Source organism: Malania oleifera, chromosome 2 (assembly GCF_029873635.1).
Source record: "Malania oleifera isolate guangnan ecotype guangnan chromosome 2, ASM2987363v1, whole genome shotgun sequence".
In the NCBI taxonomy this organism is placed as follows: Eukaryota; Viridiplantae; Streptophyta; class Magnoliopsida; order Santalales; family Ximeniaceae; genus Malania; species Malania oleifera.
Window position 1 is genome coordinate 145,531,040 of NC_080418.1, and position 72,089 is coordinate 145,603,128.

A 72,089-nucleotide genomic window follows, 5' to 3' on the forward strand; every position below is an offset into this window, starting at 1 on the left:
ATCGAGGAGAAAAGATTAATTGAAGAAAGTAGCACTAGAATGAACTTAAGGAAACATTGAACTTAAAGAAGGCATATTCAATAGCATTTAGGAGAATTTAAAAGGAGTAAAAAAATGAAATACTTCCTAAAATTTGTTTAAATATGAATAATGAAGATCTTGATTAAATTAATATTATGGCCAAAATCCATTTCTCACGCTAATAAAATGTGTATCATGCACACCAATAAAATGTGCAATCATGCGAGAGGAAAGCCCTAAATACATTCGATATGCCTCTATAAATAAATAAATAAATGCAACCTAATCGGAGCAGCTTTCACGCTAATTAGCTTCTTCACATTGGACCAATTAGTCAACCAATATGCTTTGCGCTCAACAAAATTAATTTCTTAACTTGTTGGAAAGTGCTTGACTACAACAACATGAGAAAGCTACCTTATACCTAAGTATGTTTGAAAGACTCCAAACTACACTTACTCTCATTTCATCTCTTTTTATTAGAGACCATTTATAAAGCATAATATATAGCTTATTAAGGCTTGTGCTTAAATCACTAGTTTGAGTTATTTGAAAAAAAAAAAAAAAAATTGTATCAGCAAAAATAAGCCAAACACTACTTATATAAGAAAACGTAAAGTCTAGTGTAAACATCTTGCATAGAATTAAACATTGGCACTAATTCCACAATTTTAATTTTTATTAATTCTTAGCACATAGCATGAAACAACGCTCAAATAGAAAATTAAAAACTCAAAACACCGACTGCAAGCTTGCCAAAACAGAAACGAAGACAACGACATTACACAAAGCAACAATAAGTAACCATAGACGATGATGAGCTAATACATGCATGAATTAGCTACAAACGAAGCGGTGGCACTGCATCTTCCCCAGCTATCCAAATTGGACACAGTGACGGGGAAAGACCAATATCATGAACTTCATTAAACCAACGTTGCAGTGGAAGCCATCTCCGACACCGCATGCAAACATGTGAGTCATCCACGGCCATTGTAGCTGAAACTCAAACCCACTCCCTTGTCCTTGAGTCTCATTCGCAAGCAACACAGCATTGCTAACGCTGCAATTGAAATAGTCCCAAAAGCCATATGCAAACGACTTCACAGTGTGGCCGTGAGGAGCTGTTGGGGTATTGGGAAGCTCATATTGGAAAACTGCATTAATTGACCACATATTCACCATTAAAAGTATTATATTTTAGTATAAAATTATATTAAATATATTAATATTAACTTCAAATTAAGGAGTTCTATATGTAATTTTTACTTTATATTATTTATTAACGTGCCTTCATATTAAGAGTAAAGACATTTGGAAGGGAAGAGCAAAGGGAAGGGCTTATCTATGGGTACAATAAATAAAATATATCTAATATGGAGAAATCGAGTTCCACATCAGCACGAGTAATGAATGAAGAAAGAATAAACGTGTCATGTGTCACTAAAAAGGCTTTATTTTCTTTCACATCAAAATTCTATGATATCTCAATATAATCTTATACATTTTGCTCGCCTTATTCTCCTCCCTTAGTTTCTTTCAAGTATATAAGCACCACTAATATATGAGTACATGTGTGTGTGTGTAGGGAAGCCCTAGATTATAGGGATTGGCTATTTCCTATCTCACATCCTTTCTTCATGTTGTGATCCAAACTACAGATCTCTAAAATAGATATTTTATGCTCTAAAAATTTAAATACAAAACCATAAGAGTATTGCCTTTAATATTATCATGCATACATTTTAGTCATTCATCTGATATGTGTTATATACATGTGGTCATGGTGTGTGCATGTGTGTGTGTGTGTGAGAGAGAGAGAGAGAGAGAGAGAGAGAGTCACCTAGAGTATCATTTTGACAAAAGGGGCCATTGGTAAGTGCCCAATTAGTATAATTGAAGCCAAAACTCCATTTCTTCTCAAGTCCACCCACGGTGATCCTTCTAGGAGCACCGACACAAGGGGTAGAATTACTACCAAATCCCCAACCCCCCCAAGGGGATGCAGTGCGCACAACCCCCATAGTTTTTAGGGCCCAATCGGGAAGGAACTCAGGATTGGGCATGCTTGAGGCAAAAAACGTGGCAACAATTACCACTGAGATAAGTCCTAACCGTAGAGCATAAGGAAGACCCATACTATTTTTTCCCCTAAATTAAGTGGAGAGAGAGAGAGAGAGAGAGAGAGAGAGAACAAATTGAGGCAATGGAAGGATAAGTTCATGGGGGCTTTATAGGAGCAAGTATAGAGACTTCCATGCATGAATGCATAGACCCAAGGAAAAAAAAAAGGAGCAAATTGTCTTGAAATAATGGGAAATTCACATAGACTAGGTAGGGTAGGCTATCTTTTAATGGTAGACTTATAAATAACAAATTTTCTTCTAAGGAAAAAGGAAAATAAATGACCCTTTCCTTCATATATGACATGCAAGACTTATTACATAAAATAATCAAAATTTCTCTATTTAGGAATTTTATATATATATATATATATGGATATTATCAATATTACATTACACTCAATATTTCTTTATGAAAATATAAAAATACAATAAAACTTTATAATACTCTATCATTTCTTTGTTTAGCCTAAACTTGGAGTCTTTTCATGCACATTGATCGCACATAAAAAATCTGTCCTTTTTTTTTTCCCTTTCCCTTTGTCCTCTTCTTATGTTATTTAGATCTATTCTTTTCATATTTGCAAAATAAAACGTGGATACTTTACTTTATGGCATAAATACCTAAGCAAAGGGTTATAGGACAGTAAGACAACATCAGTCAAAAAATTCCCCTTAAAGACTCAATTTTCAAAGAACTAAAGTACTAATTGTGCCCTAAGGAAAAAACCTTGAACGTGGATGTCTCAAATTTTTATAATCAAAATATTGGACGAATCTCGAGATTAATTTTCATTATTTTACAATTATTTCTTATTTTTCTCCTAAAAAACTAGTAATTAATTCCACAAGGAACTATATCACTATTAGTTACTTAATTTTTCCATGATTTTATATTAATTATTCCACCCGAAACTAATGGGGATCACACATTCAATCCCTATACAAATTTTATAAAAAGATGTAAAAAGAAATGGAATTGAAACAAAATGCATTTTCCCACATGCCAAGTATAAGGTGTAAACCTTCTCTTAGTCTTCATTCTCTAGAGAAGTCAACCAAAATGCAAATTATCCAAAAGCCTTTTGCTCTCTTTCCCCGACAATTAGACATCCACTTTTTATACTTTTGATTAGAAAATAACACTTAAACGAAGAGATGAAAGAAAATAACATAAAACTAACAAGGCCAATAAACTTGATTGCAAATTCTTTTTTGGAAAAATTGCACGAATGCTTGTATAGTTTGACTCCAAAATAAGAAGGTGTATGATATTTTCATTACAGTCACTAAGCTTCTTATACTTTCTAAAATTCTATTAAATCACAATTTCATTAATTTTTATTAATAAAACATGCTAAAAGGATAAAAATATCCAGACAATGAATTAATCAAATTAGGATATTAATTAATTTGATTAATATTCTTACAAAGTCCGATGCTTATTCTCTCCTTACTAGTATCAATACGTCGAGTCAATGCTTGATAAGTGTATCTACATGTCAGCTTATCAGTAATAGTATTGTCAATAGAGGCGGGTGACTCCATAAAGAATGTGAGGATAATGAATGACTTGTTAATAAAATGATGAGAAATTAAATATTGCTAAGGTCCAATCTATGGTGATAACAATGCGCTTGAAGTTGAAGGTGAATAATTATATAATTAAGCCTTTAAATTTGTATAGATATTAATCCAATTAAATATTATCTTAATTTAATTAATTAATTTTGAAATATTTTGGCTTTTGGCTATTGTTTAGTTTATAGTTGGAATCAAAATTGGAATTCGAAGTGAAACGAAATGTCAAATTTCTCATTAATGTTTGGTTTAACACTGCATTAGAATCGAAATTATATTATATAAGGCGTTTGGTGTATATAGACATAGCAATGAGAAATAAGTTTAATTTTTCAATGTTACATTATATAATAAAAAATTCATGCAAATAATTTTAATGAAATAATAATATAAATATATAATTAGTATATAATATTATTATATTAAATTACATAATAATTCATTTTTATAATAAAATACCATTTTCATAATCATGTGCTTGATTATGCTTTTCATATTACATTTCACCATATTTTTTGTTATTAATATATCGTTTTAACTATATTATTAATATTACATTTTACCTTATATTTATAATCATTATATTTTTAATATGTAACTTATTAAATTTAAATACAAATATCATAGATTATAATATTATAGTATACTTTATTATCTAATATATAATAATATAACAAAACAATAACCATAACATTATACTTTATTACACATATTATATTATTTTTTAAATTATATGATTATTAAATGGTACTATTATATATTTGTAAAGAATGATACAACAACAACAACAAATTAGTAAAGAATGATATTAATAATTAATATTTCATATTATTTATTATTATAAGTAATAATAATATGATAAATTAGTATTCATACCACAATTATATTATAATAATTTATTATTTAACAATATTGTATTATTTTTTATGTTATAATATAATTATATATAATATAAATATTGAAAATAATTTTTATAATATCATATATTAAAAAATGTTATTGTATACATTTAATGATGTGATAATATTAATTTTAAAATTTATGCAATATATATATTATATTATATAAAATGTCCTATTGTAATATGAAGGCATGTGGGTACGCATGTATGTATATGCATTATAATGAGTAGGGGAAATTCCATTGGAGTATGAGTTGGAATGAGGTTGTCCTAAACAAATGTTAGGAATTGGAATCAATCATTATTCAGATTTTGATTCCTTAAATTGATTCACAATTACCAAACACTACTTGGTCTTTTCATCACCTATTAATCATAGAAATAATAGAATTGATATTTACATATTTTTTAAAAGCACGACTAAGTTTAGTGGTCAAGATTGACACTACATGCACCTGCTTGTTTTATAGGCAAACCATAGAGGTGTATTTGTAAACCCCCCCCCCCCCCTTTTTGGGTCCAATAGGGCAACTACAAACACCTAAATTCTACAGCAAGATATAAAGAGCTCGTTTCTATCAAGCTTTTTTTTTTAGAGAAAATGATTATGGGTGGAGGGGACTCACTCAATCACTGATTGTGATTGAAATTCAGTGAGGATTGCACAAAAATACAAAACAATTAATTTCAATCTGAAAAAAAAAATACAAAGATGAATTCAAGATACAAATTTCTCTCTTCTCACTGGTTATTCACCCTCACTACACCACACTACATTACACACACACACACACACACATCTATTTATAGCAAATTATAGAACATAATAATCAACAATGGTGGGCTGGTTGGTGAGGTTGGTGGTTGACTCCTACCCAAATTCAACAGAGGTGGGCTGCTGGCCATGTTTTGCTGCCACCGTCCCACCGTCAAGTTTACTCTTCAACATCCCCCCTTAAACTTGACTCTTCTAACTTTTTCATTCCGAGCATTGTCTTTAGTATTGCAAAAATATCATGCCTAAGTGGCTTCGTGAAAATGTCAGCAATTTGATCATACGTTCGGCAAGATATCAACTCCATTTCTTTCTTCTTGATATGCTCCCTGATAAAATGATATCGAGTATCAATATGTTTGCTTCTTTCATGGTAAACTGGATTTTTCGCAAGTGCTATCGTTGATTGGTTGTCGATGTAGACTTTTGTGAGATTATCTTGAAGAAATCCCAGACACTTCAGTACATTCCTAATCCATATACTATGACAAACAGCTGGGCTGGTAACAACATACTAAGTTTCACATGATGATAGCGTTACGATAGGTTGCTTCTTTGATGACCATGTATGTAACGACCTGCTTAACTTATTCTATAATAAAACATAATAAATAAAATAGTCAACCCGAAGCTGAGTGCAACGACCTACTATTTATTTTCCAATCCTTTTTTTTTTTAATACTGTAAAATTTATAACGCTCGAATACCTACTAGATTAAACCAAACCATCAACCTAAACAGCGAGAAGCGGAATTCATATAAACACAATCAAAAAAATATACAATACTAGAGTGCTAAAATGTTCCCCAAAATATACATATATGACTGTTTCCAAAAATACCCTCAACTAGGCTAGGGCTATACATAAATATTTCCAAAAATACTCATTCTACTGACAGGACAATACTGAAGCCCCTCTATCTGCGAGCCTGGTCTACTCGCCTACCTGGATCACCTGAAAAATGTTAAAGTGATGGGATGAGTCAATGTTCAGTAAGACGAAATATGCTATTGTTAGTGTGTGGCAAATGAGTTACAATGACATGAAGATCTGTTTCTATATAATCATGTATAACTGAATCAATAAATACAGTACAAATTATATAAACCACCACCCTTTTCCATGTTGCTTAACATATCTGTATTTTAGGTTTCTATACATAATACTTTTAATTAATATATATACATATATTCCCTGTTTCTGTAAAACTGTATATACATAATAATAACTGAAAATTTCCCTAGATGGATAACTGTATGTCATGATTTAACCCCTCATAATAAGGTTGTGCAGCCCGTAGGTGGGATCTACCCTGACTGGTCGACCAGGATAAACCACTATACTCCATTAGTCTGATCAGCCCTCCTCAACCCATATCTGATGGGGAGCCTGTCCACTCGTGGGCAATTTATCGACCTACTTACCACGTATTATCTAAATAGGTGGTTGCACTCTATACTGTATGTAGCAACGGTACCGTGCTCTGTAAACTGTATCTATATGGTCCATCTGGGTCTGATACTATATAATACATTTCTATATACAATTATATGTTTTACCATGATTCTGTAATAACTGTATTAACCATGACGTTGTGATAAACTGTATCTGTATTAATTGTATTTTTGCAATGAACTGTAAAACTGTATGTCATGGTACTGTAAACTGTATAATCATGGTATTCTATAATTACTATAAAACATGTCCACTGTCTGTATATTCTGTAAAACATAACTCTGAAAAATACTATAAAGCATGTTTCTGTACTATATCTATATTCTTAAGCCACACAGTAATGTAAAACATATTATTCTTAATTGTTAAACTGTATAAATTTCTACTGTGAATAAAAACCTGGTAAAAATGTACATTTCATAGTGAAAATCATTCTAAAACTGCCTAGCATAGCATATTTCGCTTACCTGATTCCTACTAAAATTCCCTTATTGTGACGGGTTCTACACCCACAGGGTTCTCCACTAAACACCCTGAAAATCATATATCCCAAAATAATTGCTGGAAAGTCAAATTTTAACAAAAAGGTCTTACCCTGAATCTGGGATGAAATCCAACTTCATCCCACCGACGATCCGCTCCGGCAGACTTGGAGAGAACTTCCCCAGGAGCATTGTGGTGGCCTCAAATCGTCGATCTGACGACTCACAGGGTTGAAATTGAAGAGAGAAGAGGGAAGGACCATAGAGAGAGAAAAGAGAGGGGGGGTTTCGGTGAGTTTCCTGTGCAAGAAAATGAGTTTAGCACTATTTATACTGTGGCTTTCGTCGACGAGTCTTGTAGACAGTTCGTCGACGAACCTGCACCCTCGTCGACGAATTTCAAACTTCCAAAAATCCTCTCTCAGTATCTTCTTGTCGACGAATCCCCTGTATTCGTCGACGAGGACTTGATAAATTCTCTTGGGTCATTACATCCCAAAGTGTAACGTCATCGATGAAGTTTGCTGCCTCATTCTATTTCTGTTTCTGTTTCTATTTCTCTCCTTCTTTATTATTTAAATACCATTATTCTTCAGGTTGTTACATTCTCCCCTCCTTATAAAATTTTGTCCTTGAAATTTACTGTTCATATGACTCATCATCCTTTAAAGGTAAAATAGTCTACTTATTTTATTACCTGCCTTCACTTATGGCGGAGGAATACCGCGGTTACATGGGTAGTTTTGAGAGATTACAACTATAAAAGAAAATTCCCTCAAAACCAATATACTACCTATTCTATACTCTACATTACAATTACATTTTACTAAATAAAACAAAATTACCACTACTTTAATTTACACATCACTGCTATAACCCACTAAACAGGTGGGGATATTTTCATCTAATCTCATCTTCAAGCTCCCACGAGGCTTCTTTTACCGTGTGATTCCTCCACAGGATTTTTACTAGTGGTATCTTTTTATTATGCAGTTCTTGTTCTTTTCTATCTAAGATCTGTACTAGAGCTTCCTTATATGCGAGATCACTACTGAGTTCCAATTCTGTATAGCTGATGATATGGGAAGGATCTAGGACGTATTTCCTTAACATAGAAACATGAAGCACGTCATGAATCCTAAATAGATACGGCGGTAAAGCCAACCGATAGGCAACTGACCCAATCTTCTTGAGTATCTAAAATGGGCCAATGAACCTAGGGCTCAACTTACCCTTCTTCCCAAACCTCATAATTCCCTTCAGGGGTGCTATTTTCATAAATACATAATCACCCACTTCAAATTCCAGTTCCCCGCGGCGAGTATTTGCATAGCTTTTCTACTGACTTTGTGTTGCACTGATTCTATTTCGAATGAGTCGAACTTTATCGTACGCCTGCTGTACTATCTCTGGCCCCAAAACTCGCCTCTCACCCAGCTCACTCCAGTATAAAGGGGAACGACACTTCTTACCATAAAGTGCTTCATAAGGAGCCATGCTTATGCTAGCTTGATAACTTTTGTTGTAGGCAAACTCCACCAATGACATATACTGAGTCCAGCTACCCCCAAAATCCAATACACACGCTCGCAACATATCCTCAAGTACCTAAATAGTTCTCTCTGTCTAACCATTTGTTTGAGGATGGAAAATGGTGTTGAATGCTAATTGAGTCCCCAGTGCCTCCTGTAAACTCCTCAAGAACCACAATGTGAAACGTGGATCACGGTCCGAGATCATGGATACCAGCACTCCATGGGGTCGAACAATCTCCAATATGTAAATCTCTGCTAACCTGTTCATAGGGTAGCTAACCTTAATGGGTAGAAAGTGAGTTGTCTTCGTTAATCTATCAACAATTACCTAGATAGCATTCTGAACATGTGGCGCTGGCGGTAACTCAGTAACAAAATCCATGGATACATGGTCCCACTTCCATTCAGGAATGAAATGTGGCTGCAACTGACCTGCCGGCCTCTGGTGCTCAACCTTAATCTGCTGGCACGTCAAGCACTTCTGTACAAATTATGTTATTTTCCTTTTGATGCCACTCCACCAGAAATACTCCTGCAGATCCCTATACATTTTCGTACTGCCAGGATGAACAGTATATAGAGATCTTCAGTGCATGTACAATAGCAGCAAATTCCAGATCGTGAGTAGGGTAGTTCATTTCATATTCTTTCAACTTCCTGGACGCATACGCCACCACCCTACCATGCTGCATCAGTATACAACCGAGCCCTTTCAAAACGCATCACTGTAAATCACAAACCCATCACCTCTTGATGGAATTGTCAGTACTGGTGCAGTGATGAGCCCCTGCTTTAATTCCTAGAAACTCTACTCGCATTCTTCATCCCACACAAACTTGGCATTTTTCCTAGTCAAACGTGCGAGAGGCCTTGAGAAAGCTAAAAACCCTCAACAAACTGACGGTAATAACTTGCCAGTCCCAAGAAACTTCTGACTTCCTGCACATTCTTTGGCCTAACCCAATTCACTACCTCATCAATCTTGCTGGGATCCACTGAAATACTGTCTCTTGAGATCACGTCACCTAAAAATGCAACTTTCTCAAGCCAGAACTCACACTTGCTAAACTTGGCATAGAGTTTCTCTTCCCTGAGTGTCGACAAAACCTATCTCAAATGCACCTCATGATCCTCAAACTCCTCGAGTACCCCAGTATATCATCAATAAAAACTACTACAAAATGATCTAGATACTAGTGAAAAACTCTATTCATCAAGTCCATGAACACAGCTGGGGCATTCGTCAGACCAAAAGGCATAACGAGAAATATACAGTGCCCATACTTGGTCCTGAAGGTTGTCTTTGCAACATCCTCTGCCTTTATTCTCACCTGATGATAACCTGATCTGAGCTCGATCTTGGAATACACCCGTGTACCCTGGAGCTGATCAAACAGATTGTCTATACGAGGTAGAGGATATTTATTCTTAATAGTAACCTTGTTTATTTCCCTGTAATCAATACACATCCTCAAAGACCCGTCTTTCTTATTTACAAACAACACTAAAGCTCCCCATAGCGATACACTGGGTCGTATAAATCCCTTATTCAGCAAGTCTTGCAACTGATTCTTCAATTCTCCTAATTCATCTGGAGCCATACAATAAAGAACCTTGTAGATTGGTGTCGTCCCTAGAGGTAAATTTATGGGAAAATCCACCTTATGTTCGGGAGGCAACCCTAGCAGCTCCTCTAGAAATACATCTGGAAATTCCCGCACGACTGGGGTACTGTCGAGCTTCGATTCATTTTCTAACGCTTCCTTTATAAAAGCCACAAATCCCTGACTTCGTCTCGAAGTAATCTGCTTTCTTGTACAGCGGATACCAACTGCGACGGTGCACGTACATGTGAACCAGTAAACCTAATTTTTTTCTCACCAGGGGGTCTTAAAATTACTTCCTTCTGAGAACAATCAATATTGGCGTGATTAACAGCCAACCAATCCATACCCAATATTACATTAAACCCACACATCTCAAACATAATCAGGTCTACTGGTAGCATTTTCCCTAAATTTCTATAGGATAACCTCTGAGCACTCTCTAACACTGTATCACTAACCTTGACGATGTAGCTACTGACAATTCCATATCTAATAATTAGGTCTCACTTCCAGATAATTTAACGTAGGATGTAGAGACAAATGAATGAGTAGCACCTGAATCAAATAAAACAATAACGGGATGTGATAAAATAGTAAAAGTACCTATCACCACATCCGCGGCAGCCTCAGCATCACCTGGCGTCAACGCGTAAACCCTCGCTGGGGCCACATTCCTCTACTGACCTCCATGAGGTGCCTAATATCTTCCTCGGTAGGGCTTGGGAGATGGGACCTAGTCTAGTGGGCCTATACATGCACGTGCCATGTGGTCGGGTCTCCCACAGCGATAGCATACATCTCTCCCTATCCGGCACTCCCCTAAATGACGTCTCCCGCACGTCTGACAACCCAGGAAAGTCGACGCACCCTGATTTTCACGAGGTCCTGCCATCTGCCTCTGATATCCCTTATCACAACCTCCTCTCCATGGACCCCTACTGGAGCCAGCCTGAAAGCCCTAAGGTACAGGCCTCTTCCTATGACTCTGATTCACTATACCCCTCTGTATACCACTCTCAATGATCGCAACTCTATCTACAACCTCCATAAATATCTAAGATCTAAATTCAATCACCTGCTCAAACAAGTTCTGCCTCAATCCCTCTTCAAACTTTCTAGCCTTTTTCTCTTCATCAAGTGCTAGATGTAGAGCAAAACGCGACAACTTGATAAACTGAGTCGCGTACTAGGATACAGTCATCTTCCCCTATACCAGATGCATAAACTCTGCTGCCTTCGTGCTCCAAACGATAATAGGGAAATACCACTCAAAAAATAGCTCCTTAAATTGGCCCCATGTCAGTGGTACTGGAACCGGCCTCTACTCCTCTATCAATCACGCTGATCTCCACCAGCGCTTCGCCTCCCCTGTCAGCTTGAATGCTGCAAACACTACCTTCTGCTCATCCGAACAAGGAAGCACTGCAAATTTCTCTTCGATGTCCTGGACCCAATTCTCAGCTACAATCGGATCATCTCCTCTAGCAAAGGATAGGGGCTTCATCCGCGTAAACTGCTCGATCGAACAGCCACGCTCCCCAGAGCTCCTAGCTATCTCAGCCATCACATGCTGGGTGACGCTGCGTAGTATTGCATCTGTATTTCCTCCACCTATGCTGGAAGGTCTTGACCTATCCTCCCCAGCATTCGTACCACTGCTTCCCAGGTCTATCGTGAAACAAGAAATACACTTAAGCACCTTATCTCTCACACAGACCTATCCTATACCAATTCAAAATTAACTACCTTCCCTGAATTTAACTCAATACTCAGTTCTGCAACTTGGACACACGATTCGACAATAGTTTACTATGGTTTTCCTAAAATCGTCACCCCAGGAAAAACATAGAAACCACCACAGTAATCCTGTACTCAGACTACAAAACAACCTTAAATCCTTTCCTATACTCTGGTATTGCTTCCGCTGCACTCTAAAGCCTACAGAACCTAGCAACCTAGGCTCTGATACCAAACTGTAACGACCTGCTATTTATTTTCCAGTTCTTTTTTTTATATATACAGTAAAATTTATAATGCCCTGATACTTACTAGATTAAACCAACGATCAACCTAAACAGCGAGAAGCAGAATTCATATAAATACAATCAAGAAAATATATAATACCTAAGTGCTAAAATATTCCCCAAAATATACATATATGATTGTTTCCTAAAAAACCCTCAACTGGGCTAGGGCTATACATAAATAATCCCAAAAATACTCACTCTACTGACAGAGCAATACTGAAGCCCCTCCATCTGCAGCCTGGTCTACTCGTCTACCTGGATCACCTGAAAAATGTTAAAGTAATGGGATGAGCCAATGCTCAGTAAGACAAATATGCTATTGCTAGTGTGTGGCAAATGAGTTACAATGACATGAAGATCTGTTTCTATATAATCATGTATAACTGAATCTATAAATACAGTACAAATTATATAAACCACCACCCTTTTCCATGTTGCTTAAAATATCTATATTTTAGGTTTCTATACATAATACTTTTAATATATATACATATATTCCCTGTTTCTGTAAAACTGTATGTACATAATAATAACTGAAAACTTCCTTAGATGGATAACTGTATGTCATGATTTAACCCCTCATGATAAGGTTGTGCAGCCCGTAGGTGGGATCTACCTTGACTGGCCGACCAGGATAAACCACTATACTCCATCAGTCTGATCAGCCCTCCTCAACCCATATCTGATGGGGAGCCTGTCCACTCGTGGGCATTTGATCGACCTACTTACTATGTATTATCTAAATAGGTGGTGCACTCTATACTGTATGTAGCAACGGTACCGTGCTTTGCAAACTGTATCTATATGGTCTATCTGAGTCTGATACTATATAATACATTTCTATATACAACTATATGTTTTACCATGATTCTGTAATAACTGTATTAACCATGACGATGTAATAAACTGTATCTGTATCAACTATATTTCTGAAATGAACTGTAAAACTGTATGTCATGGTACTGTAAACTGTATAATCATGGTATTCAGTAATTACTATAAAACATATCCACTGTCTGTATATTCTGTAAAACATAACTCTGAAAAATACTATAAAGTATGATTCTGTACTATATCTATATTCTCAAGCCACACAGTAATGTAAAACATATTATTCATAATTGTTAAACTGTATAAAGTTCTGTTGTGAATAATAACCTGGTAAAAATGTACATTTCATACTGAAAATCATTCTAAAACTGCCTAGCATAGCATATTTTGCTTACCTGATTGTTGCTAAAATCCCCCTATTATAACGGGTCCTACACCTATAGGTTTCTCCACTCAACACCCTAAAAATCATATATTTCAGAACAAATTATCACTATTTCTACATCTACAGCATTTCCTACAATTGCTGGAAAGTCAAATTTCAACGAAAATGTCTTACCCTGAATCTGGGATGAAATCCAACTTCATCCCACCGACGATTCGCTCTGGCAGACTTGGAGAGAACTTCCGCAAGAGTGTCGTGGTGGCCTCAGATCTTTGATCTGGTGACTAAAGAGGCTAAAATCAAAGAGAAAAGAGGGAAGGACCGTAAAGAGAGAAAAGGGTTTCGGTGAGTTTCCTGCGCAAGAAAATGAGTTTAGCACTATTTATACTGAGGCCTTTGTCGACGAGTCCTATAGAAAGTTCGTTGACGAACTTGCACTTTCGTCAATGAATTTCAGACTTCCAGAAATCCTGTCTTGGTATCTTCTCGTTGACGAAACTTGTCTTCGTCGATGAGACCCTCTTATACCCTCGTCGACGAATCCCCTGTGTTCGTCGACGAGGACCTGATAAATTCTCTTGGATAATTACATCACAAAGTGCAACGTCGTCAATGAATGCGCAGTGTTTGTTGACGAAGTTTGTTGCCTCCTTATGTTTCTGTTTCTATTTTCCTCCCTCTTTATTATTTAAATAGCATTATTCTTCGGGTCGTTACACCGGGGGTAACAGGGACACTTGTCAAATACAGCAGAAACCTAAGCAATAGTAAATGTAAATCATCGTTCTCATAACCACAAAATATATAATACCAAAGTTAATTGTATTCCAAAACACTTTATTTATATACAAATCTCCCAAAAATACAAAAATATTACTAGGATCCCACACTATAATCTCTTGATCCTAGTTCAAACTTACCTCCCTAACGGGGTAGCACAACAAACTCAATGGCGGCCACAACCCGCCGGTCCTTCTGGGTTTCCTAAAAATTATTTAAGTTTGGGGGTGAGACACTTCTCAGTAAGGGAAAATAAATTAAATACAGTTGTGTGGTAACATGAATATTTGATGCAATTACATATATATACAGTGCATTTCATATACGTGAAAACATTCATCATAACATACTGAATAACCATATACTTTCGTATTTTCTAATAAATCATACAGTTCATAAAATATCTGATATAGCTGATAATACTGAAAATTTACCCAGGATGTATAGTTAGCTGATGTCATGTATTACTCGCCATGATGGGTTGTGCAGCCCAAAGGCGGGACCCGACAATGGCTGGCCGACGACTGCCGAGTCAACAATATCTGTAAGTACGATGGGTCCACCACACCCTAGTCCGGATTGCCAGGTAGATGTCTATAACTCTACACTAAAAGCCACATCGACTATCCATCTCCTACCCCGTCGTGGGGCGGTTAGCATAAATTTGAACATAGTAATTTGATCTGTATAGTTACGGTACTATGCTTTTGTAATTGAACTGAACTATCATCCAGGTTCTGATAATACATAATATATGATACTATAAAGTTTAACGTAAATAGATTGATAGAATTTTCTGTAGTAACGTAAATACATACGGCCTTGCGCCGTTTACTTTCATATCTGTGGCCTCGCGCCAAAATCATACATATACACGACCACACGCCGGCTATCAATCACGACCTTGCGCCAAACATTCCATACATATCTTTCTGAATAAATAATCTATTTATCATGTATTTTGAAACTATAATGTACTGCAATATTTCATAACTTCTGAAAATCATACTTCATTCATAAAATTACCATAACACAATAATTATCATGTAAAATAATATTCATGCCACACAATGTTGAATAAAATCATACATTTAATTCTAAAATCGTATATCCTGTATAACAACAGTATTTTCCCAAACATGCATTTTCTCAATAATATACAAATATAATACATGTTTTCCTGAAAATTAATTTGCTGATAAATAATGATAATTTGCATGGAAAATAACTACTTTAGTTTATTCTCTTACTTGACACTGAAAAGAAGCCCTCCCTAAAATGCGCTCGTCCTGCACCCGTAGGGTTCCTCGCTCAACACCCTGAATTCAACAACTCTCAAAACTAAACTTCAGTATTTTTCTATAAATATCATTTCCTATAACTACGATAAGACCAAATTTGGCATAAAAAGTCTTACTTTAACCTAGTGATGATTTCCAAATCTGCCCCACCAACGATTCGCTCTAATAGATTTGGAGAGAACTTCCCTAGGAGTGTTGTGGTGGCCTTAGATTGTCGATCCGGCGAATGACGGAGCTGAAATCGAAGAGATAGGAGAGAGAAACCGTAGGGAGGAGAGAGAGAGAGAGAGAGAGAGAGAGAGAGAGAGAGAGAGAGATATTTTCTGCCAATTTTCTGCGTAAAATTTGAGGTTTACACTATTTATACCATAGGCTTCGTCGACGAGGTCAAGAGGCAATTCGTTGATGAACTTTTTCTATTTCCCATTTCCCTTTCTATTTATTATTTAAATATCATTATTCTTCAGGTCATTACAATGTAAACGTTGTATCTCCCATGAAAATTGTGAATCTAGACGTGCTTTTTCTTTCATCAAGATCTCTTCTCCAATCGCTATCTGAATAACTGATAAGTTTGCAATCACCTCTTGATGAATAAAACATACCATCGGTGATGGTACCCTTGACATAGCGGAGTATCCTCTTTGCTGCGTTCAAGTGGGACTGGTTAGGAGTCTCCATGTACCTACTGACTAGTCTAACTCCATAGAGTATCTCTAGTTTAGTGCATATCAAATACCTTAAGCTTCCAACCAGACTCATGAAATATTTGAGGTCAACATCTCCTTGCTCATTCTTTCTCAATTCCAATCCCATTTCAACTGGAGTTGTTACAGGGTTGCATTTGTCCATCCCAAACTTTTTCAATACTTCTTTTGCATAGTGGCTCTAGGAGATGAAGATTCTCTTCTTGCTTTGCACAACTTCTATGCCAAATGAGTCATCTGGCCAATATCCGTCATTTCGAATTCTTTGACCATGCTCATTTTGAAAGTGGCAAACATCTATGGATTATTATCGGTGAAGATCAAATCATCAACATATAGGTAGGCTATCAGCATGCTTTCATCCGTCTCCATCTTTATGTATAGTGCATGCTCGTAGGGACACTTCTCAAATCCATTTTTCTAGAAGTAGTCATCAATCCTTATGTTATACACACGACGTGCTTGCTTCAAACCATAGAGTGCTTTCTTCAGCTTGTACACTCTATCTTCTATTCCCTTCTTCACATATCCAGGTGGTTGATCTATATAGATTTCTTCTTCCAGAAAACCATTTAGAAATGCTGATTTCACGTCCAGCTGGTAAATCTTCCATACATTAGGTGTTGATAGTGAAATTAGTAATTTGATAGTTTCAATCCTGGCAACTAGGGCAAAAATTTCACCATAATCAATCCCTTTTTTCTACTTGTAGCCCTTGGCAACAAGTCTTGCTTTGTATCTTTGAACTTCTCCTTGAGCGTTCTTCTTGGTCTTGTAAACCCATTTCACACCAATAGTTTTGCGACCCTTCAGGAGATTTGTCAACTCCCAAGTCTTATTCTTCTCGATGGATTGAATCTCCTTATCCATTTCTTTTCTCCATTTTTCTTCTTCGTTAGCCTCATCAAAACTAACCATGTCGCTGGTCAACAATAGACAATATAGTGTAACATACTCCTCTATTGGTTTGGTAATTTCCTATAGATCAGTTAGATTACGAGATCCTCTAGGCCTCATGTCTGAGATTTCACGCTCAATTGGTGATGGAGATTCATTCCTTTGTGGTGAACCGTGTGGAGGTGTCTGCAGCTCGGGAACTTGTGACTCGATAGCCACTTCTTTTGTCTGTGTAAGTTCTTCTCCTTCGAGCGTCAATTCCGCATCTTTGGAAGATTCAGCCTGGTCCCACTTCCAGGATTCATTTTCTTCAAAAATGACATCCCTACTGTGAATAACTTTCTTGTTGATAGGATTGTATAGTTGATATCCCATGGTGCTGTCGTCGTATCCAACAAGGATATACTTATCTCCTTTATTTTCCAACTTTGTCCTTCTTGCCTCTAGGATCTTGGCATAGGCTATGGAGCCAAACACTCTAAGATGACTCACACTAGGCTTGTGAGTACTCCAGGCTTCATGTGGCATCTTTGTATCAAGACTCTTTGTAGGACACCTATTAAGTAGATAAATTGCACATGAAACTGCTTCTTCCCAAAAACTCTTAGGCACATTCTTATCCTTTAACATACTCCTGGGCATGTTAAGGATCGTGCGGTTCTTCCTCTCAGCTACACCGTTCAACTAGGGAGTGTAGGTCGGTGTGAACTATTTTTGAATCCCTTGTTGCCTAAGGAATTCCAAGAAAGCTTTGTCCTTATACTCTCCTCCTTGGTCTGATCGGAATGACTTGATGCGATAGCTACTCTATTTCTCCACAAGAGTTTTGAACTCTTTGAACTTGTCGAACACCTCTGACTTCCTTTTCAGGAAGTAGACCCAAGTCTTCTTACTGTAATCATCAATGAAGGTGAGGAAGTATCGGTTCTGTCCAATTGAAAATGACCTCAATGGACCACACACGTCTGTGTGAACTAACTGGAGCTGCATGGTAGATCTTCAGTCGACTTGATTTCCAAAGTTGTTTTTGTGTTGCTTGCTCAGAACACAGCTTTCACATATCACATTTGGGTGGTGGATGTTGGGTAAGCCTTTCACTATCTTCTTGCTTCCCAGTTGTCTCAAACTTTCAAAGTTAAGATGTTCGTACCTGAGATGCCATAGCCAACCTTTGTCTTTGATGATAGCACTCGAACACCTTAGTGTATCATGTTGAATGACGAGCAGAAACATTCGATTCTTTGCCATTTATACTCAAGTAACGAGCTTAACTCGAGCATCTGTTATCACCATCTACTTATCTCTAAGGCTAATTCAGTAGCCTTTCTCCACAAGTTGTCCGAGACTAAGTATATTATTCTTCATGGCTGGCACATAATACATGTTGGAGATAAAAACATGGTCGCCATCCTTCCTCTTGATTAGGGCATTTCCCCTTCCTCAAGTTGGGACTTTAGAGAGATCACCAAATGATATCTCTCCCTGAACTTTCTCATCAAGTTCATTAAACAGGTTCTTTTATCTAGTCATGTGATTGTTGGCTCTAGAGTCAAGGTACCAAACATTTTGATCCTAGTGAGTTGAATTATGTGCCATCAGCATCAACAATTCTCCTTCGACTTTCTCCCTTTTTGCAAAGTTAGCATTTTCATTTACTTTGTGATTTTGGGGATTACCTCTGCACTCATTGTTGTAGTGTCCGTACTTGTGGCAATTGTAGTACTGAACGTTTCTTGTCTATGTTTGGACGATTATTGTATCCCCCTCTTCTTCCTTGTCCTCTGCCTCATAGGACATAGTTTTGTTGATTGCATCCATCTCTAGTGAGACCTCTTCCGCCTCTGCCACCTTCTCTAGATTCAAAATTTCCATAATTTCTTCCACGAGATCCTCGGCCTCGTCCTTTTCCTCACTATGACGTCCCCCCTTTGTCGTATCTATCTGTAGTGAGGGACAACTTCGTTTGGAGAGCTTGCTCTAGTGCTTTATCATCACTCCTTCTATTGACTTTCTGCTTATGGGCTTTGAGTGAGTTCACAAGTTCTTCTATGGACATGGTTTCCAAATCTTTTGTTTTTTCCATGGTCATAGCTATATAATCAAACTTTGGATCCAAAGATCACAAATTTTTTTTTTCCAAATTCTCTCGTCGTTGAGAGTCTCTCCATTTCTTCTTAATTAATTTGATACCACCATAACTCGTGTATAGTAATCAACAATAGATTCAATAGAATTCATTTTTAAAAATTTGAAATCACCTCGCAATGTTTGAAGACAAATCTTCTTCACTTTGTCTGCACCTTTGTGTGTTCGATGGAGAGAGTTCCAAACTTCTATGGAAGTCTTGGCGGAGGCGATGATTTCAAACGTGGCCTCATCAAGGCATTGGTAGATTATGGACTTCACCTTGCAATCCTTCTTTCAATTGGCTCACAAGATCGTTCTTTGAGCATCAGACATAGTTGCTTCGGCTTCTTTTTTATGGGCTTTCTCTGTACCCATCTGCAACAATGACCATGACATCCTGAGCACCTAGAATGGGCTCTCATTTAAATAGATCAGTTGTCATAATTCTCCCGTGTCAACTTTGGAATAACCGCTTGGGTAGCATCGTTCACCATCAGGTTTAATATATCAAAAAAAAGAATGATAGAGACTAATTTTGGAAAATATGACACCACCAATGTGTTCAAAAGGATGAAAAACCTTAGGAACCGGTTTTGGGTTACAAAGAACCGATTTAAAAATCATTGAACTAGCCAAACAAATTCTGAACCGATTTTTTTAAAAAATGGTTTGACTTAACAGAGAATAACGACGTTAGTTATTACCGTTAAGACACGTGGCGACTTCTGCATGTGCCGCATGTCAGCAACCAGACGCAGGTCGAGTCGTGTTCGTGGGCCAGTTCTGGGTTGCTAGTTACTAGGCCGGGTCACGAATTGGGTTTTGGGTTGAATCTCACTAGCCAGGCAAAGAATACGTGTGCAAGGTGCGTGTAGTGTGTGAACTCGCCAGCTAACACTCTCGCTGGCACGTGTAGCGCGTCTGGATGACGCTGTGTCGTCTGTCGGTGCGCGAGAGCGTGTGTGAGGTCTTCTAGACTCCATTTGAAGCACGATTTTCACCATTGGAATCGTCTCAACACGAATTTCACAATGGTATGCTCAATTTTGGATTTTGACCAACTTTAAATTTAGGAAAAAAATCGAATTTCTCTCCGTTCGCCTCTTTTGACGAATTTCAACGAACCTGGACACTTTGAAACCACTGATGGGTGGAGGGGATGCACTCAATCACTGGTTGGGATTGAAACTCAGCGAGGATTGCACAAAAATACAAAACAATTAATTTCATCAGAAAAAAAAATACAGAAACGAATTCAAGATACAAATTTCTCTCTTCTCATTGGTTATTCACCCTCACTACATCACATGCACACACATCTATTTATAGCAAATTCTAGAACAGAATAATCAACAATGGTGGGCTAGTTGGTGAGGTTGGTGGCCGACTCTTGCCCAAATTCAACAGAGGTGAGCTGCCGGCCATGTTTTGCTACCACCATCTCACCATCAAATTTACTCTTCAACAAGTGAAAGGAAAGCTAAGGAATGGAAAAGGAAAATAAGAAGGAATTATTTTTTTTTAAATTGTATTTTTTCTATATATCAAAAAATTATAAAAACAAAATTTTATTTTAACGTGATTAAAATAAATAAAAACAAATGCAAATGATGTATCGATTTGATATAATTTCTTTCTTTGATAACCACGTATGAAAAGGCAGTTTATGGCCTAAATTCTAAGGGAAATCAATATAAAACAGCAAAATCGCAAATCTAAAGTAACAACTAAAATATTGGGCCACAATATCAATCTAGCAACTAATTAATATGAAAGCATAGGATCTCATCATGACTTGTTATTTTTTTCTACTTAATTCCGCCCTCCATGCACCAAATCAGGTCCGCAATTATATCAACTAGGTATCGATAACTCCACCTAAAATAAAACAAAACATGTTTACTTTCGCAAGCACAAATCTCTATTGGGACCACAACAATTGGCTAAAATTTTATCCTTTCTACTCCTAGCCTGTCATAGAAGAGAATTTAGGATTCTACTAATTAACCTAAGTATAGACAATGGTGAAAATGATTTTTAACCTTTAACGGAGAGGAATTAAAATCATATGCATAGTAAGACATTGAATGTAGCCTTCTAAGTAAAAGATGAGAAATTTTCTCCACTTTTTATGACACTCAAGTGAAATTTTTTGTCCATTTCAACTATAAATACTTCCCCTATATACCCTAACATTTTGTATTGTCAAAACTTCATCAATTAGTATTATTGCATATCATCTTAGGACTTTAGTATTCCATATAACAAATTAGTTTAATCTCTTCTAGCATATGTTGCATCTACATCTATTTTATTCATAATCTTAAAAGAAAACTCTAGAGGCTTTCTATATTGAGTTGGTCCATTTTTTATTATTTCATATTGGTAGCTTAGGGGTCGTTTGGTATCATTGTTATAAATTAGAGAAATAAAAATCAATAATCAGAAAAAAAATACTAATATAAATTAAAAACTTAATTAAAAATTATTCATTTTCATATTTAAATCAAATAATATTATTAAAATATGATTAAAATAATAAAATTACAAATAATACACACTAAAAAATTACTATAATAAAAATAAAATTTAGCATAATTATTTTATTTAATTATTCTACTTTCAAATTTTGCTTTACAATAAAAATTTTGTTAGACATGACAATTGAAAAATAGTGAAGTATTTTGTAATTAATTTTATTAATATTTTTTTGAATTATATTTTATTAAATTTTTTTAAAAAAATTAAAAGTGTATAAAATGAATAATTTAACCTAAAAAAATTATTTAGATAGCAAATTTTCTAGCAATATGTTGTTAAAACAATTAAAAACCATAAAATCTAATTTTTAGTTTTTTGACAAATAACTGAAAACTAACAATAGAAATAGAAAATTGATAACATAAACAAATGCATTTTTATAATTTATTTATTCACTATGAAGAAATAGAAATAAGAAACATAAAACAATAATATTGATACCAAGCAGACCCTTAGCTTCTGAATTTGTCTTCTTTTTTTTTTTTTTTTTTAATTCATTCGAGTCATAACTTCATTTCAAAACGAGAGAGATTTGAAAAATAGCATACTAATCATACAAAGAATGCTATATAATATGCTCTGACTCTTAGAAATTGTGCAACAAGCACATTTTGCAATGTGTACTTTAAACACATTCCCCCCCCCCCCTCTCACATCATTTGAAGATGGCAAACCACTTGTGTCATACTTGGTTTGTGAAATAAAAGGGATTAGAAAACGAATTCAATAAAATTTGACTAGAGAGGGTTAAGTGCTAAATTTGATTCTATCCCCTTCAATACTTTTGTGTTTCTACATACCAACTATGTTGCAAGGTGAATTTAGACTCTCCTTTTAAGAAGTTCTCTTTTTATAAAGTAAAAATTGAGCACAATATGTTTGCTAAATAATTTTAATTTTTAAAAGATTTGCTTTTGCTTTTTTGGACAACTTTTAAAAGATAAAATTTTGAAATTTTTAGAAGTCAAAAGTTAGTATTTTTGTGACAACCCGAAAATTCTACTACTCCGATACCAATAAATATACAGAGGAAGATCTCCATAACAATTGCCACAGTACTAAAAACCATCCTTAATTTATTACAATAAAACTCTCAATATCATAGTAAAGTTCTGAACTCATCAAAAACATAAATAAAATAATAACAATTCTACCAAATACCTTTTATCCCACCCATACTCCCACTGCACACTTTGATTACTGTTATACTTCTCATGACATCTAAAAAATATTGAATAATGATGGGGTGAGACACTTTTTAGTAAGATGGAATAGATTAATATTAGTGTGTAACAAATGAGTTTCTGTGTAAACAAACATATCCATTAATATAACTTTAAATGAAACTACATTTTATAACTATAACTCACACTCATAATTGAAAATGCATGCTTCCCTACATTTGCAAATGTGAGTAAAAGAACCCCCCTGCATAGATAACCGACATATATAACCCGCATGATGGGTTGTGGGGTCCGAAAGCTGAACTTAACTTAGTACACAAACGTTAAGTCAAAGTAACTCATCTGTTAGTCCGATTTGATTACCGAACCTGGTTTGTATACCAGGAACGTACTCAACCCCTCTCGCTGGCCAAGCCGACTTTCCATACCAACACTATTTTGAATAGTGTGGCTGCATTGATACTGATCTGATCCATCAGGATTCTTAAACCATATAATGTATTGTTTTCGACATTTCTCAAAAACCAGTTTATTGCTATAACATAATTCCCATAGATATATAATAAAATATCACTTCATAAAATCTTACTATAACTAGTACCATACCGTGAAAATCCCAACATGTTTAATAAAAAGAGTTACACTCATGCCACATAATTTGAGTGATAATCCATAATGTAATAACTGTATTGGAAAAATATATTTTTGCTGGAAATAAGGGTAGGATTAATTTCACCTATTTAATTTAATTCAAAAATATTCCAAAATTTTTTTATATAATCAATTCCCTACAGTTTAACTTAATTCTAAAATATTCCCAAAAATCTAATTTAATCAAATCCCTGCAGTTTAACTTAATTCCAAAATATTCCCAAAAATCTAATTTAATCAAATCATTGTAGTTTAACTAAATTCCAAAATATTCCAAAAAATCTAATATAATCAAATACTACAATTTAATAATCAAATACTACAATTTAATCGGTTAATTTTTATGAAAATAACTGACATAATCTATTCCTTTTATTTTGGAGCTGGAGTTAGAGGTGAGCAAACGGTCGGTTTGGCCAAATTTGGTTAATTAACCGAATTAACCGAAAATTTCGATTAAAGAATACTATTAACCGAACCAACCGAACCGTTGGGCCTCATCGAACCGAACCTAACCGAATTTTTTTTCCTAGGTAATTCGGTTAACCGAATTTAACTGTGAAACGAGGGAAGGGGGGAAGCCAGGTAGGTGTATCCAGACTAAAACGGGGAAGGGGGGAAGCTGAGAAGGTGTCTCTAGACTGATGCAGAGAAGAGGTGGTTAGGGAGACGATTAGGCTCGGGCGAGCTTGATGCTAGTGAGGAGGAGTCAGGGGTGGTTTCTCGGTGAACTGGTCTGTGCACGAGAGAAGAAAAATGAGAATGAGAGGGAGCTTGTGTGCCGGTGACAATGGCTGGCGACGATGATGGCGATGGGCGCAAGCAATGGCATCGCGTGAAAATGGTGGTGCGGAGGACTGAGCTCAGGTGAGCGAGAGAGAGGCAGCGAGGGCCTTCTGACTTCTGAGAGCAGTGAGATTAAGAGGGAATAACCGGATTTTTATTTACTAATTTATATTTAAAATTTAATTAATTATTAAATCGATCAATCGGTTAATCGAATTAATATTTTTTATTTACTGAACCGAAACTGATTCACCGAAATATTAGAAAACATAACCGAATCGACCAAATCGAATTTTTAACCGAACCAAATAGACCAATTTTAATCGATTAATTTAGTTAATTCAGTTTTACCTAGAGTAGTACTTATGATGTCCAAACAATAAAATCACCGGCAGGAGCAGAAATCCATAGGGCTCTCAATTCCCTTAGAATCCGAAAAATAAAAAATAAAAAGGAGAGAGAGTGAGAGGGCTCTAGAGAGAGCGCAGTGTTGCGCACCGGAGTTTCTCCTGAAGACTTGGAGTGGCGCTCTGTCTTCTCCGGGTACTCCAAAAGCCCACAGGGCTCTCAATTCCCTCTGGAATCCGAAAAATTTCGCTTCTCTTGATTTTTTTTTTTCTCTCTACAGGTTTTATCATTCAGTTCTTTGCTGTTTTATTTGAATGCCTCTCTCTCTCTCTCTCTCTCTCTCTCTCTCTCTCTGTGCCATCCATAGGTTATCAAATTGGAATTTGGATATTTTCTGTATGAATACAGAATGAGGCATAATTAGAAAAAGGTTCTCAATTTGAACTAGTGTGCATTTTAGGTCGACTGGTTTTTAAACATTGTTGCTACGGCGATAACAAGGGCCGGTTGTGAGTGACCATTGAATACTCGGAGTCGAAACCAAATCCGTCGCCTGATGATCTTTTTGAAAAATATCTTCCTGGAATTGGGATTGGCCGGTGTTGGTTGAGGAGACAAATGTCACATGGTTGAGAAGTTGTAGATCTTGAAAGCTGCAGAAGGATGAGGCTCGGACAACTTGGTTTTGCGCTGCAAAGTTCATCAGTTCCCGCAGAGTTAAGTGTCAACTAGAAATGGAGCAGCTAGTTCGCAGCACTTGCGTACATGCTCTCACCGTCTCTCCAAACGTGCAAGCACTAGCTTCCGCACGGTCCCTCATCATCAACCTTTCAAGCTCCGACTCCACCCTCTCCTCTCTCCTCGAAACCCTAGCTCGCTTTCTGGAACTCCATGGTCACCACCACCCTCACCTCCTCCACCACGCCCTCACACTCCTCGCCGACCTCGTCCACCGTCATTCCATTTTCTCACCCCTCGTATTCGACCTAGTCCGCAAGCATTCACTTCTCGATGGTAATTCCACTCGTCTTGTTGGTCAGTCACTTTCTTTGCTAGCCACAGTCGCCAATCTCGACCGAAGCTTGGTGCCAGCCATGGATGAGATTGGCGAAGGTCTCTTTCTTTCAATGTGTTTCCGCCCCTCCGTGTCCGTACGGTTGTGTATGCTTTTCAATGCGGAGAGGTTTCGCGTGCGGCCGTCTGTGTTGCTTACCGTGTTTTTAGGGTTTACAAAGGATCCTTATCCTTATGTGAGAAGACTTGCTCTAGATGGATTAGTTGGTTTGTGCAAATCTATGGTTCTGGAGAATCGAGGTTTTATAGAGGGGTGCTATTCTCGTGCCGTCGAGCTTCTATATGACGTGGAGGACTGCATTAGGTCAGCTGCTATCCGCGCGGTAAGAAGTCAATTACTAGATTATTCACTTAGGGTTTTTTGTTTTTATTTGTTTGTTTGAAATGTGCATCTTGGATATCGTCTTAATAGGTTTGAGCTTACACTAGTGTGGAGTTAGTTTGTAACATCCAGTAGTGTGAAGATATCACCTCCATTACAGGAGTGCTAGAGGGGATTGTTCTTTAGTTGTCATAAGAGGGGGAAAAGCTTCATTTAGATACTAGTTGATGTGTCATATATGATAGTAGTTCATTTTCCAAGTGGCATTCAAGCATCCATTTAATAAGTATTATTCTGTTTGCTCCTTGCTTTATGTTGTTCTTCACACAATTGTTCCCAAATGTTAATGTTGCCTTCAAATGTATATTTAATTGTACCATTCAGTGCTTGTGTGTTGATGAATGCTCATATCTTTTGAATTTTCTAATGGTATGACCATTATTAGTTATCACGTGACATTCTTTTGGTTTAATGGTGGTTGCAATTGTGCATTCAGTATGGTTAGTAAAATAATGACAGTGATTAGTGTTGTTATAATTTATTTATTTATTTATTTTCTTGGTTAGTTATGATGGCCATTTCATTGAGGTAATTTCTTAGTGGGTTGGATGGTATGGTTGATTTCATCCTATTGTGGATGCGATTTGGGGCTGGAATACCAACGACAACTGATTGGCTTTATCCCTTATCCCCATTGTGAATCTAGGTCATTGAGTGGGGACTGAAATTCGTAGAGTTGCATGCAGAGGCAAGTAGAGGAGACTGGTCAGATGTGGTTTTTATCCAGGTATTTTTGAAAGAATACATGGTTGTCCGTTATTACTGCCATAAACATGCGCTATCATTTTTTCCTATCAATATTTAAAATTTGAATTGATTTTGCTTCTGCCTGATTTTGCCATAGGAATTTAGAGAGTAGGCAGTGTATACTTGATTTAATCCTTATTTTTTTGGTTGTGTTTCTAGGTTAATTGTTAACCACCACCTCATATGCCCTGCGTGACTATTAATTTTTGAAGTATAATTATGTGAAATGATGAGGGAAAGAAGGTTGAATGAGGAGTTAACATGGAATCTTGCAATGCGTGCTATGCAAAGTGAATAATGAGGAATACGAAAGATTAGAACAGAAAATTCCCGAGACAAATGGGGTGAGAGCTTTACCTTTGCTCTATAAGCATAGTTGTTTGTATTTAATACTGATTAGAATTTTTTTAGCACTGTAACTTGGAAAGGGGGTGGGGTGGGGGAATTTATAATTTCCTTTCGAGACATTCATATATAAGCTTGTCTTTGTAGACGCTCACTTTAGTGAACATTTAGAGTTATATATGTGCGTGTCTGTGTGAGTGAGTGAAAGAGAGAGAGAGAGGAGAGTTGAGAGATGAGATGAGATAGTCAAGAGAGACAAAAGAGTTGGGAAATGTGTGTTACTGGATCTGCTAGGGAATATTTTTTTTTTATATATATTTTTTGGGACACATGGCTAGGGCTGAAAGGAACCAAGCCACTTATGAGTGGCTCTGATGCTTAGCTCAGTAAAAGCTCGTTTGGGCTCATTTATTATCTAGATGTGCGATTCTTGAGTCCAATTTTTAGGCTTGTTTAATAAACGTGCCGAGTTTGAATGCATACGAGCTTAATTTGTTTCAACTCATGAATAGGCTCAACTAGACTTGGTAATGGGCTCGATTTAAGTTTTGATACTGAGAGAATATTTTATTTATTTAAGTTGTTAATTTAGCTATTATTTTCCTTCACTAATCAACAAAGTGGTAGACCAATAGATGAATAATAAGGGTCAATTAAACACATGAGGGGAAGAGAAATTGGCTTATACATAAATAAGGGAGACCCAGAGGGCGTCCATTATTCGATGTAGGATCTAGAAAATGGAAATCGAGAGTTAAAGTGGGGGAGAGAGGCTAGAGAGTTGCATTTATGGGAGCTAATACTTGTCTCACAATTGAAAAGCAATAGAGGGTCAGCCCCTCTATTGCTTATAAAGCTAGGTGTCACGGACCCCCAAAATGGGACTCAAGTAAGGGCCGTGTGGCACTTGTTGAGAGCTCTCCCTCGACAAGTCAGCCAAATCTTACACGTTCAAGCCTGCAAGCACGAGCACCAGGTGAGTCTCAATACTCAAGAAAAACAAGGAACAATATGATATCATACGAGCAATGTATTCAAGTACATGAAATAACGCTATAACAATCAGGGATATCACAATCCAATGCAACAAAACACCATAATGAAAAGGACTACTTGTATTATTAAAATCCAAGAGAATAACCATACAAATGTTAACACATATAATCATATATTTATTCTAAATCCTTGGAGAATACAATTATAGCAGTATCTCTCTCCCCCTTTTCCCCATTACATTGTCACTCCCTAACATCCTCCCCCACTCATTTTATCGACGTCCTCGTTGATGTGTTGTAGAAGGCCTTCTCACTCTACTGATGTTGAAGCTGATGTCGTTGTTTTCAAATTTCTGAAATCTTCAATCTTTTGTATGGCATGGTGAAGGTTTTCTGCCTTTTCCCAACTATTCTCTTCTTCCCCTAGCCCCCATCCACTGAACCAGATATTGTTGTTGTTGACGACCTTCGGCATTGACGACTTTGTCTGCAATGATCTCTTGAACATCTTTGTTTATAGGCTGCCTTCTGGAAATTGCTGATCTCCTTATCTTTTGTCGGTGCGGATTTGCTTTATCTGTGTGGAATGACTTTAAATTGTTTACATGAAACATGGGATGGACTGGTCGTCTGTGGCTTTTCATCCACTCTGGCTGTTCAAGCCCATGAGATGCATGTCCCACCGTCTCGATCACTCTGATTGGACCTTCCTAACGGTGTAAAAGCCTTTTATTCTTGCTGCGAAGAAATCAAAATATCTCTGGCGGCACTTTTACAAGAACCAGATCTCCAGTTTCAAATTGTTGTGGTCGTCTCCCTTTGTCAGTCCATTTCTTCATGCGCTTCGATGCTTTTTCTAACTGAGCTCAGGTGACTTCGATGTTTTGCAACCAATTCTTTGTGAATTGGTATGCTTTCGGGCAATTTCCTTTGCATGGACCATCCAGAGTGTGCGGGAGAGTCGGTTGTTGACCTGTCACAATCTCAAAAGGGCTTTTATTAGTCGTAGAAGATTTCATAAAGTTAAAACAAAATTGTGCCGTGTCCAGTAAAGTAACCCAATTCTTCTGATTTGAGTTAACAAAATGTCGCAAGTATTCTTCCAGCATCCCATTAAACGTTCGGTCTGACCATCTGTCTGCGGGTGCTAGTTGGTGGACAGATTAAGGTTTGAACCCATCAAGCGAAAGAGCTCACCCCAAAATTCCCCAGTGAATCTGACATCCCTATCATTGATTAGGCTTTCTAGAACACCCCAATATTTCACCACATGCTTGAAGAATAGTTGAGCTGTCTTCTCTGTTGAACATGGCTTCGAGATTGGTATGAAAGTTGCATACTTTGAAAACCGGTCAATCACCACCAAAATTGTGTCATACTCCTCTACTTTTGGCAATGAGGAAATGAAGTCCAAAGAGACACTTTCCCATGACCTGGCAGGAACTAGCAATGGCTCCAACAAACCTGAGGTCTTCTTTCTTTCTACCTTGTCTTGTTGACAGATCAAACAAGTTTTGGTATAACTCATCACATCATCTTGCATATTTGGCCAATAGTACCCCTGTGTAATCAATGAGTTCTTCGCCATCTCGGATGACCAACCCACAATGTATTATGACATTCTTTTAGTAAGGTTTTCCTCAAGTTTCCAGCTTTGGGCACATAGACTCTCCTGCCTTTAGTCATTATCAGTCCATCTTCTACCTAGAATTGTCGTGTCTTCCCTTCTTCTATCAGTTTGCTCAATGTTTGCGCCTGCTGATTTGTACTTAAATGTTCCCTGATAAGATTCTTCAAGGGTAACGCCACCCTACTAGTTGATAAATGACTTATGAATTTCAATGTGCCAATTTGGTTTTTTTGCTTAAAGCATCAGCCACTTCATTTGTCTTCCCTGCTTTGTATTCAAAATCAAAACTAAATTCAGCTAGCTTCTCCTGCCAACGGGCTTGTTTTGAAGTTAGTCCTGGTTGTGACAAGAAGTGAGTAACTGCCACATTATCAGTTTTTACCACAAATTTGGACCCCAAGAGATAGTGCCTCCATATCCGAAGACAGTGTACCACCGTGAGAAGCTCCTTTTCTTACGCTGTATAGTTCCGTTCGGCACTCATTAATTTTCTACTTTAAAAAGCAACTAGATGCCCTTCTTGCAAAAGAACTCCCCCTAATGCAAGGTTTGAGGCGTTTGCTTGTACTTCAAACGACTTTGTCACGTCAGGAAGGATTAGCACAGGATCTCCTACAATCTTTTCCTTTAATTCAACAAATGCTGTTTGACACTCTTCTGACCACTCCCATGGTGCCTCCTTCCTCAGTAAATTTGTTAACGATACAACTCTTCTAGAGTACCCCTCTATATACTTTCGATAGTAGTTGGTTAGGCCCAAGAAGGATCGCAGCTCTCTAACAGTTGTACGTGCTCGCCATTCATTGATGGTTTGTATTTTTGCTGATTTTATCCGTATCTGGCCCTCTTCAATGATATGCCTCAAGAATTTAATACGCTTTTGAGCGAAAGCATACTTCTTCCCTTTTACATATAACTAATTTTCTCAGAGTTTTTGAAAAACCTTTTGAAGGTGATCTTTATGCTCTTCTAAGGATGCGCTGAAAACCATTATGTCATCAAGGTAAACAACCACAAATTGATCAAGGTAGTCCCAAAAACCCTGATTCATTAACAAAAGGTAGCCGGTGCATTTGTTAGCCCAAAAGGCATGACAAGGAATTCAAATGCTTCATACCGGGTGACACAAGTGGTCTTAGGTTCATCTCTGTCTACAATGCGCACTTGATGATATCCTGATCTCAAGTCCAGTTTAGTGAAATATTTAGCTGCACTTAACTGGTCAAAAATATCGGCAATCGGTGGAATGAGATACTTGTTGTGAACCGTCACCTTATTAAGAGCTCGATAATCTACACACAAACGTAAACTGTCATCTTGTTTCTTCTGGAATAACACTAGGGCCCCAAAAGGTGCTTTTGATGGGCGGATGAATCTTGCTGCAATTAGGTTATTTAGTTGCCTTCTAAGTTCAGCTAACTCAGGCGGCGCCATTCGATAAGGGGCACATGCTGGCGGTTTTACCTCCGGCAAAAGCTCAATTTCGTGGTCAATCTATCGTCAAGGTGGTAAAACCCTAGGTAGCTATTCTAGGATTACCTCTCTGAACTCTTCTAAAACTTCCTTAATTTCAACTGGATATTCCCCTTTCTCTGCATTTTCTAAAACTACTGGTAGAACTACTAAAGAAGGTTCTCCTCTTTTTACTCCCTTCTTGAATTGGAGGGCTGAAAGCAACTTTCTCTCATTGAAATTGTTGTAGGCTGCGGGGACTGTACAAGGTGCATCTCCCATTATCACAAGACAATCCGCAGCTGGGATCGGCATTGAGCGTGTCACTTTAAGAAAATCCATCCCCAATACCACATCAAAGTCAGCGAGGGGTGCCACGGTGAAATCAATTGTTCCAGACCACGACCCCATTTGGCAGGCTACTTTAGGTGCCACTCCCACTGTGGTTAACGCTTGAGAATTCACTACTTTTAACTTCCCCACATCCTTATCTACTTGTAATTCTAACCATTGGGCTTCTGAATCAGTAATGAAATTTTGGGTGGCCCCTGTATCAATCATGACCTTGATTTTATTTCCATTCAAAAGTAGATCAACATACATTAAACCTTTTTCCTGAGACTTGTTGGTCACTACTTGGTGCTCTAATGCTTGCAAAAATCTCAATGCTCCCACCATATTCTGTTGTTCTTCTGGGGTTGCTTTCAGGGTTTCAGTTTCCCCTCGAAGGGCCTTTAGAGCATTCAAAGCCTTTCGTTCAGGGCACTCTGCCGCTCGATGCGGTCCCCTGCAAAGAAAACATGAGATCGGCACCCGACGCTTTCCACCACTTGTTTGTCCGCCCCTCCACTCCCTATTCATGGGTGCTCTTTTATCCTTCCAAGAATTATTTGGCTCCCTGTCCCTTCCCCCATTTGTGGGCTTATACACTTTATTGGGCTTGGAATCATTATTGGCGGATGTGGGGAAATTTCGCTTCCCAGAATTTTCTGAAAAATCATCCAACCGTTCAGCATCAGTGAGGGTGGAAGAGAGATCACTAGCACCTTGCCGGCGCAGTTCATTCTTTGTCCATGTCTTCAAACACCGAAGAAAATGAAATAGTCTATCCGATTTGGTCATGTCTATGATGTCCAACATCAAGGGTTGATATTCTCGTACATAACTCCTTATTGAGCCGGTTTGTTGCAACTCCATTACTTTGCACCGTGCTATGTACTCTACATTTTCCGAGTAGAATTGGGAATTCAACGCCTGTTTCAACCCCTCCCAAGTGTTAATGACGCACTTATTGTGTTGAATATCATTCCATTTAGTTTTCCACCACAATTTGGCATCCCTAACCAGGTATACGGTTGCGATATTTACCCGGTCCACTTCTAGATCCACTCGTGAGCACATGAAGTAGTGCTCCATATCAAAGAAGAAATTATCCAGTTCCTTTGCATCTCGCATATACTCCTAAAACTTTTAGGTTCCGGTTTCAATCGAAAACTCTCACTCGGATCTGCAATCGGCCTTCGGGCTATCTGTGCTACTGCATTTACTTTCACCGTCATCTGTTGTAAATCCCTTTGAAGCTGGTCCACAGCACTTTGGATATTGTCCATCTCCTTCAAATCTTCCTTCAAAGCAGTAATGGATTCCTTAACATCTTCTGCAAGGAAATCAAAATTATTCGTTAGCTCCCGTAAGGAGGCCTCAAGCTCTATTGGTTCTCCCCGTTGGGACGAAAGAGATAGCAATATGCCCTCAATATGTTCCCGCCTACTCTCAAAGGCTTCCAACTGCTCGATACTCCTCTGGAAGGCCTCAAGCTCTCTTGGCCTTTTCTCCAGGGATTTCACACATGGATTGAATTTTTCAAGTTCCTCAAGTCTCTCTACAAATTTTGATACCCCATATAGATTTTCTCTGGGGTTTTCTTCAGCGACCTCAAATTTTGTTGGCACAACTTTCTCCTTTATCAATGTTGCCACCAACCCTTGGAGTTCACAGCACGTTGTCTCCAAGGTTACAAGTTTTGTCTCAAGCGCCTCAATGCGCTCCATTTTTCCCGACTTGTTTCTCATATTACCACTCATGGTGCTCGCACACACTGTGCTCTGATACCAACTGTCACGGACCCCCAAAATGGGACTCAAGTAAGGGTCGTGTGGCACTCGTTAAGAGCTCTCCCTTGACAAGTCAGCCAAATCTCACACGTTCAAGCCTGCAAGCACGAGCACCAGGTGAGTCTCAATACTCAAGAAAAACAAGGAACAATATGATATCACATAAGCAATGTATTCAAGTACATGAAATAAGGCTATAACAATCTGGGATATCACAATCCAAGGCAACAAAACACCATAATGAAAAGGACTATTTGTATTATTCAAATCCAAGAGAATAACCATACAAACGTTAACACATATAATCATATATTCGTTCTAAATCCCTGGAGAATACAATTATAGCAGTATCTCTCTACCCCTTTTCCCCATTACATTGTCACTCCCTAACACCAGGCCTTGGACAGAGTATTCCCATCCATAATGTCATCTAGTCTTGAGTCTGCTTCCATGCGTGTCTACCATGATTATCTCCTTAAGCCCATTGATATGGATTATGAACTTAAGTCCAATTTTAACGTTTAAATCATTGACTTTTTATTTAAGTGTAACAAACCGGTTGGGACTTAGTTTAGTTTGGTTTTTGGTTTATCTTAAAATCGTGCCAATCTTGAACTGAGCCCGAGCCAATAGTTTGAAAAATTTTGGGTCAAGTTCGAGCCCAACTTTTGTAGCTCAAATCAAGCCGACTCTATTCCCAAGCCTACCTTTTCTTCTGCCAAGCTTAGTTTAAACATGCTGAAGCTCAACTCAGCTTGATATGTTTGTAGCCCTAGTTGTTGGAGCCTTTTCAAGTACAATCAAGACTATGGGAGAGTGTTTCACTCGACTTGATCACTAACCTACATAGAGTTGGTGACACATGTCTATACTTATGGTTATACGTTGGTTTTCGAAGTAAGGTAGCTTCATATGCACCAAAGTATTGTTCGGCAGAGGAGCCATCACAATGGTTTTTTAAGCGTATTGTGAAGTGTTGGGGTGTTCCCCAAGACATTGTCAGTTGAGACTTGAGATTCACAGGGAACTTTTGGACGGAACTTTTCAAAATCCTTGGTTCATAGCTTGACATCTCTGTGAGCTACCACCTGCAATTAGATGGACAAATGGAGAGATTGAACGGGCTACTATAAGAGTACTTGCACTGTTTTGTCACTCCAATTAGAAGAATTGGGTGCAACTACTCGACATGACTCAATTCTATTTCAACGCCCAAGAGCTCAACAACCAACAGGAGTTCTTTTGAGCTTGTTACAAGCCAACATACACTGTTACTTCACATAAGGGGCGAGCCATAAAGAGGAAGGAGTTTGCATACGTCTTCACTAAAAAATAGAGATAGAATCCAGAGATCACCGGATCTTACTTGGAGAAAGCTTTCAAGCAGATGAAGAAGTGGACATATTAGGGAAGAAGACCATTGCACTTCAAAGTGGGTGATTTGGTGCTTGTCAAGTTTCATACATGATAGATCAAGTCACTATTGGGTAAAGATAGGAGACTTCTTCGCAAATATGAAGGACTAGTCCCCATCTTTCCTAAAGTCGGAAAGGCCTCTTACAAGATTGATCCTCTAGCTTGGATGAAGGTGCATCCTATGTTTCATGTCAGCTTCCTAAAGCCTTTCAATGCCAACGTTGAAGAGCCAAGCAAAAGTTAGTCAACTAGAGCATCACTGAAGATAGCGCAAACTAACATAAGAGAATTTGAAGTCATCCTTATTGATAGAGAGTTCACATCGTCAAGGAAGAAGCAACACGAGTTCTTAGTGAAGTGGAAAGGTCTTGGAGACAAAGAAATCTACTAGATGTTAGCGGAATACATGAAACCATTCATGTACAAAGTTGAAGAGTACTTAGCTTCAAAGTCTATGAGGATGTCTATCGCATTAGTGGGGGAGAATCTCATGAGCCAAGCTTTATGCTTGTTCGTGACCACTTGCCTTGTGTATATGGTATGGTTTACCATCACGTCAATAGTAGTATAAGTTTTATTCATTGAGTATGCTTATGCGTTGGTGTAAAGTGGGGGTATGACTCCTCGGTTAGCTCAATGTTTCCTAGTGTTAGAGCTAGAATAGCATATAAAGCTCTTTAGGGTAGGGTGAGTGTTCATCATTCATTATAAAACTCACTAGCATTTGTAAACATGTTTAGCCTACTTGTCTCTCTTGAGGTGGTTTTAATGAATTAGGTTGAGAATGTGTTCTTGAGGTAAATTGCTTTGGTTGTAATTAAGTAAGAGTGTTTTAGCTAGTGTCACACGATCTTTGACGAGGTGTGAAGTGTTTAGCTTGTGACATATCTCCTAAAGGCCTAGGAGGGATACTCTTATGTTAACTACTCAAGTTGAGGGGGTTATTGTGGTTCTCAAGTTTAATCATTGGGGATAAAGCTAAAGTGAAGGGTAGCGAGATTCAAACATTAGCCAATATTTGGACATTGATGAAACTGAAGGGGATTCCAGCAGATTGACAAATAATCATTTAATCAACATCACAATGCAGGGGAATTGGGCAGGTCTGAAACGTAAAGGAAATTTACTAATTCTCAAAATTTGGATGGGAATGAATTTGATGGGGGGATCCAGTGATTCAAACATGATGAGAATCAACAAACACCATTAAAGGATCCATTGCATGTTCTAGTTGGGCCTATTACTAGAGCAAGATCCAAGAAGATCAAAGAAGCATGTAATGGGCTGATTCAAGAGATTTGGGCTTATTCTAAAATGGGGTACTCCAAGCTTGGCCCAAAGAAAGATGAAGGTGTAATAAACTTAATCCAAGCTATTGATGGGGCTGATCTTGCTTAGTTGTGCGTAATTTCCTTAGCAATGGCGTGGATTAATGGCTGTAATCTCCTTAGAAATGGCGCGCATTAATGGTGGATTATGACTTAAGTGGGCGTGGTATTAGAAGGAGAAAGTGGCTGATTACTTCCAACAAAGATTGTTGGTAAGATTTCTAATCCAACAAAGAAAGTTGAAGATGCAAATAGCATGGGTATCTATGAACAATGATCACACGAATTAGAAGAAAAATTCAAAAAAAATTGATTAATTGGAGAAAATGATGAAGGAAGCTCCTAGCAACACATCCTTTGGGGAATCTTCAGTCAAATCTTCAAATCCACCTTTCACTAAAGAGGTAATGGATGTTCCCCTACCTAACAAGTTTAAAATGCTGAATATAGAAGGGTAAGATGGCTTGTCTGATCCTGTAGATCACTTAGACACCTTTGAAGTGTTGATGCAATTGCAAGGCACACCAGATGCAATCTTGTGTCAAGCATTTGCAACCACTTTAAAAGGGAATACCAAGGCGTGGTATTGAACCTAGAAGCATGACTCCATCGGATCTTTTTTCGAAATGGAGCAGCAGTTCACCAGACATTTCATCAGCAGTCGAAGGATAACAAAAACTTTGGTTCATTTGATGAGTCTTGTTCAAGAAGAAAGGGAGACGCTAAAGAAATTCATGTATCGTTTTGTCAACGCAACCCTATGGATTCGAAACTCTTAGATCACGGAGTGGCAATAGCAGCCCTGATAAAGGCTCTCAAGCCATGGATTTCCTAAACTCACTAGGGAAGAAGCCCCTAGTCAATATGGGAGAACTCATGATATGCGCCCAAAAATACATCAACCTAGAAGAGGTGATGACCACAAGAAGGAGCCGGACCAACCTGAAAAGGACGGGCCCAACAGATGAGCATTGCTTATGAGGCCTGAAGATCATCCCACTTGATGAGCACAACTCATGAGGCTTGAAGACTAGCCCTACAGATGAGCACCGCTTATGAGGCCTAAAGACCAATGCACTTGATGAGCACAACTCATGAGGCAAAACAAAGACTGAGCACTGCTTAACAAAATGACCCAACTGATGAGCATAACTCATGAGGCTTGAAGACTGGCCCAACAAATGAGCATTGCTCATGAGGCCTGAAGATCAGCCCACTTGATAAGCACAACTCATGAGGCTTGAAGACTGGCCTAATAGATGAGCACTGCTCATGAGGCCTGAAGATTAGCCCACTTGATGAGCACAACTCATGAGGCTTGAAGACTGACCCAACGGATGAGCACTGCTCATGAGGCCCGAAGATCAGTCCACTTGATGAGCACAACTAATAAGGCTTGAAAACTGGCCCAACAGATGAGTACCGCTCATGAGGCCCAAAGACCAGCCCACTTGATGAGCACAGCTCATGAGGCAAAACAAAGACTTAGCACTGCTCAACAGAATGACCCAACTGATGAACACAACTCATGAGGCCTGAAGACTGGCCGAACAGATGAACATTGCTCATGACGCTCGAAGATCAGCCCACTTGATGAGCACAACTCATGAGGCTTGAAGACTGGCCCAATAGATGAGTACTGCTTAAGAGGCCCAAAGATCAGCCCACTTGATGAGCATAGCTCATGAGGCTTGAAGACTGGTCCAACAGATGAGCACTGCTCATGAGGCCCGAAGATTAGCCCACTTGATGAGCACAACTCATGAGGCTTGAAGACTGGCCCAACAAATGAGCACTACTCATGAGACCCGAAGATCAGCCCACTTGATAGAGCACAACTCACGAGGCTTGAAGACTAGCCCAACAGATGAACACCGCTCATGAGGCTCGAAGACCAGCCTAGTTGATGAGCACAGCTCATGAGGCAAAACAAAGACTGAGCACTGCTCAGCAGATGACTCAATTGATGAGCACAACTCATGAGACCTGAAGACTAGCCCAACAAATGAGCATTGCTCATAAGGCCCGAAGATTAGCCCACTTGATGAGCACAACTCATGAGGCTTGAAGACTACCCCAATAGACGAGCACTGCTTATGAGGCCCGAAGATCAGCCCACTTGATGAGCACAACTCATGAGGCTTGAAGGTTGGCCCAATAGATGAGCATTGCTCACGAGGCTCGAAGATCAGCCCACTTAATGAGCACAACTCATGAGGCTTGAAGACTGGCCTAACAGATGAACACTGCTTATGAGGCCCTAAGATTAGCCCACTTGATGAGCATAACTCATGAGGCTTAAAGACTGGCCCAATAAAGATGATCACTGCTCATGAGTCTTGAAGATTAGCCACTTGATGAGTACAACTCATGAGGCAAAACAAATATTGAACACCGTTCATTGAAAAATCAGCCCAACTAATGAGCACGACTCATGAGATTTGAAAGCTGCTTGGATTGATAAAAATCCAACCAACAAATCTGTTCAGATTGGTTAAAAATCTAACCAAAAAATTGCTTATATTGTTGAAAGACAACGAAATAGATGCTTGGCTCGCTTGGAAAAAAAGTCTAACAGTTGATCGGATCAATGATTCGACCGAACAACTGCCGAAAAATGGCTCGGCAGAAGCCCTTCGGCTCAGATGAAGCTGAAACATGAAGAATCAGGTTCCAAAAAAAAAAAAAAAAAAGGCGTAGAAGATTTTAAAGTCTTCGAACTTTGGAAACAAGTTTCAAAAATTCGAAACCAGAGGGGGGCAACTAATATACCTCAAAATATCTACAATAATGATCTTCAATAATACTGAATTAATCATATCTTCAATAATGCTGGATTAATCAATTAGCACAATAATTCAACATAATAATGATCTTCAATGATGCTAGATTAATCATATATTCAATAATGCTGGATTTATCAACCAGCACAATAATTCAACATAATAATGATCCTCAATAATGCTGGATTAATCAATCAGCACAATAATTCAGCACAATAATGATCATCAATTATTGATCAACCTCCACCACTATAAAAGGGGACTTGGAGAAGAGGTAAGTATCTCACTTATACTCATTCTTTCTATTGTTCCAATTCAAAGCTTTTCTTCAATCCCTTACTTAGGCATCAGAGTGATTCCTAAATTACACCCTTGGTTTGGAGTCCTCCAAACCATCCTTAATTTGTCTTTTTCAGGGAGTTGTGATCAAGGAGCAATTCCCGAAGATTGTTCGATTTTCAGGCAGCAACAAGAAGTAATCAGCCACTTTCTCCTTCTAATTCCACACCCACTTAAGCCATAATCCACAATTAATCCACGCCATTTTTAAGGAGATTACAGCCATTAATCCACGTCATTGCTAAGGAAATTACGTCCAATTAAGCATGATCAGCCCCATCAATAGCTTGGATTAAGTTTATTATGCCTTCATCTTTCTTTGGGCCAAGCTTGGAGTATCCCATTTTAGAATAAGACCAAATCTCTTGAGTCAACCCTTTAAGTGCTTCTTTGATCTTCTTGGATCTTGCTATAGTAATAGGCCCAACTACAACATGCAATGGATCCTCTAATGGTGCTTGTAAACAACTTTCATTCCTCAAATTGAAAGGGTTTTGCTCCCTCTAGCTACCTTTCCTTTGAACTACCTTGATGGGATTAGTAGGAGGATATACATAACTACCCTTTGGTGGTACAATCACCCGCTTGGGAAGAGCTAAAAGCGACTCTGACAGTGAATTGTTCAAAGAGTGGATCAAAATGGGTGTTTTAAAATTATGAATCGTGAGTAAAGCTACAGAGGTGTCTTTAGAAGTCTTTAAAGACAAATCTTATAGCTTACTTGAAGAGAGAGAGAAAGAGAAGGAAGATGCAGTTTGTTTTGTGAGAAGGGCATACTGAAAAAGGGTGGTAAATCTAGATGTGTAAAGGCTAGAGTTTTCCATTAACTATGACAGGCACAGTGGATTGTTAGACTCTGAACATGTGACGGGGTTTTTCCTGTTAACCCATTGCAATATGGCTCAGTTTTGGAATGTTAGGTGATAAATAATTGGAGCAAGAGAACTTGGTGAAGAATTCCTCAGGGAGTGGAAAGGAGACATCATTTGTCTGCAGCAGGAGAATGAATTGGGGATTATTAACAGGTCCATCGTTAACGGTATACTCAGTATAGATAATGTGATGTGGCTCTCTCGTCTCTTCTCTCATAACTGCTTCTCAGCTTCATGGCTGCCACAAGCGTGAAAGGAGGGAATTGTGTTCCATCCGTTCAGATTGTAGGGAAAACCTTCAATTTGAGATCATATAGTGGGAAAGGGAGATCTTTATCTTGTTCTCGAACGTATAACCCGACTTGTTACTGCTGGTGAGGTTTTCTCTGATGGCAGCAAAGTGATTCTTGGATGGAGTGGCTTTGGTTTTTGGCAGCCTGGGAAGGGGATTTAGAAGTTTCAGATTTGGTATTGTGAGATATTGATTGTAGGGCAGTAATAACAGAATCGGAGAAAGAATTGAGTGAGAGAAACATAGAGGAGAAACGAAGAAGAAGAAGAAGAAGAAGAAGGAAGAAGTAGGATAAGAAAAGATAAGCTATTGCAGGACAGAACAGGGGTTAGAAACAGTGCAGGGAGGGAGAGACAAACATAACACAAAATAGGACAGAACGGAGAAGAGAAAGGAAGAAGGAGAAGGAAGAAGGGAGGAGGAAGGAAACATGAGGGGGGGAGAGGGGGGGCGAGGCTGCTCTGAGAGAGTGATTAATGTGAAACTCAATTAATTATCAAAAGCTACTTATTCTTACATCATAAGCCTATATTTATAGATAATTAAGAAATACTGAAGATAGAGCTATTAAAAATTAGAAATAATCCCAAAACAATAAAAAATTGCAACATAACACGAAGTAATTAAAAATTACTGAAATAAATAATTGCCCCTAGACTAATAATAAAATCCCTGATTTCTCAAATCTATGCCTTCTATAGAACTTTTTAAAAGTTGGCAAAATGGTCCTCTGTTGTGTTCCCCTGGCTGAAGAGAACTTGACTCTGAGGAGTTTGCTGCAAGTACACCACTCTAAGAGATCCACATCAAGTGCTTAAAGGTCATTCTCGAGAAGCCAAGTAGCATATGGAGCAGGGTGATGTCTCCACTGTACTAAGTATTGATTTAAACCTCCATTTGAAGTAGTCAAGCATGTATCATTCAAGATAATCTTGATCTTATCTTGCTGTTGTGGAATGACAGGTACTCAAGGAATGACCCAATCTGCATGAGTATTATAACTAAAGCAGGAGACTAGGTTTTTTAAAATTAAAAAAAAATTATGTTTATGCTTTCTTTAAAAAAATATGGACAGGAATCAAGAAAAATATTAATAAAAAATTAAAAATTTATAGTTTTTAAGGGAATGAATCAATAAAAAACAATGAAAATTTCAACATCATGCTGTTTAATAAAAAAGAAAAATCATTTTTAAGGCATGGACTTCCTCTAAAGACTAAAACAAGAAGAAAAAGTAAATCAAAAACATAAACAGAATGTGTTAAACTGTAAAAAAACTAATAAAAAAAAGACATCTAAATTTGGAGAGTGGAGAAGGCAATGTGTCAACCACAAGCTTACCCACCTAGTCGACTATGATTTTCTTCTAAAGATTGGTTTTCTTCTCCAACTCTGATTTTCCACTAAACTTCTCAATGACAGGAAAAAAAGTGCAGAATGAGTAGGCCAACAGATTTCTTTCTTCTCTCTTGGAGGACAGAACTCATATAAACAGCAAATAAAAGACCATCACTCAGGAAAAAAAAAGAGAGTTTAAAGGCCTTAAGTTGGGTTTCAGAGCCGCCAGATCCAACTGGATTTGGAATGTGACCTGCTATTTTAGAATCACATCATTTGATTCAATTTGTCAAATTTTCTTCAATTCAAAGCCTTCTGCAATTATCCTATACGATTGGAACCAATTTATTCCTTCTCGATATGCATGATACGATTCTAACAACTAGCTTAGTCACCATTCAATCCTGGAGCCCTAAGTTTTGAAAGAATGAGCTCCTGAAGAAACTTACTATACTGCTACTATGAAGGCCAAATAAGATCTGCGGGTGATAACTATGACTCATTTCTAGCAATTACTAAAATAAAGCGAGTGCACACATAAAACTATGACTCATTTCTAGCAATTACTAAAATTAAGCGAGTGCACACATAAAATTACACAAAACACAAGAGTTAGCATATGAAAGCTGTTAAGACATGGCAAACTACCACGAACTCTTCCCTTGTATCACAGAGTTTTGTTGAGTGGTGTATAGACCGCGATCTCATTTCCAAAGTGGCTGTGTGTTTTCTAACCTTGTAACGACTACCACATCAGATAGGTGGTTGTCACTCTAAAGTAAGACATAAGTTGTTTGAAGGTTTCAAATCTACCAGCAAAGGAATATTATTAGAACTAATAAAATTATCATAGTGTTCAATTTATAAGATGCCAGTTTTATTCCATTAAAAAACATATAGCACATTAGATTGAAAGGTGTGGAAGATAGTTCATGCAACTCAAAGAAAGCGTAATCAGAAACCTTAGAAGAGGTTTATTGGATAACTCACTCATGATGCTGTTGTTGCATTTATGGATACATGATTTTGCAGATTTACATGGATAGAGGATGTAGATTTAGAGTTTCACATCTTGTTTGCATTGTCAACATTTACTTAAAAGCAGATGAATGCTTGTGTTCTGGGAGCTCCTTGGCGCCCGTCATGAATGCCACGCCACAGGGGTGCCTCATTTGATGCATTCTTCTTGCTCAAATCAACTTTTTATTATAGACTATTCATATTCTCTAATTGTTGCATAGATTTGCTAATTTGATGGGTAAAAGTTTGTGTTGGATTTAAGCCTCTTAGTGCCTGTTTGGAACTTGGAAAACTTTAGGAGGAAGAAAGGAAAATATAAAGGAATTCTTTTTCATGTTTGAAAACATGCAAGAAAATAAAATTTATTACAAATCAATGAACAAAATATTAATTTTAAGCATAATTAACATTAGGCATTTCTTAATTTTTAGTCATGGTAGAACAAAAATTTGTTTTTAATAGTATTTTGATATTGATATAACATACAATGGAAAATAAATTTCCTTATTGTTTTCATTTTATTTCCTCAAACAAATCCTTGATCCAAACGGAGCCTTGAGTAAACCACACCCTTAATCACCCTGCTGCAGATGTGTGGTGTGATACATTCTTTCAGTGTTCTTGTTCCAATGTCAGCATAATTCTTGTCTATAATTGTTAAGCATGTTGTAGGAATTAGGATGCTTGCCCTGATATCTTTTACATGCTTGCAGGTCTGCTCTATGGTACGAGATATGAGTATGAAGGTTAGAGTTGAAGCTTTTGATGCCCTTGGGAGGATAGGAATGGTATCTGAAGATATTTTGTTACAAACACTATCCAAGAAGGTCTTGGGGATCATCAAAGAAAAGAAATATTTTGATCACTACTCAAAAGAGCTACAAGCACAGACATCAGGTTTTGCTGGAGTCTTTGTTCATGGGCTTGAGGATGAATTTTACGAGGTAAGTTTGCAGACTATGTTGGTTAGTCTAGTTGATTTTTTTGTTAGCTGTATATATATATGCATACCCTTTTGAAATGCTGTTATCAAACATCTTTGCCTTGTATCTCGTAATTTAATTGGACATTTAAGTTGTATACTTCTAAAAAAGTGGACTGTAAGCCTCTTTTATTAGGTAGGTGTGCTTCTCTAATTGTGGTCTCCACAACAGAGGCTTCACAGCCATCAATGGCTGGGATGCAACAGCCACCCCACCAGTGTTTGTAGAGAATATGCCAACAATGTATAACAAGCTATGCATTGTGCTTTATTTGAAGGTACGGAGATCTGCTTGTCATGCTTTGCAGTCACTCACTCTCTTGTCTACTGAGTTTGCTGGTGAATCCATAAACTTGTTGACGAATGTGCTAAACGATGATTCAATAGTGGTCCGGTTACAAGCTTTGGAAACAATGCATCATATGGCAGCATGTGACTCCCTGAAGGTGCAAGAAATACACATGCACATGGTAAATATCTGATCCATTTTAGTTTCCTGATTGCTTTTATATGAGTATGGGATTTTTTATTTGTTCAATCTAGGCCAAAGACTACTTGTTGGTCAAGTTGATTTGATCTTGATTAAGTCATCATCTTTTTTTATAGGTACCATTTTGTTGGATTAAAAATTTAAGATGTGGATCGGTATTAGAGTTGCTTAAAGAAATTCTTCCTTTTTGGTCTCAACCTTAATGTTTTTTCACCTGCCTTGGTCCTGAATTACTTTCTCACTCTTCATCTTCCATTTCACCCTGTTCTAATGCAATTTAAGTTCTTGTTCTTTCCTGACATGTCAATGCAGGTAGTTTTTAGTAGCAGACTGTAGAGCAATCTTTGTGTGTGATTTTCCTCTTTCCTTTGTGAGAAATGCTACTTGTGTGCATAATTTTTCTAATAATGAAGTATTACTTAATTTTGCAGTTTCTTAGCAGCCTGGTTGACAATAGTACCTTAATAAGATCTGGAGCAAGGAAAATACTTCGATTGATACACCTACCAAATTTTGATATGTTTAAATCATGCATTGATGGTCTTCAAGAAAATTTGGAAATGTATCCACAGGTGAGTTGCTTAATATGTATTTTTAGAGAAACTTTTATGATGCCTTATCACCTGCATATTTCTGAGATCTTTGAAAAGAATCTTATGCATCTACTGAATAAAATTTTGGCTTCTAGACAGTAAGATAGAAGTTTTAGTTTTACCACTTCTAATCTCACAGACTGAATTGCCTTTTCCAATTCTGGTAACCGTTAAAATTTGAAATTCTTCAATTAACATGCCATTTGCTGGTTAAAGATGACTTTATTGTTCCATATTTTTAACAATCTGTTGGAGTAATTAGTATAATAATTATTTTGTTGGATAAGAAGGGAGAGATTCAAGAAAGAATGTCCAAGAAGGAGAATAAGACATCCTCCAATGGAAAAAGAAAATGACAAAGAATAAATTACAATCAAAGTAACACCACCTCCCAATCCTGCTGTAAATCCAAAAAGACACGCTGTAAAATATCTAGCTGCGAAAGGCCAAAGTGAAGCCAAATAATGAATCCTTCCCCAAAGCAAAGAACCTGTTACCTTCCCTGTAATCAAGGTCTTAAATTTCGATTTTGACCAAAATTTCGAACCTCCTGAAATTCCGATTTCGATGTCAATTTCGATTTTAATTTGAAAGAATGATGGAAATTAGTATTAAAGCATGGAATTCTTTAATGAAACTTTAAAACTGGTTAATAAACATAATAATGTTAGTTTTAGGACTAATATTACAAAATAAACACATCTGTAATGCGTATAGGGTGCAATAGTTTTAATATAATGTGTATATTCAACATATTTGTAATATATTTTGTATTAAACATATTAGGTTAATATAAATGAAATTCATAAATCAATTAAATAGAATTCATTATATTGGTAAAAATAATTTAGGCATGAATGGTTAAATAAAATGTTGTTGTATGTTTAATTTTTCATGTAATTTCAAAAGCCCTTGTAATAATATTTTGGTTCAATAAAAAACGTAAGATAAATTAAGAGAGAAATTTGACTTTGCGCCTAAATCTCACATTTTGAATTCCAAGGAGATATTATTCTAGAGTTAAAATTTTGACAAGTTTCTCTAAAATTTTGAGATTGCGATAAATTTTTTGGATGATTCATTGAAACTTCGATGGAAATTATGCAAGACCAAAATCAATGGCTGTTTCAATTTTGAAGGTGATGGAAAGTGGAAATTTTGATAATTTCATGAAAATTTAAGACCATGCCTATAATAATACATGCATTCCATTCCAATCAAATTCCCCACTAAACTGTAAGCCCTCAACTTCACTAAACCAAACCATCTCCACTCTTCCAAAACCTGTAAAGGAATAGTTTACAAATCCTCCACTTACCCTTGGAAAACCCAATTTTCTCCAAATAAACCAAAAAAAAAAAATTGAAAAAATGATGCAAAGAAATATAAAAGAAGGAGGAGAAGAAGAAGATTTGATGCAGATTCTTAGCTATCAAAACACATGGTAAATACATTGGGAGATAACACCTTTGAAGGTTTCCTACCTCTCAATAGATTGTTGGTGTTAACCCTATTAGGAACAACCAAATGACCAACAAAATAAAAGCCTTCTTAGAAGGGACTTTGGCTTTCCAAATACAATGATGAAGCAGAAAGAACATATGAGTTCTATTTAAATGCTGAAAAAATATTTACAGGGTTGGAGCTCTAAAAAATCTAGACTCCATAATTGATTGTAACTCCCTTTTGTTTCGACAACACAAAAAAGAGAGTACCTCCACCTCCCTATCATTAGCAATCTATGAAAATGGAAACCCCATGAACTATTAAACCCATTTGAGACGAGAAAGGAAGCAATGACATCATTATCCATAAGGAGAGACAATAAAGATGAGAAAAAAAGATGAAAAGCGCAGAATCCCCTGCCCAAGCGTCTTCCCAAAATCGAACCCAAGATCCATTAGCCGCACATATTTAATAAGGAATAGAAAAAGAGAATAGATCTGAGTAAATACATTTCCAAGGAAACATATTGTTCCCAAATTTGCACCCCACCCATTAACCTACATGCCAAATTTACTTTTGATAACCTTATGCCCAGGGAGTGCTCCTCTAAGGTAAACCGCCATGTCGTGTGCTGAATAAAGCAGTGGTTTTGGGCACCAACTTACCAAGATCCAAGCCCCCCTTTATCTTAGACCTACAAAGGATCTTGATGATCTCTCTTCTCCCCTACTGCCAACCAAAGAAAATCTCTCATAACTAAATTTTTTAGCAAGCCCTACAAGAGTTCTAAAAATGGGGAAATAATACAGTGGGATACTAGAAAGTCAAGCCTGAATGAGGGTGATACCTAGAGAAAATAAAGCATTCTTCCACCCATCCAAATGCCTAAGACATCTTCTTAGAACGTAACCACAAAGGAACCCATGACCACTTTAAAATTCCATGCCCAGCTAATGAAGCCAACTCCAAAGATCTTTTGGAACTAAGATTAATAGTATGAACTCAAAATGTAAGAACATTCAAAAAGGACTCTTATGATTACCTGAGAAAAGAATAGTATCGTTTGCAAACTGATTGCAAACTGAAGGTGATACATAACTACCCGCTAACTATCCATCCCAATTCCTCTCACAAAATCTCTATCCACCCCTGTTTTCATCAATCTGTGCAGGATATCAACAATGGGAGCAAACCAAAGAGGTAATATTGGATCCCCTTGCCTTACGGTTCTTGAGGCCCTAAACCACTCAATAGGTTCATCATTGATAATGATGGAAAAGAATGCATTTGACAAGAACCCCTCCATCCAAGCACACTGCCTATCCCCCAACACTTTCTAGCAGACCTCATTAAAAAATTCCAGCTGACCCAATAATGAGGCTTTTTCAAAACCCAGTTTAAGAATCAATCCCTTCTTTTTTCACCTGAGAGACATCCACCACTACCTCATTTGCTACCAGGATGGCATTCATGATCCAACTCCCCCTAACAAAAGCACTTTGGGCCTGAAAATTAGTGTCCCCTAACACTAAATTCAACCTATGTGCAAGACCCTTTGCAATAATTTTGTACATATTAGTTACTAAATTAATTGGTTGAAAATCAGCAACCTTTATGGATCAACCCTTTTTATGCACCGGAGTGATGAAAGTAGAATTAATGTTTTTGCCCAATACCCCATTAAAATTAAAATTCATTAAAAATTTTCATCAAATAATCCCTATCGCATCACAACAAACCTGAAAGAAATCCATATTAAATCTATACTTGCCCAGAACTTCATCCCTATTCACCTGAAACATGACAGCCCTCACTTCATTCTCCTCAGAAGCCTTTTGAACCACCTCGCCTGGTCTACCCTCATCATCCTCTGTAAATTAATTGGAGTATAATTGAACAATTATTCACTTTTTTCTTATAAATTATTCTGTTTTCTTTTTGGCCAGGATGAAGCTGATGTTTTATCTGTGTTATTTAAAATTGGTCAAATGCATGGGAACTTTGTGCTCTGCATCATCAAAGACACTTTTCCTGAGGTTGGCATGGCTTCATTTATGCTGTTACTTGGTCTATTAATTTGATGGGTGATAATTGCTGGAATTTCCCCTTTTTTCTGAACATATAAATTAAATGCATACTTCAATTTTTGCATGGCTATATGTTAATATCATCTTCCTAATAGTGGCTAAATTGAATTTCTTTGACGGATAGGATGTTGTTCTGAGTGACAAGCTAGTGTGAAATGTTGATTTTGTTAATGTTTGAGATTTGTTCTGTTTGGTGCTAATTGACTATGTACTTTCTCAAACATCTACATGATGAAGTGGTAGTCACATTCTTATTCATGCTTGTACATATTGACTGCCATTTGGTGAATTTAGTTTAGACCTTTAATAACATTCATTAGAGCCTATAGTACTTCCTTCGACAGTTTATTTAGGGTTTTCATAGGTGGAGCTTGTATGCTTCCTGTACCATCTTCAGGAATTAGAAAAAAGCCCTTGCTGTAGATTTCATCATTATAATTTTAGCTGAAAATGATGCATATGATGGATTGATGGGATCTGAAGAATCATTGATATTGATACCCAAGATGGACGTGAGGATATGACATGATATTGACATGGCAGTATTACAATTGAAGGAAAAAAACAAGGATAGGAGACGGCTGGGATATGGCAATGAGTTTTTATTAAAATTCATATTTAGGCATGTTTTTCCCTTTTAGATGAAAAATATTAAGGTAAAGGAAAAAAGGCGCACAGAGGGAGTTGTCTAGTGAGCTGGTTGTTGGATTGAGGATTCATGTGGAGGCTGACGACAGGGGCAAACTTATGTGCGCGCAATAGAGAGAAGCTGTATCCAAAGTGAGCACTTCTGCATTGGTGAATCCCTTAGTCATTGCTGCTGTCACTGCAAGATTGCAGGTGTGCATGACAACCACAAGTTCACAACTCTAGCTGTTGAATGGACAGAATGCGATGTTGCCTGCTGGGTTTTTTGGGCTGGGTTATATCCCCGAAAAGGGAAAAAATTCTGCAACAATGACTTGGACGTGTACTGAATGTGTCCGACCCATGTCCAGATATGTTTGGAAGATGTTGTTTATTAAAAGCAATTAATTTTGTTTCCAAATTATGCCAGACATGTGTTTTGCAGTGTTGGCCATGTGTCCATGTCCAACATGCGTTGGATACTAACACTTGGTGCTTCTAGGAGTGTTCATGCTTCTAAGACAAGATTAAATATGTTTGATGACATAATATTGAGAAAAATACATTCGAACTCGGAGATTGGTTCTCATGCAAATAAAATGTTCAATATACTTTTTTAATTAAATAATTACTAGATTGTGGCATTCTGCAAATTGATGAGGGAACCTTGAATTATTGATTTCGTCTGTTTTTTTTTTGGTCAAATTCTGAGTATATTTTTCTTCCCCTCTTCACAAAGGTTACTGTAGTAATATTTAGCTTGTCAAACTCATAATTGCTTCATCCTGATACTTTTCCATTTGATTCAGATTGAGCCTTCCTGTCAATGCAAAATTGACTTTGATAGTCCTAAAGTAGTTTCATTGATAATGCTGGCCATCTCAGCTCCACTCTCACATGAGGAACCTCCTGTTAGTATTCCTCCCATACTTTTTTCTTATGCAGTTACATTTCTGGGAAGGATCTCTCATGCTTTGAGTGATGTTATGAGCCAAAGTACCCTTTTGGCTTACTTTTCTAATTGCAGTAGATCCACAATTTCTTCTGCTGCCGAATTTGACACCAAAGAAGAAGATATATTCTTAAATTTGAGTGGAGGTGATCTTCTGAATTGTAGGAGCGATCAGATTGCAACTTCACCAGTAGAGTGCCCTCTGACAGAGCATGATGAAATAACAGAGTCCATTAACTTTATCTTTTCAAAGGTTATGGGTCTGTGGCCATTAATACAATCTGGATGCATGGGTGAAGTACTAAGAACGTTGAGGTTGTGATTTCATATATATCTATATCTATATATATATATATATATATATATATATATATATATATATATTTTTTTTTCACTTTGACATAATTTATGTTTTATAGGGGCAGATGCTTCCTTTTTTGTTCCCAACGCCACCCCATGCCATTGTTGACTGAGTTAGTCCCAGAGGCTTTTTAGCAAATTAATTAGTATTACTAAATCTTTTGACTTTTTGACACATGCAGGAATTGCAAGGAGGAGTTGGCAAGATTTACCATGGACTCGCTAGGTTGTGCAGCATTAGCCTTTACATCAAAATATCTCCGTGTAGTGAAACTGCTTGGAAGTGTGTGGCAGCTCTTTCTACCTCCAACAAAGATCCTTTCTTGTAGGATGGGACACCTGGATCTTTTATTGGGAAAACTTGACAGGAGCCTTACAGAAATGAGGAATAGATTTATTGGGTTAAGTAAAGAGGAGGAGTTACATGTCTTGGAACTGATACTTATAGCTTGTATACTAAGGCTGTCTAAAGCTGGAATCTGTTGCCAGTATACTACTTTGAAGATGTACTCTACAATTTCTCACGTAAAATTTCTTTGTAAAGAAGGATCCATTCAGCCTTCTGATTTTGTTATTGAAGTTGAGAAATTATTGAGTGAAGTTGGTGTCTCTACTGATGAAGTTTCTGAAAGCCCATTTCTGTTTAAGAGGTTACTTGATTTCTTCTCCCTCAAGCGATTTGTGTTCGGTGGAAGTCTCAAGCATATAAAGGCAGAACTGGATGTTCCTGGTTATGACTCTGTAAATCCTCTTCCATTCATTTCAGGTCTACCTGTTGGTATACCATTTGAGATCACCTTGTATAATGTTTTAAGCAAGAGTATACTGTGGCTCAAAATGACTCTGGATAAGGAGTTAACTCAGTTTGTCTTTCTGGATCATGTCCAATATGGAGACAGCAGTGAAGTCAGGAAATTTAAGTTTGTTGCTCCTTTCTATAGAACTCCCAGGGCTATTTCTTTCAAAATGAGGGTGTTTATAGGTGTGGAATGTGTTTCTGAGGAAGTGTGTTTTGTCAAAAGATGTGGGGGTCCGAAACATCAGCTAGCCTGTATTTCCCATGAAAAGGAAGTTTATCTTTCCATGCTCAAGAGAGACTGAATGAAGCCTAGTATTAATGGATTAGTAAGCCATTTTCTGTGTGTCAACGTCACACAATTTATGTGGTCATGAAATATATCATTCATACAGGGAAAAGGTGTAGAATTGCTAATCACTGCTTGTTTGGATGGTAGCTGGCTTCTTAAGAAAAAAGAACAGGCTTATTATTGTTTCATGCACAAGGGAAATATTTGATTTTTAAGTTAAAGATATATGGAGGACCTCTTGTTGCCTCTTTGACATTGTTCCCAGATTTTCTGAACGTTTGTCCTGGCAAATCATTGTTTGAAGTTGGAAGCCTGGGAGCTTCTGGAGCAGTGCTTGTATTTTGTCTACCATGGCCAGTGGTGTGTTGTGGAGGTTTTTCTCCTTCCATGTGTATTTGAAAATTTATGTAACCTTAATCAAATCTGCATTTACATGTTTCTTACATTTGGCATATTCCAAAGGGAAAGTATGGTAGTCAGAAAGTGATAGCCTCATGTTTTGGATGACAAGATATTGAAAATTAATGTTCATTCCTCATTTATGCTTCTTGAGCGTGACCTTGTGAAAATGCTATCGTCCTCAGCTTAATTAATTACAGGTCAGCCTTTGCAATTTTGCCTCATAACAATTTCACCCTGAAATTTGTTTTGGCTCATGTTGTTTATTCCTTCCAACCATATAGTGGTAAGTTTCAATAATACCATAAATGATGAATTTAAATCATTTAGACTGGAGGCTTGAGGTTCAGAACTTTGATGTGGAAAGCTTGGCTATTAGAGCAAAGTGTGTGCAGCCATAACTGGCAGCCTTTGATACCTTTCTGGGGTACCAAGAGTGTACATATTGACATATTTTAGGCATGCATATGAAAAAATTGGAAACCAGAAGTAAATTACATATAACTTAAGGACCAACAGATCCAACACTGCATGGTGAGAATGCATGGAAAAGATGTGACAACAATCTCTGGTTCAAGTCCTTGCCAGTGGTACTTCTGTCATAGTTAAGTCAACCTTTGAAATGACGAGAGCACCCTTGAAACACATTCTGATGCAAGTTATCCATAATTAAGTTAAATTCCAATCTAAAATACCCAATTCTACAAACTAAAGGGCAATTCACATTTCCTGGCCATGAATTAGGATATCAGGCATAAACAGCTTCACAACCACATATATTGTATAGAACTAGTAATTTTAGGTGCGGCATGCTTATGGCTGTCATTTGGAAGTTTCTATCAAATTATGGGGTCCAATTTACAAGTGAGTCTTTTGAACTGTTGCAAATAACATGTTGGGCTGTGGAGCAATGGATAATTCATGATGATTTTTTTCTTTATATGATGATTAGCTCATACCTGCTGAGATTGATGGGGCGGTAGATTGATGACCAATTAGTTGTCTGGTGGAAGCAAATTACGTGAGAAAAATAGACAAGCTTTGCATCAGAGGTGAGAGGACTTGACAGCTTGGCTTCAAGTGTTGCAAGGTAAATTTGTGTTGATCATGTATTTATTCTTTTGGTTGCGACTGCAACTCCTGATACCATGCATAAACACTCAAATAATTACAGGCGTTTTTCACTTTTATTAGACAACAATGCCACTCAAACTCTTCAAATGCCATTTTATCATGATTTCTGTCATGGAACAACACTTGGGTCGACTCTCTCAGACCAATTTGGGCTGCTCAAAATTGAGTTCAATCCTTAGATGCATAATTGAATACAGAGTTAAAAGCTGAATAAGCAAATCAAAGTAACTTGCTCCTGTATCACAAAGAATCTCGATCTCTTTGAGGCACAATTATTTTTATAATAATATATATTTTTCATATTTCGAAACGAATTTATGCTTCATATTGACTGTTATTGATGATTGGGTGTCAATGGATTTTTTTTGAACTATACTGGAATTTTTAACAGCAAGTGCTAAACTGTCTCCAAATCAATTATATTGAGTGTTTTTATGTACTTACTAATTCTAATATTCATAGTTGGAATAGCACAATTGGCGATTTGAATCTTATGATTCATGTCAATTTCCACACCAGATTGATTTGAATCTTACTAGAGAATCAAAAAACATCCAAATTGTTTCTGAATCTATTGATTCACTCCATGAAGCTAACAAATCGATCTGAATTTGCACAATTCTGAACCTATAAGATTAAGTCAGAGTTGATTGGTTTAAAGTTCCCCAAATGGCCTTTTTTTTTATTGATATTGCCTTCAATTTCTTTTCTATGTTGGCTCTCTGCTGGAAAAAAAGAGGAGTAAATAAATCTCAAGGGTCAAGGCCTTTTACTGGCTCACAAAACCATTCTTCACTCTTGGAGGAGTATAGTGTTCTGCCACTGAGAAGGGGCAGAAGTGGTGGTCTGCGAAGGGGTACTTATGCTATGCTGTATTAGATTCAAACTTTGGTTTTTTAGTAGCTTGTTCAATTATTTATCAGTTTTGTTTAAATTAAATTTGTTTTCTTTTTTGTTTTTTTGCTTTGGTTTAAATTAAAATTTTTTTTTAATATAAACATAAAAAATTCAGTTCATTTTTATTATTTTTTCTTGATTCCTTCCTTCACACAACATAAAGTGTAATTTTTGTTTTATTTTTTCCGATTCCTTGAAAGCATGCACATGAAATTTGGTTTTTTTATCGTTGAAATTTAAATGTATTTTACTATATTGTTTGTTGTGCGCATATCAGTATATGCATGGCATTTGGAATCAATTTGAAAATTTGTACTAAACGTTTTGATTCAGTTCTCAATTCTCAATTGTGGAAATTGAAATTTAGATTCATGATTCAAAACTCACTTGATGACTATGCTAAGATTTCAGATTGGGAAAGTTTGACCATTTTCTTATTTTTATTTATAATTCAGTATGAGTGCTGTTTGACAAATTGCTGAAGGGAAGCATGTACAAAAATTCTTTAGTCAGAAATTCTTAGGACAGATGTAGTCCATGCAGGAAAATTTTTCTTTCTTTTATTTTATTTTTTTCATTTTCACTATTAAAAAGCTGATGAACTAATGGGATCTGTAGAACATCAAAGACTGTTGGTTTGGGCTCAAATAGCACCTTGGGCCTATGCAGTGAATATCAAATCAATTATCAAAATTAGAACCACATGTGCAGGGTGGAGCATAGTGACGACCTCTCTGCATAAAAGCAGGGTTACGTCTGCATACATTGGGACGACCCTTCCTCACAAAGCGTGGAGCCTTATGACCCAGGGACACCCTATTTTATTAGTATTTGGGCACAATTTGCAAAACCTCTATGCTGAGAATTTGTACTTAAAGCGAGCTGTGGTGGGATGGGGTCATTGTTTTTTTTTTTGTTCCATTTATTTATTTATTATTTTATTTTTTTTGGGGGGGGGGGGGGGGGGGGGGGGGGGGGCGCGCTTGGGGAGCATCAAATATGTATTCTAAACATCCAATTAGGGTACAAGTCTTGGTCCCTAGAACTCCAATCACAGTTTTTTTTAGTGTTGAATATTATTGTGGGGAGTATTTAAGGTTATGTTAGGTTCACAGAATGTCTATTCCTTTGAATAGAACTTTCCTAATAGAAGAATTTGATAGCTTAAGATGTGTTGGTTTCATAAAGAAAATAACGATGCAAAATTTTTTATGAATTCATAACATGGAATAGTCAAGCTATTCTCAAATTTCACCATGGGAATGTTTATTCCTGTTTATGTGGGAATGTGTATTGTTATCCTATTCCATGTTGGATGGAATATGGAATATTAAAATTATTATATTCAATATACAATCTTTATTACATTCCCCACTGGACTAAATGTAACCTAAGATCATTGGGACTAATGGTAAACAAGAAAAGGAGGCAAAATTGTAAGCTCATGTGAAAAAAATAGTTAATTGAATATTTTTTCAGCTACAAAATGAATGCAGTTGCCTAATTAGATTCCCTGTGCACCAACAGTCTCATGAATCTTTTTCTGTTTTCAAAGATTTATTGTTTTTAAAATATGTTTTTCTTATTTTTCCTTTATAAAGTAGAGTGGGGACTTTATTTTCATTATCATTTTCAAGTTGGAACAAAAGGACCTCTACACGTTGCACTTGTGATACCAGCTTCGCAATTCCATGGGAGATTCATTAGAGTTGAGCTACATTTTTTATTATGCATTCAAATCTTGTGTGCAAAGTTTGTTTTCGTTGTCTGTGTTCATTTTGTTCATATTCTGCCTCAGAAAATCTGAAGTCTGTTAACGACACTTCATTAAAGGCTAATTCCCATTCTTCTTTTGCCCAGGGTAGGTCATATTGATCCCAATTGCATCACTTTATTGTGCTCGGAATTTTCCTTTCAAAATAAATAGAAGCTTTTGCATCATGTTTTAAAAATAATTGATCCCTTGTTCTTGTAAATATCAAATCATCAAGAAGTCATCTTATTTTCACTTTTGGCAGACTAGTGCAGTACATTATGAAGTCCGGTGGATACTTCTTCGCCTCCCTTCTTCTCACAAGCTCCAAAGATCTTCAAATGATTTCTTTGGTAAATCTGTGCCTGAATTTACTTTCTTTATATTCTGTCTATTAGTATTTCACATTAAGACCATGTTTGAGCCATCCATTAGTATTTCATGTTAGGGTTAAATTTTAGCCATTATGCAACATCATTTACCAATTTCTTGATGTTATGTTTGAGAACGTGAATTTGGTAATGTGTGTTTAAATTTGGGATGTTCAAATACAAATACCTTATTTGGAATAACATTTGGGAGAACGTATTTTAATTTAAGTGAAATTCAGTGTGGGTTTCATTAACCCAAATTCATGATTTTCAAATTCTTGCTTTACCTAGGTATTTGAATCCCAATTCCATCTCAAACCAGGTATTTGAGTCCCAATGCCCACGTAATTGATCCCCTCCCCCTCACTTCAAAGCTACAGGTATTTGAAATCTTGAAGCTCTCTGGTGCAGTTTTCCCTTCATATCTCCTCAAGCACTTGCAACTCATCGAGGCATTTATTTGGATTTCGTGTTTTATGGATCTTGTTTTACTTTCGCCTATTGGCATTCTTCAATTCAAGGTTGGTTGATTACTTCTTTTCCATTTTTGTTTTGATTTAATGCGCATTAGTAATGGAGCTCATGCTATGCACATGCTCATCTTAATTTAAATATAAATAATAAAAACAATTATATTTTCTATGAACATAAATTTTTGTGTGATATTAAGTTTCAATAAATAGGTATATTACATGATGTTTATCCATATTATTTTGCTCAAAAAAGCTTCATTACTTAGTATTAACATGCATACAAGACTGTAGTATTTTTTCACAGAAAATGTGCAGAATTTGTTGCATTTTCTTTGATAATTGGCGTACAAATAATCTATAAAACATTAGAGCAATGAAGAGTAATTGCAATAGAATAATTATAATTTATTTTATTTTTTATTTCATGCTTATTAGATCTTAAGGGAACGTAAATCTGTAGCAAGTCAAACCTATATTAGGTCTTAATGTATAGTTAATAGTTGTATACAAGAAAAATATTATTTGGCGAATTAACTAAAGAAATAATGAAAAACTAAATCGAAATATTTTTGGAAGTGTTTTGCATTTAATTTTTTTTTATTTTAAAGTACAATAGTGTTCAACCTTGCATGTAGTTGTCACCTTATTTTGAGACATTTGAATTGGAGGTTTATTTGATAAAATTTTATTAGAATATTTAGTTAGGAAGTAAATTGTGTAAATTTTTTATCCTTGACATTAAGAATGCATAAATCTTAATTTTAATTGCGTTCTTTATAGTTTACATTAAAAGTTTTATGCATTTTGTATCTTCATATTATATTATATTATGATTGATATGTTGGGAATTTGGTGAATCTTTGTAAATTTTTTTTTGGATTTTTTGATTTTTATTATGTTTTCAGACTTAGTGAATTTGATGTCACAAGCTTGTGAAGAATCCACTCCTTAGATTTATTATTTAATTTTTATTATTTGTTTATTTCACTTAGTATCCTCGTTGTTATTATAATTTTCATTTTAACAATTTACTCTTGTTATTTATTAAAGATTATTGTTATTTAATATTAACTCCGCCTGTGATGCACTTAAATGTCCTAATTTTTTCACACACAGCAGGTCCCAAGCCTGGGTTAAGGAGGAGGGTTGCGTTAGGTAGCTGACAGTCAGTGTAAAATTTGTCAGATCACTATGATATGAATCCTTACCGAATATTTGCTGGGGCGTCCCCTACGAGCGACGCGTTGCACTTGAACCACCTGGGTGTAGCGAAAAGTGGGCGAGGGTGGGCTAGGTCGTCTCCCCGAAGCGACGCGCCATGTCAGCGCCCGGGTACGGTGTCAAATATGCGAGAGTTCCTGCATCATTTTGGACATGGGCAGGTAAAGACGTTAGTTCAGGAAACTAGGATTAGATTAGCAACTTGGAATATAGGGACACTTACGGGTAAAAGCATGGAAATTGTGGATACAATGATTGGAAGAAGAATTAATATAATTTGCCTTCAAGAAACTAAGTGGGTGGGGGAGAAAGCTAGAGAAATCGATAAATCAGGTTTTAAACTTTGGTACATTGGAAAAGAAAAACATAAGAATGGAGTTGGCATTATTATAAACAAAAACTTAAAAGATAGCGTTGTGGATGTAACAAGAGTAAGGGATAGAATTATAAAAATCAAAATGGTATTAGGACAAGAGATAATAAATATCATTAGTGCTTATGCTCCTCAAGTTGGCTTAGCAGAAAATCTTAAGAGACAATTTTGGGAAGATATGGATAGTATTATACAAGGCATACCAGTGACTGAGAAAATATTTATAGGAGGAGATCTGAATGGACACGTTGGAAGAGATAATAAAAATTATGAAAGGATACATAGAGGATATGGATATCGAGACAAAAATGAGTCTGGGGAGATGATCTTAGACTTTGCTATGTCATATGATTTTAGTATAATGAATACTTGCTTTAAGAAAAGAGAAGAACACTTAATAACCTTTAAAAGTGGATAAAATAGAAGTCAAATAGATTTTTTTTTAACTAGGAGGGTAGATCGTGTATCATGCAAGGATTGTAAAGTTATTCCAGGTGAAAGTCTAACCATACAACATAGAGTCTTAGTGTTAGATATATGCATTAAAAAATGGAAGAAAAAGGATAAAATAAACCAGTGTAGGAGAACTAGATGGTGGAACCTAAAAGGAGAAAATATAATAAAATTTAAAGATAAAATGATCAAAGATGGGGATTGGACCTTAGAGGATGGGATAGATTCAAATACTCTTTGGAATAGATTAGCTAGCTCTATTAAAAAGATAGCAAAAGAGATTTTAGGCGAATCAAGGGGAAGATTCTCAAATAGCAAAGAAAGTTGGTGGTGGGATCAAGATGTACAAAAAATCATAAAGACAAAAAGAATTTGGTATAAAACGTGGCAAAAATGTAGAAACAGCGATAACTTTGAAAAATATAAGGAGGCAAGAAAAGATGCAAAAAGGGCCGTTAGTGAAGCTAAATATAGATCATTTAATAGTTTGTATGATAGATTAGGTACAAAAGAAGGGGAAAGAGATATATTTAAACTTGCTAAAGCTAAAGAAAGGAAGAACAAGGACTTAGGAAATGTAAAATGTATAAAAAGTGAGGATGATATTGTCTTGGTTAAGGACGAAGATATTAAAGAAAGATGGCGAAGTTACTTTAGTAAGTTGTTTAACGAAAACCAAATAGAAGGCTTAAATTTAGAATTGTCAAATGAGGAAAAGACTAAAAGTATAAGATTTATTCGAAAAATTAGAGTCAACGAAGTTAAGTTTGCACTAAAAAAGATGAAAAATGGGAAAGCTATGGGACCAGATAACATCCCAATTGAAGTTTGGAAATGCTTGGGTGATAACGGAATTATATGGTTAACTAATTTATTTAATACAATTGTAAAAACTAAGAAAATGCCAGATGAATGGAGGAAAAGCACTTTAATACCTATATACAAAAATAAAGGAGATATTCAAAATTGTAATAACTATCGTGGAATTAAACTTATGAGTCATACGATGAAACTATGGGAAAGAGTAGTTGAACAAAGATTAAGGTTAGAAACGAAGATCTCAGAAATCAATTTGGTTTTATGCTTGGGAGATCTACCACAGAAGCTATTTATCTTTTAAGAAGATTAATGGAAAAGTTTAGGGAAAAGAAGAGGGACTTGCATATGATATTTATTGACCTTGAGAAAGCATATGATAGGATACCTAGGGAAGTTCTATGGTGGGTTTTAGAAAAAAAGGGTGAATGTTGTAGGTATACCGATGTCATTAAGGATATGTACGATGGAGTAATGACTAGTGTAAAGACTATAGATGGAGAAATTAGAGAATTTCCAATTACCATAGGTGTACATCAAGGATCTGCTTTGAGTCCTTATCTTTTTGCTTTAGTGATGGACCAATTGACTAAGAATATTCAAAAGGTGGTTCCATGGTGTATGTTGTTTGCAGATGATATTGTATTAATTGACGAAACTAGGGATGAAGTAGAGGCTGAGTTAGAATTATGGAGAGAAGTTTTGGAATCTAGAGGCTTTAAGATAAGTAGAAATAAAACAAAATATATGAAATGTAATTTTAGTAATGATAGGAGGAATAATGGAGACAAAGTTAAACTTGATGATGATGAAATAAATAGCACTTGTAGATTTCGATACCTTGGATCTATGATGCAAGCTGAAGGAGAAATTGAAGATGATGTAATGCATAGAGTTAAAGCAGGTTGGGTAAAATGGAGAATTTCTTCAAGTGTTCTATGTGATCGTAGAATACCCTTAAAATTGAAAGGAAAGTTTTATAGGACAGCTATAAGATTAGCTGTGCTATATGGATCAGAATGTTGGGCGACGAAGAAACATAATATCCAAAAAGTAAAAGTTGCCGAGATGAGGATGTTTAGATGGATGAGTGGTATAACATTGAAAGATAAATTAAGGAATGAACATATTCGTGGTAAGTTAGGTGTAGCTCCTATAGAAGATAAGATAAGGGAAGGACGACTCAGATGGTATGGACACTTGCAACGTAGGCCTTATAGGGCACTTGTGAGGAAGAGTGACTTAGTTACTGTGGGGGGCAGTAGAAGGGGTAGGGGTAGACCTAAAATAACTTGGGAGGAGATAGTGAGTAAGGTTTTAATATCTTTGAATCTATCAAAAGAAATGGTCCATGATTGCATAAATTGGCGGAAAATGATTCATATACCCGACCCCACTTAGTGGGACAAAGGCTTGGTTTTGTTGTTTGTTGTATTGTTATTTAATGTTAATATCCAGAATATCATCAATGGAAAGTACGCTAATTATTTGGCACCCATTATTATTGTTGGCTTCCTTTTTTTTTTTTTTTTTAAATTAAAATTTTTACTTTTCCTTTGATTTTTATTTTTCTTATTCACACGCATACTCATTTTAAAATCATTTTAAGATATTTAGAAAAATAACAAATTAAAAATTTAGTTTAAATAAGGTGAAACACAATCACATTCTGACATTTAAGTAAATAGTATCCAATTTAATCAAAATAACAATTTGCAGATGTAAGCTATTTTTTTTTATTTATTAAATTTCTTATTTCTAAAGATTTTTAAAAAACATTAAACAATTGGGAAAGCTTTCGGAGGAAGCCTCCTATTTGGTGAACATTGAATAAATGGAGTTTTTTTGTTGTTCTTTGCAATGTTTAAAACTTAAACCAGACATCAGACTAGATTAATATCTGGTTCCGGTTTAGGTGGTTCAATTGGTTCAATCGTTTCAACTGGTGGTCAAAAGCACAAAAGAGTATTCTTTTACTCTCCCAAGTTTGTTTCCCTAAATAATGTACAATCCCATCAATACTTTTATACTCCCAAGTCTCAACACCTCTATTACAATATATATTGTATATAATATATATGTTTTAACTTTTAAACTTGTCTTGACTATTGTGCAAGTCTTTATGTCTATCACATTTATTAAGTACCACCAACATTTACTTGTTATTATTATCTAATATATTATTTATTCATTTTTTATTTTCCTTGAATAGTGTGCACATCTTACTTCCCCATATCCTATTAAAAACTTTACGTTTTTTTTTTTTTTGGCAGTTGCTTCACTTTTCTCAGTCTTAACTCTCAAGCAGTCGAGCCAAGTATTCTGTCTCCTTTCTTCCTCCCCTCATTCTCTCTCTTTCTCTCTCTCTCATACAAACACACACACACACAAACACAAGATGCAACGCCATAGTCACTGACTTACCGGAGACAAGGGTCACAAGATTCATCACAAAGCTTGTCGTGTTAGGAAACCCTACTTGTTGGCTTACATCTTCTTCAACCCCTCTACAGTCAATTGGTTGTGAATAAGACCCCTCCAAACTGTTTACAGCAGTTGCAAACCTATAACTGCTGCTGTGCTTGGCTTGCAGTCTAAGATGCTGCCAAAGGTGTTTTCATGGAATCAAGGCTGAAACCTAGGCCTCTTATTGGTGTAAATGCTTCAAATTTGAGAGCCCCATCCCCCCCTAAGATAACTCATCAAAATGTGTATATAAAATAAAGCAATGCAATGGATCTAAAATGATGAATTGACGGACGTACCTGCGTTGTGCAAATCCTAATGTAATAAGAGCCCAAAGAATAACTCTTCAACTCTAATCCTTTTTTATCTTCCCTTTTGTGCCTTATATATGCTCTCTCCTCCCTTCTTCCTTGTGTCCTTGTATGCTTTTTCTTGAGTTGGCCATGCAAGCTCCTAGGGTTAGCCATATGTTCTTTTGTTTTTCTCTCCCTTGTGTTCTGCTTGAACTCTCCACTTCTCCCTATGTGCTTGTGTGTCACCCTTTTCCTCTCTCTCTTTATCTAGCCCCTTTATACATAAGCTTCCTTTCTCCCTAGCTCCCCATCCTATTTATAGGCAAGAGGGAGCTAGGGCTCCTTTAAAATTTCACAAATGCCCTGAGTGTGTCCCTGGGGTCAAGAATAATTACCTCCTCACCCTTTAGGACTAAAAAGAGTGCTCTTGAGCCCTTGGGGTCCAACAGGGCTTATTTAAATATGTAACTCCCTTCATGACCTTCATTGAGGCCTAGAGAGGCCCAAGGAAGACTAGAGAGGCATTGTAGGCTCAATAGGGCCCAATTAAGCTGTAAGGCCCTGAGAAGCCCTAAGACTTTTGAAGGCTTTGAATTGTAGAAAAAAAGCTCCTTAGAAGGGCTTAACCCTCTCTTAAGCCCAATGATTACTGAAAAACCCCTTAGGTCAAAATTGAGCATCAACAATGCCTTCATATTTGACTAATGCCTTCGCATGAATGCATTGGACAAAGAAGCAGATACCCCATTTTTACTGGACAATAGAAGTCGAGCAAAAACCATAAACAAGCAAAGGGTGTGCCACTCATGAGGATTAATAACCTGCCTAAAATGGAATAGGAATATAGTAGCACAATTGAGGATATGCCCAAAAATGGAAGAAAAATGTGCAAAATCTGGAGTCACTACGTGCACTAAGGGAAGACTCGTGCGCAAAAAGTGTATGTGTCAGAAGCCATTATATGCGCTTCGGCAAAATCTATGTGCAAAAACTGGAAACCAGGAGCCATTACATGCACTTGGGCAAGACGTGGTATAAGATTTGGAAATTGGGAGTCATTACGTGCACCGTAGCAAGACTTGTGTGCTAAAGTGTGTGAATTCGGAGCCATTACATGCGCTTCGGAAAGACTTGCGTGCAAAAACTGGAAACTAAGAGCCATTATATGCGTTTAGGCAAGACCTAGTGTAAAAATTTGGAAAAAGATTAGACAATCCTCGGACTTGTACTCAAGGATTTGACAACCTCGAACTAACTTGTTCTCAAGGGTTTGACTAACTCGAATTGGTTTGCTTTCAAAGGTTTAATGACCTCGAACAAACTTGCCCTCAAAAGGTTTGACAACCTCAAGCTGACTCATCCTTAAGGGTTTGATGACCTTGATTTGGTTTGCTCTCAAGGGTTTGGTGACCTCAAACTGACTTGTCCTTAAGGGTTTTACAACCTCGAAGTAACTCTTCCATAAGGGTTTCTTGACCTTGAGTAAGTTTGCTCTCAAGGGTTTGGTGACCTCAAAATGACTTGTCCTTAAGGGTTTGACAACCTTGAACAGACTCGTCCTGAAGGGTTTGGTGATCTTGAATTAGTTTGCTCTCAAAGGTTTGGTGACCTCGAACTTCTCCTTCTCCTTAAGGGTTTGACAATCTCGAACTAACTCATCCTCAAGGGTTTGGTGACCTTGAAATGGTTTGCTCTCAAGGGTTTGGTGACCTTGAATTGACTTGTCGTCAAGAGTTTGATAACCTTGAATTGATTCGTTATTAAGGGTTTGGTGACCTTGAATTGGTTTGCTCTCAAGGGTTTGGTGGCCTCGAAATGACTTGTCTTTAAGGGTTTGACGACGTTGAATTGACTCGTCCTCAAGGGCTTGGTGACCTTGAGTTGTTTTGTTGTTAAGGGTTTGGTGACCTTGAATTGACTTGTCCTCGAGGGCTTGACAACCTTCAACTAACTGGTCCTCAAGGGTTTTGTAACCTTGAATTGGTTTGCTCAAAAGGGTTTGGTGACCTCGAGTTGACTTGTCATCAAGGGTTTGACAACATTGAATTGACTCGTCCTCAAGGGTTTGGTGACCTTGAATTGGTTAGTGCTTAAGGGTTTGGTGATCTTGAACTGATTTGTCCTCAAAAGTTTGGAAAATTTCGAACCGACTCATTCATAAGGGTTTGGTGACCTTGAATTAGCTTTCTTTCAAGGGTTTGGTGACCTCGAAATGACTAGTCCTCAAGGGTTTGAGAACCTCCAACTTACTCGTCCTCAAGGGTTTGATGACCTTGAATTGGTTTGCTTTGAGGGATTTGATTACCTCGTTCTAACTTGTCCTCAAGGGTTTGACATCCTCAAATTGACTCGTCCTCAAGGGTTTGATGACCTTGAGTTGGTTTGCTCTCAAGGGTTTGGTGACCTTGAACTGACTTGTCCGCAAGGGTTTGACAACCTTGAACTGACTCGTCCTTAAGGGTTTGGTGACCTTGAATTGGTTTGCTTTCAAGGGTTTGGTGACCTCGAACTGACTTGTCCTTAAGGGTTTGACAACCTCGAATTGACTCGTCCTTAAGGGTTTGGTGACCTTGAATTGGTTTGCTCTTAAGGGTTTGGTGACCTCGAACTGACTTGTCCTTAAGGGTTTGACAACCTCGACTGACTCGTCCTCAATGGTTTGGTAACGTTGAGTTTGCTTGCTCTCAAGGGTTTGGTGAACTTGAACTGACTTTTCCTCAAGGGTTTGACAACCTCGAACTGACTCATCCTCAAGGGTTTGGTGACCTTGAGTTGGTTTGCTCTAAAGGGTTTGGTGACCTTAAACTAACTTGTCCTTAGAGGTTTGGCAACCTCGAACTGACTCGTCCTCAAGGGTTTGGAGACCTTGAATGATGAAAGACAAAAGGATGGACCTTTAGGATTAGATGACCTAGAACTGACATATCCTTAATCAAGAATGGTGATCCTCAGAGATTTGAAGGACTAACTAACTTGCCTTAATTGAAAAAGAGGAGGCTTTAGAGATTTGAACTGGATTTCTTAAGAAAGATAAAGGAGAAGAGATTTGATGGCTTTGGACTAACTTTCTTATTAAGAAGAAGATAGACCTTGAAAGTTGGACGACGCTGAATTGACTTGTCTATAAAAAGAAGTATAAAGAAAAGACCTTAGAGATTTGAAGACTCCAAGCTAACTTTCCATTTGAAAAGGTGAAGGATAGACTTCTAAGGTTTGATGATCTAGAACTAACATATCCTAAAAGGAAGGTGGCAAACCTCTTGGATGGACAACCCTGAATTGTCTTACCCCTAAAATGGAAGAACTTGAGGTTTTGAAGACTTTGAATTGACTTGAAACAACAGGTAGTGTGCAATGTGAGAGAGAATGAAATAAAGGTTAAAAGAAAGAATGTACAATGCTTACCCAAGAGAGTCATCAACCATTGCTTGAAATCTCATCATTACCCATGAATTTCTGATACCTTTAGCTACGCCAAATTGTGAGAGCCTAGTAAAAACGCTTGATTGAACATGTAAGGACTTGACTTCTTATTGGTGATTCTTCTTTATTTTTGAAAATATCTAAATCCTTAAAGACTATATGGCCATTGTTTGAATTAAAGCCCAAAATCAATTGACCCCCAATTGTACCGATAGGTGAGTGTCAACTGTGAACTTGAGTTTAGTTAAAAATCACAATTTTGTTCTTTTCTTTTCAAAATAGAATGAGCCAATATGCTATGGGGATTGGTTAAAAGAAACGTGTGTACACAAACGAGAATTATTCAGACATGCAGACAAAGTATATACTCACAAGGATTTTCATGTCTCAAAAATGCTCTCAAATGAAATAGACCCATGTAAAATTTCCTCATTTTTAGCAAATTCCCCATTGCTCTTATCTTCTTACCTCCAAAATTGATAAGCAAACATTGTTGTGAGGACCTTTTTGGAGCCATGGGTTTTCCATGCACCACTCTTTCCAAGTATGAGTAATGGTTGAAAATTTTTGTAAATTGAATAAATTGAAATAAAATGCCAAATGGATTTCTAAAAAAATTTCCAAAAAAAACCACCAACTATAGTATAAGATTAGAAATAATTGCGCATCATCCCCTATTGATAGCGCTAGGAGAGTATAAGATTTGGTCAAGACATCAATCCAACCTCGGGATAATCTTCATGAGGAACAGATGCAATTGATAACCCCATCTAAAAACTACTCTAGTATCGGTAATCTTTACTTTGTCTATCTTTCCTTTACTTCCTTTGCTGAGATATCGATAACTCCTTCGGCTTCTTTCTTGTATTGTCCCAGATTTGGCATTTTTTGGGGACAACATTAGATGCTAGTCTAACTTAGTTGTGCAAGAGGGGTTGCGTGTAAAGGACCTTAAGAGTAGAATCCAAACGTATACTTAAAACAACAATATTACGATGGAATTCTTTTGGGACAAAACACGATTATGGGTTTCAAAACACTCTAAAAAATGGATTAATAAACTCCAAATTCCCTTACTTTTTGATTCTATTTGACTTTGGTGATTTAGACTGAACTTCTTGTTTGAATCACATTTTGCCTACGTACTCCATACAAGGATCAAGTATTTGCATAGTTCATTTTCTTGATTTGACTGGAAAGAAGATGATAAATCCATCCAAGAGGGCTTTATTTTTGGTTGTAATGGGGCTAAGGTTTGGGGGTACAATAAGAAAGGATATAGTAGGCTCAAAGATGAATGTTTGAGGTGGTTTGAATGGTCAAGGATCACTTCATGTTTCACTTCTTCAGGACATTTAGGATATTAGACTTCTTTTGCATTCTCTTTTCAACTTTTAGGCTATTCTTTGTTTTTGATCAATTGTTTACACAACATTTTTTCAATTTTTTTTTGTTAATTTTCATTCTTCCCTTTTTTCAAAACAAAACTACCTCAGTATGGAGGGGCTCTTTTGCACAAGATGTATGTTCGATGATCCATGGACTAGGTTTTTTGAAACAAATTTTAGGCTCAAAAGGGGTTAAGCAATGGGACATTTTGATGATAAGGTAACTAAAATGAAAGCTTCTTATCATTAGAGGATTTCATCTTCTTCTAGTCAAAACATGATCATAAAATTACAAGTTATAGAATCAAGGCAAAGAAAAATAATAGCAATTATGGACCACTGAAATAAAATATATATCTTTAGGCTCAAATGGCTATCAAGGGATAAAATCTTTATTAAGGTCAATATAAAGGGAAGTGACTAATCAAACAAGATTATCGTTCATTGATTGTTATTTTACATAAGAAGCGTTATCCTAATTATTGTTTAATATGCATTAAACCTCTTGATGACGTTTGAGTTGATTGGTTGATGAAACGTTTCCCTATCCATGTCTTGCCAACATGACTGCTTCCTCGAAAATTGCCCTTTCCTTTTTTTGTTTTGTTTTGTTTTTTTGATTTTTTTACGCCATGCGGTCCTTCCTAATTGGGCTTGAACTCGCCACTACAATCATTTCCGTTTCATCCTTTGCAGTGCAAGTCTACATCCCTTCTTATCTAGTGAGCCTCTATGTATGAAATTGGCATGACCCAGTGCCTCTTTAAATTCTTCGAATAAGGAGATCAACTTTTCCTCAACTATTCAATCCCATTTTCATGGGGTGCTCTCGGTCTCGTTGATTTCCTCTCTATCCTCCTATCAATTAACCTTGGAGGTTCAACTAATAGACTAACTTCTTCCCCACTCTCCATGGAATGAGCAAATGGGGAAATTATTGCAATTATTACTATCTTATTCTCGAGTCAGTTTTTTTGTAATGCCTATTTTCACATAAGAAAGCAAATAACAACTTAAAATGAGTGGAAGGAAAGGTGGATTTATTTGAAAGGGTCTTATTACAAAAAGTGCTTCCAACAACCACAGGCGATGTTATTGGAAGGACTTGAAGGGAACAGAAAAAAAGAAAAAAAAACATAACAAAATGACCATCATTCATGTTTAGAAAGAGAGCGAAGTTTCAATTTGGGTATGGGTTCATTCATGAGATGGACGGCCCCCTAGGCAGGAATTTCCCCATCAATGGTATGGATTCCAAGGTTCTCATCGAAAAAGGGATGATAACCCCTCCACTTCTATCTATTTCACTGACCATCCTTCGTGATTTGGTAGAAGGTCGTTTTGAAAGTTAGATGTTCTTCTTCTTTAGCCTAAAACCTCAAGACATTTGCATTGATAAAATCTTGTATCCTATGCTTCAATATGATGCGATTCTCCATGGAATGTCCTCAAGAATCCATGTGGAACTCTCAAGTTACGTTAGGGCTATGCCACTTTGTAGGAGGACTAGGCTTCGCGGGGATAGGGGCCATTCTGCCTTGAGCAACTAGCTCTTAGAGGTAAGGCATTAAGTTCTCTCTTTGGTCTGGTGGTCTTAGAGGTGTCCTCATTTCAACATTAGGCATAGGTGGCTTTGGGATAGGCCAATGAAGTGTGGATCTTGTTGATGCTTCACTTTTGCCTGCGCTACTCACAACACTAATATTTCCCTCTTTGCTTTCCTTCCTCACAAAGTGGCTCTTTTTATTCATAGTAGAATATAGGGCCACGTAATCCACCAATTTGCTTGACTTCAGACCGACTTTTACCTTCTCGCCCATAATGACCACTTTTGAAAAATCCGTCAAACTTGAGCTCAATAAATTGTCATAGTAGATGCGTTGGAATGTCCCGACAAACAGCTTTGCCATGTCCTTGTTATCTAGGGGCGGCTATACTTAAGCTGCCTTTTCGTCCACCTTTGGATGTATTCCTAGAATGTCTCAGTCTTCTTCTTCTCCATCCCTTATAGCTATGACTTAGAGGGGGCTATCTTGGTATTGTATCGGTACTAGAGCATAAAGGTGTTAGCCAAGTCCTTCCACCTCTGGATCGTGCTCTTGTCCAATGTAGTGTACTAGTGGAGCACATGTCCTATCATGCTCTTGTGGAACACATGGATAAGGAGTGTGTGATTCTTTGCATGCATCATCATTTTACGTGCATATATCTGCAAATGGGTTTCGAGCATTTCATCCCATTATATTTTTCGAACTCTTTGAACTTGGCCGTCATGTTGATGTCCATAAACAAGCACAACTCTTTGAACTCACTACCCCGTCTTGCATCCCTTGCATGGTTTGTATTTGCTCCTCTAGATAGGTCATACGGTGACAGAGAATTCTTCCATGGTAGGGGCCTTAGGAGCTGGTGTGGGTGGTATGGGAAACCTGAAAGAGGAATCCCTAGACCAATGTTTTGGTGGGGCTGGAGATTTGTGGTTCATAATGACCTTCCCTTTGATCACACCATTATATTAGAAATCATTTTTTTTCTAGGGCCTTGAATCTTCTCTCAATTGACCTCTTTGCGTTCTGCATTTCCTGAAGATCCATCTCTCTAACTCGGGATTTAGTAATCACAAAACCTCGAGTGAAGGGGAGATTTTTCTTCTTAGGAGGAATTTTACCCGAATCATTTTTTGTTTTTTTGAAAAGAAAAGAACATCTAATAAATAAACAAACACAAAGCAATCACATATATACACACATAATATACATAAAGGTAAAAAACAAATCTCATTGAAGTAACCGTGTTTTGTTATCCATTACAATTTTGTAGCACGTGTGGAGATTTTATCCCATGCAGGGAGTTTGTCTCATGTGGGTCATATTACTTTATTGATTATGAATCCATAAGGAATTGCGCATCCTATAGAAGTATGTCCTGAGTCATCTTCTCAATTTGCCTTAAAGTACTTTGATGGTCTTGTGGTAGGGCATCACCTCCACGAAATTTGTTCCTCTTTTGACAGGTCTCTTGTATGAGATTATTTAACTCATGAGACATGGTGAATAATATAGAAGAACATATACCTGCACATGAGTCACAGACAACAAACATGGAAATGGGAAAAGGGGCGGGGGTTAGTTGCATCATGACATGATAAAGCTTTGGTGTCCTACACATGTTGGTTGAGTTTTCTGGTTCATAATTGGATCTATATTAGGGTAGGGATTTAAGGTGCTAGTGTAGAGCTTCAGCTCTAATTCACAACTCTAAAGGCTTCCAGAATGTCTTGATGCTGTGAATGACTAGTAATGCCTCTCATCCTTGAGTCATTAAATACTTTAGGCGGACGAGATTTAGTCTGAGAAAGGGATTTTGTGAGACCTATGTGGAGGGTGGGGCCTCACAAAGGTCTACACTAACTACCCCTCCTTAATTCTAGTAGGCTTAAACCTGGGTGTAGAGCTCGCGTAGTGTTAGTGGACAGTGTGTGCTGCAGCAATCATAATAACAAAATATAAATATCTTGGAGAGAACCATTCATCATGTAACCACACCATTTCATAAAGAACAACAAAATATGCATTCACAATATAAAACTCATGCAACAAAAACTAACTCATAAAAAAAAGAAAGAACACACAGGAAGCGGCTTGACTCTTTGAAGTGTCCCCAGTGGAGTTGTCAAGTTGTTGACACTGGATTTTGTTTCGGGGGGTGTGCTGACGGATGGGAAGTGTTATGCATGGCAATCCCTCAAACAAGAAAGTTAAACAAAGGTTGATAAGACTCGGAGAAAATACAAAAATTGGAAATGCAGGGCCACCACCTTTATTATTATTTTTTTGTATAGGGAAAACAAAGGGGATAAAAAACCCTAAGAGGTCTATGACACAAAGATCAAGGGATTAGGAGTACATTTTTGTGTAGGAAAGGTTGTGAACCAACCATTTGACAGGAGATTAGTTAACTAGCATCTTACCAACACCCATTTTAAGAACAGTTACTATTATGTGTGTATGTGTCCTAACTAGGAATAAAGAAGGTAAAAGAAAGAAGAATCCCCTTTTGAGTCGGTGAATCATTACGGTGCAAGTGTCCAAACAAATGGAGTTGGAAATGATGTCATGCTTTTGTTGAAAAAGGGAAGTTTGACCTTATGATTATCCTCAATTTTGAAAACATGAAGTAAAAAGGAAGAAGTGATGGAAAAAGGTTTTGATTGATTGTTTTGAGTAAATTCAAAGTTGGCTCTTTTCTTTGAAAGTAAGACATCAAAATATTTCATTTCAATCAGGGACTGGATGAGGTGGATGGGATTTTTAAATTAAATAAAAATGTGGTCTTAGTCCTATGATTGAAATTAGAGAATTCAATGTTGATAAGACTGAAAATCTCTTGATTGACATCAAGTTTTAATGGAGTGTTGAAGTCGATTAGTCATTAATGGATTTGAAAAAGCCTATTAATTGACAATTGGGGTTTAAATGTGATTAAAATCAATCATTGATGAAGGTTTGAAAATCTCCTAATTGACAATCAGAGTCTTAATAGGGGATTGAAAATCATTGAGTGTCAATTAGGGTTTTAGTGGTTGATTGAGTCAACTCTTAAACGAGAGATTAAAATATCTCTTGATTGCCAATGAAGTTTTTAAAGGTTGATGGAGTCAATTCTTTAATGGGGATTTGAAAATCATTGATTGTCAATAAGGGGTTTTGATGGTTGATTGAGTCAATATCTTTGATTGGAGATTTGAAAATCCTTGATTTTGACAATCAAGGTTATCAGGGTTTTAATGTCTGATTGGAGTCAACCCTCTAATTGAAGATTTGAAAATCCT

General features: G+C 37.0%; 1 protein-coding gene across 3 annotated transcripts; it reads left to right on the top strand.

Moving 5' to 3' along the window:
* The first annotated feature begins 25,115 nt into the window (after positions 1–25,115).
* LOC131147890 (protein SIEL) lies at positions 25,116–52,336 on the top strand. 3 transcript variants are annotated; one of them, XM_058097530.1, is made up of 9 exons: positions 25,169–25,241; positions 25,414–26,443; positions 27,149–27,229; positions 43,887–44,117; positions 44,434–44,625; positions 45,077–45,217; positions 48,631–48,720; positions 50,208–50,665; positions 50,893–52,336. In XM_058097530.1, exons 2-9 carry the CDS (start codon positions 25,781–25,783, stop codon positions 51,809–51,811), a joined length of 2,775 nt encoding a protein of 924 aa, XP_057953513.1. In that variant the 5' UTR covers positions 25,169–25,241; positions 25,414–25,780; the 3' UTR covers positions 51,812–52,336. The 3 variants fall into 3 exon arrangements, with proteins under 3 accessions (XP_057953512.1, XP_057953513.1, XP_057953514.1); XM_058097531.1 differs by having other exon boundaries at positions 25,225–25,241; positions 25,327–26,443; XM_058097529.1 differs by having other exon boundaries at positions 25,116–26,443.
* Positions 52,337–72,089: the final 19,753 nt, after the last annotated feature.

Coding starts and splice junctions, on each gene's coding strand:
- LOC131147890 (XM_058097529.1), top strand. CDS start 25,781: ATGGAGCAGCTAGTTCGCAGCACTTGCGTACATGCTCTCACCGTCTCT. Junction 26,444..27,148: donor GGTCAGCTGCTATCCGCGCG/GTAAGAAGTCAA, acceptor TTGTGAATCTAG/GTCATTGAGTGGGGACTGAA. Junction 50,666..50,892: donor GAAGTACTAAGAACGTTGAG/GTTGTGATTTCA, acceptor TGACACATGCAG/GAATTGCAAGGAGGAGTTGG.